The following is a 72,089-nucleotide window of genomic DNA, read 5'->3' as shown; positions in this document are numbered from 1 at the left end:
CCTAGTTCTGAGTGAATAGAGGGCTATTGACAGATGTGGCCGAGTGATGTCACATGAACCACAACACCTTTCATTTTCCTATGGGTGAGATGAATGTGATGCTATAGGATGTATATCAATGATTGTGGATACCGATAGTGGGAGATTTGGTGTATTGTGATTAGACTATAGATGGCACTGCATTGAGAGATTTATTTGGAGATGATAGCATTAGGGATGATAGTGTATCATGGTTCTAGATGTTGTAGTATGAGCCATTGGCAATAGTTTTGATGGGATTGATAGGAGGTTTTTTGTTGCCAGACTAATGAGGGCAAGGATGTCCAATTGGATGGGCCGGTTGTTACAGGATCAACCATAGAGATTTGCATGGGGCAACTTTATTTTGGCCCACTTATATCATGACTTACATCTGGTTGTATATTACAGAGTTTCATTGCTATTAGCAGGTGTGATATTGTTACAGGTATGGACATGGGAGAATCTACCCATTACTTGGCCTATATGTGTGCAACAACATTCATAGAATATGCCTTATATATACTTATTTTGGTGTGATCATGTAACCCCATTTAGGAAAGACAAAGTATTGGCAGTGAATTTTGGATGACACTGATGAGGTCGTATGGAGACCATATAGGTTTACTAAGCCATGGGCCGAGGATGATGAGGAGATGATATATTTCTTTGGTCCGAGATATTTACTTGGTTGAGTGCTCGCAGTGATAAAGAGATTTTTTTTTAGTAGTGTTGTAAGATAGTTTGGTCGATGACAAGGCATGCTAGAGGGGTCGGCAAATTATGTGTGGGTTTAGTCAGAGAGAGCAGTGTGGGGACCGACCTTAGAGTATGAGGCTTTCCTAGAGGCTTTTCTATAGATGATAGATATGCCATAGCCATGGGAATTGCAAGACAAAGAGGTAGATGTAAGGATGGAGGGGGATTATGCATGATGGTTTTGTAAGCATCCATTCTTGAGGTACATGGATCCAACAGAGCATATCTTAGGCATTGATGAGCCATTGAATGAGGGAGAGGATGGAGATGATGAGGGTAGTCTGTGGAGAGGTAGAGGGAGATGACAGGCTAGAGGGAGAGTGAGAGATGTGTTTAGAGCACGGAGAAGATATGGAGGGAGAGGTTGAGTAGCAATGGTACTACTGTAGAGGGTTGTGGCATGAGGTATAGTGTAAAGACTAGGAGATGGAGGTGTAGGGATAGTTGGAGGGATCCAAGACCACAGAGGTGTGAGGGTGAGGGGTGGTGTTGCAGGAGCTGGTCGGTGAAATAGAGATGTTGGACAGGGTAGGGTAGAGTAGGTGAGGGCTAGGTTTCCTTATGATATACAGTTTATCTAGTGATAGAGGCTATGACTATAGGCTCTGATTAGAGATCCATAGGATGTACAATGACAGGGGCAGTAGTAGGCACCGCCAAATGTGCAACCACTACTAGAGAGGCTAGGAGGATCTACTAATTTAGAGGCTAGAATTAGTGCCATCGAGACCTAGATCAGCGAGCTGATGAGTACACTACATGCATTTATAGCATCGATGACACTGAGGCCACCACCACCACCATTGAGGATAGATGGGGCATTGACTAGTCAAATGGCCATAACTAGAGGTGTTACAATGATGACATATGCAACTAAGCAGGCATCACAAAGAGAAGAGGAGTGCCCCTAGTGAGCAAGGACCTTTGGGTCAACCAACTATGCATAGATGAGTGTATATTATGTGTTATGGCATTACTCATCATTATGCATTATTATTCATGTGGATAGACATTGTGATCTTTTGATGTGCATGTTATTTGATCATTTAGATGTTCTTGTTGATGTAGTCCATCTTAAATTCATGTTGATTTGATCCTTTTGATATATTGTGTGATCTTTTACTTTATGAGATATCTGAGCTTATTGATGTGCAAATGTGAATGCCTTTTATATCATGGACTCATGTATGCATGTGATGGTTTAATTTGATAGATATAGTAGTAGTAGATAGTGATATATATGTGAATAAGTAATGTAGCATGAGCTATGGATAATGAAGAAAGGAATGAAATGGCAATGAGTTGTAATGAATGAAAATGTGATCAAAATAGGTGCGAATGAAATGTAATGAGATGAAATAAAATGTGATAAAATGAAATTTGATATATAATGCAATGTGAGGTATTAGGATGAAATGTAATGAATTGAAATTTGATTTAATAATATGAAATATAATGAAATGAAAGGTGTAAATGAATGGAAATGTTAAGTAACAGGATGCATGAATGAAATAAAATGCAAGGAATGAAAATGTGGTAAATATGTGAATGTAATGAAATACTTGTAGATGAAATGTAATGTGGTGAAATGAAATTTGATGTAATAATATGAAATATAATGAAATAAAATTTAATGTAATGAATTGTGATGAAATGAATTGTAATGTGATTAAAGGAAACAAAAGGTGGTATGTAAGAAAATGAGATTGGGTGTAATGAAATGTGATGTAATGAATTGTGATAAATGAAATGTAATGAAATAAAAAGTGTAAATGGACAAAAATGTGATAATGTAATGGAATGAACAATGGAAAGAAATGACATGAGAATGAAATAAAATGGAAATATGATAAAACAAAATGGAATGAAAATGAAATGAAATGAGAATGTGATAGAATGAAATATGATGAAATGGTAATGATATGAAAATATGATAAAGTGGAATGACATGAAATGATAATGTAAGGGAAATGAAATGAAATGTGATAAGATGAAAGGGAATGAAATGAATCTATAAATGAAATGAAAATGAAAATGAAATAAAATAGGAACGTGATAGAATGAAATATGATGAAATGCGGGAAATGAAATATAATCAAATGAAATGCACTATGGGATGTAATGAATTGTGATAAATGAAAGATGAGGGGAGGAAATGAAATGTGATGAAATGAAATTGTTTGAGATTCGAAAGCCACGTAAGCAATAGATGATGTAGTGTAACGAGGAATGAAATTTGATAAAAGGAAATAGTGACTAGAATTGTTTGAGATTCAAAAGCCACATAATGCAATAGGTGGAATAGATTGTAGGCGAGAATGGAGTGTGATCCGAGGTGGTAGTATTGTGATGAGACCGAGTCTACAATAGTAGAGTCTTAACCATGCACTAGTATGTTGGGTGGTGAGTTGTTGAATAACCTTACTCATTGTGTCTAGCCTTTTTGTTGATCACTGTTGATGAGACCTGTGTTTTTTATATCTTGATTTATGTGCCAACTATGTTTTGGAAAGATACCCAAGATGAAAATGGAAACTAAATGAATGCAACTAACTGCCACTTTTATTGTAAAGAGATGCAAATTAATTGTCATCATAGAGTGTTTAATAAAAAGTGACCAAGTACAACTACCACTAGCTTAGCTATGGTGATATGAATACTATGTCATGTTGAGAAGTGCCACCAATCCAGAAAATGTACATGAAAAGTATGAAAATTTATTGGAAAACAAATGTATAGCCATAGTAAATAAAAATAGGCATGCAAAAGCTCAAATGTTAGATAAAGTCCTAACCTATGATATCATAGAAAATTGGTTGAGGTACACATGACATTCCAAATGAGATGAGGCACTTACAAGTGGATACCAATAATGCATAAGAGCAGGGGATCATTGGAGTGTAACAATGAAGAATCAAAAGAAAATAAAGTATCATGACTTCATCCTAGTACCTCTAGTCAAATACATCATTGAGGTACTAGAAGTGCATAACAATAGAAAACTTAGTAATTGTGGACTAGTAATACTGACAATTGTGTGTAGTAGTGTAAAATTTGTTCAAACCATGGATAAAGTGGTTGTAATGGTTGGGCAACAAATCATGAAATGTGTCAGTGTAAATTAGTAGCATAATGCATGGAGTGTGTGTGAGCAGAGAAGGGCAGCAAAATTTTTTTGGTGGTAATTATGGCGCAAGAATGACAAAAGTGTACTTGGTACGAGTGAAGTGGGAAGAAAACATGTGGTAAGGTAAGTAAAGAATGAGTCTAGATGAGGGACGGCCATAAATAGGTAGATATCATGGGAATGTAATGAAGCAAGGTGAAGAATTAAATGTGGTTGTTGGATTGATTGAGAAGTTTGAGATAGTGTGTAAGTGAAAGCATGTCGGGTTCACCAAATTAGTGATAGTAGGAGGGTGATTCTAGCTAGGGAAGGTGGATTAGGCAAGGGCGAAGAGAAAAGCACATTTGGTGAACCTCTGAGGAGCTAGTGTATCAGCCCAAACTGCAAGGTGAATCAAGTCAAGTGGGATGAGGATTGGCACAACCTGAAGATGTAGGGATCAGGGAAAAAGAAATGCCCTTGTTAGTGTTAGTGATGTTGTCAGTGGGCACCATTTTGTACATGATATATTTGCGTATTCATGAAACATTAACATAGAGTGCAGATAAAATGACAATGAACTAAACTAAACCCAAGAAATCATTGTCAAAATGTAAACTCTACAAATGTCCCATGTTTCCCTAACTGTAACTGCTAACCCCCCTTTAGATAATTAAGGCCCTTTACTCTAGAGTATAGAGCCCTCTATTGCCCTATCTCTATATTGGCGAGTCAGGGCCTTCCACCCTTTGTTCCATAGTAGGGCCCTAGCTCTCAGACCAACATCTGAGTGACATTTCTAGAATGAGAGTATGCTTAAAAGGGTGAATGCACAAAGTTGGGTCACAATTCCATGGAAGTCAAATCTCGAAATGAGACCTCTTACAAATGGGTACCCAATTTTAAAAAATAGGCACCCACTTTTTTAAAAATGGGTACCCGTTTCTAAAAAATTCAATTTTTTAAGTTTTGGGGAGATTTTACCTGCCACTTTTAGTTTTTAAAAATGGGTACCCATTTTTTGAATTCCAAATAATGGGTGCCCATTTCTTACAACATGAGGTGGGATTTCTTTTTTTCCCTCCTCAAATTTTGGTTTGGGATAGGCTTCGCAAGACCAAGCCTATGTCTTGACCCCTCAAAATTTGACTAAGGTATTGAACTAACAAATTCGTCCCTTGCCATAATTTTTAGAGAGTCTTCTCGATCAATTTTTTTTATGAAACAAAAATCTATTAGAGCTCTCAGTGTCCTAATTTCATAAATATAAATTTTATAGTGTTATGATTTTATTTGCTATTTTATTATTATTTTTTGATCAAAGGTGGTACCTAAATGTAAAATAGTGATATTCACTAAAACTTTAATAAGTTTTTTTATTTTATGATTGTTCTTAAACTAATTTATATGTCATCAATCTACATTCAATTCTTTTGAAGTTTAAAAAAAAAATTTGAAAAAAGTGAAATTTTGATCAAATTATAGTGTTCGTACATCAAAGGTTTTAAAATTTACCTTTATAGCCAATTAAAAATTGATAATAAAAAAATTATTCATCAAAAAATTTAAGAAACATATTCTCATCAATCTTTGGTGTGTTAGGTAATTTTGTTTAAAAGGATTCACAAAAAATTATTTATTTGTGTCAAATTATGGTGTTCGTACATGAGCGTGGTATGGTCCTAAAACATGCATTTTGAAAAAGTGGTTTTTAAAGATCCATACCCAAAAAAAAATTCTATCATATGGGTATACAAATAAATTACATATTCAAAAAAAAGATCCTAGGCACTACAATTTTTATTGCTGAAGTTTTTTTTATGTTTAATCTTTAAATAGCTCAAATTTTGGCATCAATTGACAAAATATTTCAAAAATAAGAAAAACATTTCCATCTTTTGGCCAAAAGTGAGACCCAACTTCTTGCATTGACCTAAAATGCAAATCTACCAGTATGTAATGCAAGATCTAAGATGAAAATACAGATTATATGTGAGTAGCAACTTCTAGAATGCTATCAAAATGGACATGCAATGAGCTAAACATGTGTTAAGATGATACTAAATAACATGAAAGCAAAGCTAAAATGCTACTAAAATGACATAAACTTGTTAGAATAACAATGCTAATATGCTCAATATGACAACTTTGAATATGCCTATAATGCAAATGCCTAAAACTTGGGTCCTTTTGCTCTTGAATTCTCCTTCTATTTATAGGATTTTAGAAGGTGTTGGGGTAAGAATTTGGGTTTTACCTTTAACTAGTGGATAGAGGTGAAATTGAAAATGTCTCATAAGAGACAAGGGGAGGAGTCCAAAGGTCTTGATTTTGAGGATAAATGTGAATTTTTTCAATTCTTTATAATATAAAAGGAGAATTTTCATTTTGTGAGGATAAATGGATTTATTGATTTAATAAAAGTTCCATTTATTTTCAAAAGTTTGTGTTTTTCCCTCTCCCTTTTGAATATCATTTTATGATTTTGAATTGTTTTTCTCCTCTTTTGAAGTTGGCTTAGGTCTTATTAATTCGATAGATGATTTAATCGATTAATGACCTAATGTAATCCTTATTTTGAAAGTTTTTTGTTTTCCTCTGATTTCCTCCTTAATTTGCATTGATTGGTCAAAGTTGTGGTGTTTTAAGTCTTTGCCAATTTTTGGTTGTCTACACATATGATATTAAAGATGTAGATGAGAAAATTCCCATTATAGACTAATTAGTGTATATTGTTAATAAGATCAATAATGAAGATATAGATGCAAATGAGAAGTTATTGCACTGTTCCAAGAAGAATGTTTTGGAGAAAGTGTCAACTAAATTGCTATAAGGCAAGTTGAACTTTCTAACCTTGTAAATAATAGTGAAGAATATTCAAATTTTGTACAAGACATTGTGTGATGCACCAAGGTTCACACATGATATCCAAGATCAAATTAAGAAATTCTAGCTAGATCTAAAGTCTATGGGATATTCTTTGAACATGGACACAGTTTTAGGTTCTATTCATTTTAATAGATTAATTTTTTCTGAAGGAAGACTAGTTGAATTATAAGCCATGGATGGAAGAATGAGAGCTAAATTGATTTCTCTCTACTCCAAAGGAGATAGCTAGCAAAGATTCACATCTCTCTACTACACAAAGTTTAGTTGACCTAGTTGCTCAACTAGAAATTAAAATTTCAGTATTGGAATTTTAGATCGAGTTGGGATAACAATTTAGCAATGGTTATATAGATTGAAAAACAATTTTTAGACAAGTATTGTTTGATCCCTTCACCCCAGCAGCCATAAGTGACAAAAATAATAGGTAATGTGTATATATATGGGGCAATGTCTATCAAGGGGGAAATAATAGTGTTCAAATGTATGATTCTTTGAAAATTTTGTAATGGATACTCATTTTGAAGTTAGAGTATGTATGTTAGAAGTCATGTAAATAAAGTTGTATATAGTAAAGTCTTTTGAAGACCAATTCATAATCTAAGGGGGAGTACTATATTTAGTTTTGAATGGAATGTTGAATCATCACAAAGTGTTTTTGGTACTAATATCAAAGGGGGATTTTATTGATCCCTACAATTTGTTGTCTATTAGTGTCAAACACTTACTTATCCCTATGTCATTGTTGGTTGGTCATCACTGGGACCAAGCCATCCAATGAAGGTCAAACAATGTATTTAGACAAGTTCATATTTTAGTTTGAGATGAGCAATTTTAATAGTTGAGCAAGGCTATGGTTGTCGAGTACTCCTATATATGTCAAGTAAAATGTAAGCCTATGCATGTTGAGTGAGACAAAAAGTAGTTAGTGCCAAGCTATATAGAGTTAGTTCATGCTGAGTTAAACAATGAGTGCCAAGTATTCAGAAGTTGAGGAACAACTTGAAGATTATTCATGACTGAGCATCAAAGTGTTCATGTGCCAAGAAAGCCAGTATTGACACATTTATTTCGAATTACAAAAACATTGAGATAAATCATTTTTGGCTGATGTAATGCATGTTTTAATGATCAAAGAGTAATTTAAGGATTTCATAATGCATTTTGGCATAGATCATTAATCCCTATGTGCATTTTGGCATAGATCATTAATCATCACTACTATGGCAAAAGGGAGAAATTTGGATCATTGACCTAGAACCTTCTCCAATTGGATAAAAGAAGGATCCAAACCCTATTTTTAGGATGGTGAGTCTAAATGCATGAGAGGTGAAGTTTAGATGCTTGAAGCAAAGTTCTAAAAGAGAATTAGATAGACCAATCGAGAAAAGTAGTGAAGTGAATTTTTTTTTTATCTGATCAGTGAGAGGACTAGAGATTGGAAAGAGGAGATCTATAATCTCTTAACATAATGCTTACTTTATTGTAAGTTTTAGACCCTTTAATCAAGGTAAGACTGAATAAGTCTTGTAGCTCTTGACAAGTTAGACCCCTCATAGGGTAGATCATTAGAAATGATTAAACTTGTAGTCCTAATGAGAAAACTTTATTGCTATAGTAGTGATGATTTGTGGGTGTCATCCCCACCCCAATTTCACCTTCACCATGTAGGGTTTCTGGGTTATTTTACTTTCATATTTATAGTTGTGATCAATAGATTAGATCTGATACATCATTGCAGTACATGATTATGTGATTTACGATATTGTTGAGATAAGGGTTAGTTGTGATAGATATTAGTTTGAACTGAGCAATTTTTATAGTTGAGAAAGGCTATGGTTGTCGAGTGCTCCTATATATGTCGAGTGAAATGTAAGCCTACGCATGCCGAGTGAGACAAAAAGTAGTTAGTGCCAAGCTATACAGAGTTAGTTCATGAAAAGTTAAACAATGAGTGGAAAGTATTCAAAAGTTGATGGACAACTTGAAGATTATTCATGACTGAGCATCAAAGTGTTCATGTGCCAAGAAAGCTAGTATTGACACATTTTTTTCAAATTATACAAACACTGAGGTAAATCATTTTTGGCTGATGTAATGAATGTTTTAATGATCAATGAGTAATTTTAGGATTTGATGACACATTTTGGAATAGATCATTAATCCCTATGCAAGGTGTTTGACCAATTAGAAAATTGGAAGGTTTAAGTTGCAAAAGGTAGAAATCTATATCATTGGCCTAGAACCTTCTCCAGTAGGTTAAAAGAAGGATCCAAAACCTATTTTTAGGATGGTGAGTCTAAATGCATGAGAGGTGAAGTTTGGATGCTTGAAGCAAAGTTCTGAAAGAGAATTAGATAGGCCAATTGAGAAAAGTAGTGAAGTGAAAAACAAATTTTATCAAATTAGTGAGAGGACCAGAGATTGGAAAGAGGAGATCTATAATCTCTTAACATAATGCTTACTTTATTGTAAGTTTTAAGCCCTTTAATCAAGGTAGACCAAATAAGTCTTATAGCTCTTGACAAGTCAGACCCCTCATAAGGTAGATCATCAGAAGTGATCAAACTTGTAGTCCTAATAGGAAAACTTTATTGCTATAGTAGTGATGATTTGCGGGTGCCATCCCCACCCCAATTTTACCTTCACCATGTAGGGTTTCTGGGTTATTTTACTTTCATATTTATGGTTGTGATCAATAGATTAGATCTAATACATCATTGCAGTACATTATTATGTGATTTATGATATTTTTGAGATAAGGATTAGTTGTGATAGATATTAGTTTGATAATTGTTTCAAAGGACAACCCCCCACCCCCGATCCCTTAGAATCTTGCTTTCCCAATATACTTCCAACATAATTAAGTAATAGAAAACTTAAGATGCATTTATAAATTTTTTAAAATTAATTTATTAAAAATATATTTGAACTTATAAATTATCCTACAATTGAAATATTTGAGGACAACAAATTTTTTTGGGACATTTTATTAGAAACCCACATATTGTCCACATTCAAAACTAATCTATAAAGTTTAATAATAAATGTTTAACATTAACATACCACTAATTCATTAGCCCATTTAGTCATTTTAAAGAGATTAAAACTTACTACTACTTCATTTGTACATTTATTGAGTTTAAGTTATTTAAATAGTAATATTAAAATTTAAATAATGCTTTTAAAACCTAAATTAACCTAAAAATAATCTTATCAAAGATATGTCTAAGAAGATGAAGATGGGGAGAGAAAGATGCAATAGAGAGGGAGAGAGGGGGTGAGGAAGATATAGGAGTATATTAAATAAAGAGAGGTAAAGATAAAGAGATATGTAGATTAAAAAGATACGATGGATAGGAGGAGGTAAATAGTAAAAATGATACAGTAAGATGGATAGTAAGAATCACATATGATCTTGAATGATTTCTTTCTAATTGAATTCAATTTATAATTTTCAAGTTTGGTAGCTCTAAAAAAAAGTGAGGGAGATACAAGTCCCTGAATCTAAATTTCCTTAAAAGAAAATTTATACAAGCATACATATATGATATTGTTGTCATCAATGGAAATCAACATAAAAAAAAAATTCTCAATGCAAGTAATCATTCGTGATTAATGATGAAAGGGGAAAATATTATTTCAATGTTGGCCAAAAAAATTTGGGTTCTCTTATTGACCATCTAATTCTTCAATTGCCTTTTTTGAGAGAAAAAATAATGGCTCACAATAGTATTTGCTAATGTTTTCTACAGTAATTACATATTGGAGGAAAATATCTTATAATGTGAACTAAGTGACAACAAATCCTTTCACTCTTCAATATTTTATTCTTGTGCTTCATTCATATAACACCATGCTTGCTAAGGGGTAGCGTCATCACAATATGTTTTATTTTAGATTTAGACTTTGCAAATAACACACATATTAGCACCCTCTAATTTTCTTTCCTTGTTTTTAGAGGAAAATCTACTGTTAGATCACTTGAATGATTTTATTCTCCTAAAGTTTTAAAATGAGAATTTACTTTAAATGACTATAATTAATTTTTGGTGTAAACAATTTTTTGTTAATAATAAAGTTACTTTTTCCATATTATGAGCCTCTAAATAATCTTTCTAAATATTATAAAAAATTAAAATCTCAATAAGAAATGCAAAAACTCTACCCAATTTACTAAATTGTGTCATTAAGTTTAGAACAAAATAGATATTTGATTTGAAAAATATGCTATCACACCAATGGTATTGGAAACAAATATTCATTTTAGTTTGGTATTGACAAAATAAATATAAATTTTGTCCATCCCCTACAAAAATTCAAAGAATAATTTGGCATGTTTAGCAAAGTAAAAATGTGCCTTTTTGCATTGCCACTTTTGGTCCCTCATGATCTTTGACATACCTTTTATACATGACAAGAAAATGAATGGGTACAATGAAGCTATGCTTACAAGATCTAGACATGATATATCCACGTTATCCTTAGAGAAAAATCTAACACTCCAAATTATTGATAATCATCAAAGAGATTACTCTAATAAACCCCTACACATGACCGTGCAAGGGACTGCAGGTAGAGGGGAATCGTATACAATTCCTTGTATCAGAGAGGTATTGAACAACAAAACATCACAACACATATGCCAATTACTAATACTAGCCCCAATAGGGATTGCTACATTCAACATATGCACTTCAACAATACATTCAAATTTTAAATCCCTATTAAAGAGATGTACCCATTACACAACTAGGCATTAATCACATTACAGGTAGAATCAAAACATATTAAATAAATCCTTATAGATGAGATTAGCTTGATAGGACAAAAGATACTCCTCTAAGTTCACAATAGGCTACACAAAGCCCTTCTCATTGACAACATACATATTTTGGTGGAGTTTCAATGGAACTATTTGGTCACATAGCCCAATTAGACCAAATAGCCCGATTATCACCTAAAATGGATAAATCAATCTATAAATCACATTCTAATGCTAAGTTATTGTGGGATCAATTCACAATTCACAATTCTCTACATATCCAACCTTCTCTTACCTTTAAAAGGAATGTTAAAATGTAAAATGACTCATATACAATTAAACATAAAATATAGGAATCTCGCATCAATCAACTGACATTGGTAACAAAATGTAGATATTTTGCATCCATGAATCAATGTTGGATAAATATATCACTATCGATGTAACCCTTGCACCCTTCAAAGGTGCAAGTGCTAATTATTATTAATTAACACTTATTTTAACTATATATATATATACTTAGTCAAATCAAGAATTCATATTATATTTTACCACCCTAAAAAATATCCTCGAGACAAACAAGTTGACCAATTTTCAAAAAATTGAAAACATCATGGATTTTTCTGAAAATTTCAGCATTCAATCTTCATGATCTATATAATTTGTAGTTGAAAACTACAAAAAATTTGGAAAATAAAGATTATGATTTTGTGAATCTAGAAAAAAAAAAGTTTAATTTTGTTTAGTCTTTTTTACAATTTGCCTTGAGATTAGAGAAAAAATAAAATCTTATTTGACTCGGCTCATACAGAGATGTAATAGTTGACATGATCTGCACGCTCTTAGAAAAAAAGCTATGCCAACACCACCATATTAAACTGTATTTATATTTTTTTATCGACATGAAAATCAAGCATGATTAAGCATATCTGGAGATTAGCGAACATGATTAAAAATATGCTGAATAACGTGCATAATAATATATGTTAAAACTATTGCATGAACAAGGTGATTCACATTTCATTGAAATTGTCGTACATAACTTGGAAAGAAGCAAATGAACGATACCAAGCTCAACATGGCTTCATTTTATGAGTTTCCTTCAATATCTTTTTATGAAAAATTTAACTGTTGCAATCACTGATTATTAATCTCTTATCATAAATGATTATTAAACTGTTGAAAATAAATTCCTAGCTAATATCGAAAAATAACACAACTGCAACTTCACTTATAAAATACGGAAAGAAATGCGCAACACAATGAACACAATATTTTTGGACAAATTGTCTGTGGAAAAACCCCTAAGGGAAAACTAGTTCTACAGATGAGAAATTATATTAGACTTCAGCAAATCAAGAGATACAAAATTCCTTGCCTCTTACTGGTAGAATTTCGACAATCTCCTAATTTATCCCGCTGATATTCCCCACTGCTATTCCCATGCTAACACTGTGCCCTTGCTAACGCTGCAAGACTGTTTGCTAACACTACAAAAATTTCTCCAAACTTCATGTTCTCTAGATGCCCCCCTAACCTCCTTTTATACTACTCTTGTTGGTAAACCAACAGCCGAGATTGAATTACAATCGACGGTTGAGATTAGAAAAACTTAACAACCCTAACCAATTTGGTTTCTAGTTGTTTCCAAAAGTGGTCAATTAATTAACAAATATTTGTTTCTAATCTAACCAATTAGTTAGCAAAACAATTACTTGCTAAATAATAGCAAATGGACAAACAGTTGTCCAAAGCTAACAAAACTAACACTCCCTCTTAGCGAGGAAGCTATTCTGCAGGACACCTAACTTATCTCTGGAGAAGATAAAGTTTGTCTTCCCCAATGCCTTAGTTAGAATGTCTGCTACCTGCTCCTCTGTAGGTATGTACTGTAGCCGAACAACTCCCCTTTGTACACAATCTCTGATGAAGTGATATCTGATATCTATATGTTTAGACCTATCATGAAACACTGGATTCTCATACAACTTGATGCAACTCTGATTGTCACAATGTATCACAGTAGTCTCAACCTTCTAACCAAACAAGGCTACTAACAACTTCCAAAGTCATATAGCTTCAAATATCGCCATGCTAGCTGCTATGTATTCTGCTTCTACTGAACTTAGAGCCACAAACTTCTGCTTCCTACTGAACCAAATTACAACTCTTGATCCCAAGCTGAAACAACACCCTGAAGTGCTCCTTTTGTCTGTTGTACTTCTTGCCCAATCTTCATCAGTATAGCCTATCAACCTGATACCTTCACCTCAAACATATCTAATCCCATAATTGACTGTACTATGCAAGTAAGGTAGCACATGCTTAACTTCTATCCAATGCATTCTCTTTGGTTCAACCATGAATTGACTAAGAGAGTTTACTGCAAATGCTATATCTGGTCTAGTGTTGACCAAATACATAAGCGAACCAATCAACTGTCTATATAAAGTGGGATCTACATCTTTCTCCTTAGTTGTATCTACCTTCCTCCAATTTGTGATCATGGGTGTAGACATGGCTTTGCAATCCTCCATCCCAAATTTCTTCAAGATTTCAATGCAATATTTCCCTTGACCAAGGAAAATCTCCCCATCTGTCTGCCACACTTCCATGCCTAGAAAGTAGTGCATAAGTTCTAAATCCTTCATCTCGAACTCTTCTGCAAGGTTCCTCTTGCAATCCACTATGAGCCCTAGTGAACCTGTAAGAAATAGGTCATCCACATAAAGAACAAGAATGAGAATCTTACCCCCAACCATCAAGTAGTAGAGGTTAGCATCTGCTTCACTCTTTACATAGCCTATTTTTTGCGAGTATGTATCAATGCGCTCATACCACGCTCTAGGAGCTTGCTTGAGTCCGTACAATGCTTTCTTCAATCTACACATGTGGGTCTCTTTGTTGTGTGCTACAAAGCCTTTTGGTTGTTCTATGTATACCTCCTCCTTCAACTCACCATTAAGGAATTCTGTCTTGACATCCATTTGATGGATTTTCCATCCCATCTGTGCTACAAGTGAGATTACAGCTCGTATAGAAGTATACTTGGCAACAGGAGCAAATGTATCCTCATAGTCTATTCCCTCATTCTGAGAGAACCCCTTTGCCACGAACCTCGCCCTGTATTTCTCGATGCTACCATCTGCATCGTGCTTTATCTTATAGATCCAACGTGATCCAACTACAGCCCTATTTGTTGGTGTAGGTACTACCTCCCACACATCATTTTGCATTATTGAAGAATATTCCTCAACCATAGCATCTCGCTATACTTGATGTTCTGTAGCTTCCTAATAGCTAGAAGGCTCACTATCTACCAACTGACTAACTAATGCCACATAGTCATTGAACTTGGCTGGTTGTCTTTGCTGTATAGTACTCTTCCTAGGAGCTCCCACAAACTCTTGAGTATCCTTTTGTGTATTTGGAACCACATGGTTCCCACTGCCAACTGTAGAGGATGAAATGTCAACTTCTAAGTCTTCTAGATGCATTTCTTGTTGCACCTGTTGCTCCATACTTTGTGAATCTTCACTAACTAAGTCTACACTCGTACTGGTAACTGTACTTGAGCTTTGTTGCTCTTAACTTGGTCTTGGAGCTTCTGTTTGCTGCTCACTTTGATCATCTACTAGCATATTCTAGATCTCCTGAATGCCTTGTCCTCCATGAACTTGACATCCCATTTGACAATAATTCTTTTAGTCCCTAGAATGAAAATTCTATATGCCTTTGAGGTCTCACTGTACCCAAAAAAGTACCCCCTCTCTGCAGTCTGATCTAACTTTGTATGTGTATCTCTAGGAATATGGCAATATGCCAAACTCTTGAATATCCTAAAGTGACTAACATCTGGCTTCTTCCCTGTAAAAGCCTCCTCTAGTGTCATCTTCCCTAGCACCTTGTGTGGAACTCTATTATGAATTTAGACTGCTGTATTACATGCCTCTACCCATAAGTAATGGGGCATGTCCTGGTCATGTAGCATAGCTCTTGTTGCCTTCGATATAGAATGGTTCTTCCTCTCAGCAACTCCATTCTACTGTGGATTGTAAGGAACAATCCATTCTCTCTTGATTCCTTCTCTACTATAGAACTCTTGGAAGACATTTCCTTTGTACTTGCCTCCATTGTCTGATCGAAGAACCTTTATCTTCTTTCCTGTCGAGTTCTCCACAAGAGCCTTGAACTCTTCGAATCGACTAAAAACCTCATCCATAGTCTTCAAGAAGTATATCCAGGTCTTTCTAGAGAAATCATCAATAAAAGTAACATAGTACTCATATCCTCTAAGAGATTTCATCGACATCGGTCCACAAACATCTGATTGTACTAGATCAAGAACACCCTTAGATCTAGTGTCACTCCTTGGAAAAGATGCTTTTGCAAATTTCCCCAACACACATCCCTTACATACATTGTCATGCTTTGTGCTCACCTCTGCAACACCTGTCACTATCTTACAAAGTAATCTAAGTGCTCCATGATGAATATGGCCATCCTCCTATGCCATAGCTCTCCAAGATCTCTAGGATTACTGTTGCTCATGAGTGCCTTAGGAGTATCAAACTGCAATCTATAAAGGCGACCACTCCTAACTCCAATAGTTATGGGTGATTTTCAATCCTTATGCTTAATCAACACATTTGTACCTCTAAAGAGTACATTATACCCCCTATCCTGAAGAATAGATACAAAAATCAAATTTATACCTAAGCCTGGCACATATAACACATCATGAAGTGGAATTATCTTTCCATTCTCCCTCTGAAACTGAACAGTCCCTTTCCCAACAGGGTTGAGTTTGGACAAGTTTTCCATAGAAATATGGATCTTGGTGTCCTCCTCCTTGTAGCTGGAGAAGTACTCTCTAATTCCTGTCATATGAAATGATGCCCCACTATCTATATACCAAACACACTGTGAGGTTGAGCTAAACATACAAGCTATGAGTGCAAACTCATCTTTCATTCTACTTGAGAGTTCTTCCGCACTTGCCGAAGCTGCCACCTACTTCTTACCCTTCTTCCTCTCTGGGCAATCACTGACATAGTGGCCAAACTTGTGACATCCAAAGCACTTGACCTTAGAAAGGTCCTTCTTCTTCTTTTCACTTTGTGAATTCGATCCTTTGCTAGATCCCTTCTTTGCTTTCCCTTTACCCGCTAGGGCAACGTTCTCTTGTTCCACCTCATTTTTCTGACTCTTGTTGGCCCCATTGACAAGACTTAGTCTAAACTCCTTCTGAGTGAAATCAGTCCATAGTCGATCCCAACTCGGTAAAGTATCTCGTCCACTGACAACTTGAACAAAGACACTCCATTGTTTGGTAAACCCATTTAGGGCTATTCTCACTAGCTCGTCATCACTAGGGCTATCTCCAATAGCTGCTAACTCATCCTTGACAAGTCTAAGCCTGGTAAGGTAACTTGTGACCTCTTCTCCCTGATTCATTTGGGTATTCTTTAGCTTCTCTCTGAGAATCAACTTCCTGTTGGTTGTAGCATTTTGGTACAGATTCAGAATGGCGTCTCACATCTTCTTTGCTGTATCTAGCTCCAAGATATGTGGAACAATATGGTCCTTGACACCATCAAGGATTATCCTCCTCACCTTGGCATTGTCCTTCCTATATGCTACAAGCTGTGTTGCATCCGTTGGTACAGGTACAACACTCGTAGCATAATCCTTGATACCATTCTCTTCCAACAATAAAGAAATTATGGCCTTCCAGACACCAAAATTTGAGGCACCATCCAATCTATCCTAATCTCTCAAACTAGCTGAAGCCATCTCAAGGGTTTAAAGCAATAATAAATCTAAAGAGATCAAAATTTTTTTGCTAGGGCAAAACTCTTCTACCCTTAACAATGCTCTGATACCATGTGAAAAATTTAACTGTTGCAATCACTGATTATTAATCTCCTATCATAAACAATTATTAAATTGCTGAAAATAAATTTCCAGCTAATATCGAAAATAAAACACAACTACAACTTCACTTATAAAATACGGAAAGAAATGCGCAACACAATCAACACAATATTTTTGGACAAATTGTCTCTAGAAAAACCCCTAAGGGAAAACCAGTTCTACAAATGAGAAATTATATTAAACTTAAGCAAATCAAGAGATAGAAAATTCCTTGTCTCTTACTGGCAAAATTTCAACAACCTCCTAATTTATCTCGCTGATATTCTCCACTGTTATTCTCACGCTAACACTGCGCTCTTGCTAATACTGCAAGATTGTTTGCTAACACTGCAAACATTTCTCCAAACTTCATGTTCTCCAAATGCTCCACTGACCTCCTTTTATACTACTCTTGTTGGTAAACCAACGACCGAGATTGATTTACAATCAACGGTTGAGATTAAAACAACTTAACAACCCTAACCAAGTTGATTTCTAGTTATTTCCAAAAGTGATCAATTAATTAACAAATATTTGTTTCTAATCCAACCAATTAGTTAGCAAAACAATTACTTGCTAAATAATAGCAAATGGACAAATAGCTGTCCAAAGCTAACAAAACTAACACTTTCCATGAAAGAAACATATTAAAATTAGATGCTACGTATAATGGTCCAGCATTAGCTGCACTAATTGTTTTCTTGTGGGTTTTGTATAGATTCGTCGTGCAAGGCGGGAAAAGACGTAGATTAGGATTAGGGTTGAAATTGCCCCCTGGACCTTTTGCATGGCCCATTGTAGGAAATCTGTGCCAGCTGACAAAGTTTCCTCATCGTGAGCTTCACGAGCTTGGAAAGAAATTTTGGGCCTATCATGATGTTGAAATTCGGTTCTTTTCCAACTGTTGTGGTCTCGTCTTCTGCCATGGCCAGGGAGTTTTTGAAAACCCATTATAATATTTTTACAAGCAGGCCTCCAATATCTGGGGAACGTCTATACAGCCACGAAAATGCACTTCCATACGAAGGAGAGGATTTAGTTAATTTTTTAAAAAGTTAGAAAAAGAAATGTAAAGGAAGTGCATTTTCGTGGCTGTATAGCCACGGGTCAACATCTGCGGGGAAATACTTGGGCTATAATAACAAGGATCTGGTATTTGCACCATATGGGTCTTATTGGAGACACATGAGAAAGTTGTGCGTTGTGGAGTTGCTAAATAGCAAAAGGATCGAGTCGTTCAGTGGTATTAGAGAGGAAGAAATGCTTCGAATTGTTCGTTCAGTTTGAAAAAAGTCTGAGCAAGGGAAGAAGCCGGTTAATCTTAGCCGCTTGTTTTCATCATTTACTCAGGCGGTCATGTGGAGGATCTTGGCAGGGGCCAAGCTATCTCATGTTGAGGGGGACTCCAATGAGGGTGGTCATGTGGGAGAGATAAAGAAGATGGCTACAGAGGTGACTATTACAACAGGAGTTATTGATATTGGGGACTTCATTCCATGCTTGGACTGGTTAGACTTGCAAGGAGTAAAGCGGCGCACGAAAAAAGTGCACAAGTTATAAGATCAAGTGGTGAGTAAGATAATAGAGGAGCACCAGCAGCACAGGGGGCAGCTACAGTCTGACTATAACAAGGATATCATTGGTCTTCTCTTCGAAATGGAAAGCCTCGATGGAGTGCCAATCACAGAAGAAAACATCAAAGCCATTGTTCTGGTAGATAACTTATGTTAAATAATGAAATACTTTAAAATTTGAAAAATAGCCTTTGTATAATGTTTAAGGGTGGCTCGTCAATATTACATATTAGGGACTTACTTTTAGACTAAAAGTGTTGACTGGTCAAAGTTGACTTTTTTTTGCAAACTTTAGTTTTTATCTAGGGTGTCGTGTTTAAAGATGGCACTGATATAAACATCACACACTAATGACTTACTTTTAGACTAAAAGTGTTAAATAGTAAAAGTTGACATATTTTTTTCAAGCTTATCATTTTCCTCACGGATTGATGTTTAAGAGTGCTCATCTTTTTCCATTTACCTCATGCTTTTCATACTGTAGGTGTACTTTCAGTACACCATTTTTGAACTTCCAAATCAACCCTGTCAAAAAGTCAAGTTCAAATATCCAAAGCTAAAGAATATTTAGATATCATGGCACTTTAGAATATTTAGAATATTTAGAATCAAATTCCGATTTACAGTTTCAAAGACCAACCTCCAAGTCCAACTTCATCAACACGTGTTGCCAATTTAGATAATGAGATCATCAATTTCAGGTCTTAGATTCAGAGTTCCAAAGTGCAATATCATAAGTGCAAATTTGGGTTCATATCCCAAGTTTACATGCTCTATTTTTGAATTCAAAGGAATCAATTCGGGTTTATAACCTTAATGAACAAATTAACAGCAAGACTTAAATGTATATGGTAGCCTATGTTGTTACTAACCAAGCATGTATGGTGATCATGATGTATAGTTGGAAAGTGAAAAATAAATCAGAATGTTAAAGTCAGACTTTTTCATAGACCCCAAGTGTCTTGCATATAGAAACCTGATGGCATAACATTCAGTGGAAAAATAATCTGTTGGATTGGCTCTAAGAACTGAATCATCAGAAGTCACAAAGCTAAAATCTTCAAACCAGGAATTATCTCAAAAGTTGGAGTCACAGACCTAGAGAATAGAACTTCTAATTTCTCAGAACATGGCTTGTGGCAGTAGTGGATTGGGATCTAAGAATATTGTCAATATGCAGGCTGGACAATGGAAATTTGCGGTGGTCACACTGAAAGCAAAACTTAATAGATAGCTGATTTTCCTTGACTTTTGTAGCATCATTAAGTGCATCGACATCTTTAACAAAATGGCGAGGCAAAAAATCTGATGTCGCAGTCCATCTCCAATTTTCCACCACGGGAGAGGCTAAAAATGAATTTTCCACTATAGGGCAGTCATCAAGTGCATCGCAAGTATGTTGAAGCACACATATAATACATCATGTAAATTGGGATCACCCGAACATGAAGAGTTCAGTTTGCCAGAGAAGCTATATTGATATTTTCTGCCAGAGAAGCTATATTGATATTTTTCGCTGGAGAAGCCAAATTGCCATTTTTCGCCAAACATCAAATTCATAACAAAGAGCATGGCTATCAAAATAAATCTATTTATGTGCTTCATCTCACCAAAAGTGGCCCTATGAATCCTCCATAACAGAGCGAAAACTCTCTAATAAAGCCAAGGCGGAAAATGTATACTGTGGTACTCCGTCGAAGCAATCCTATGAAAACCCGCCAATAGCTATGGTGCATGTGGGGAATTAGTGCCAAACATAGGAGTTCAGGCCTTGGAAGAGGATGAATGTCAATTACAAAAGTCTTAGCCATGAGAGACCTCGAGCTTGATAAATTTGATGCTCTAAATACATTTTATGTCTTGTGCCCATTGGGTGCCATAACATGAGCTTGTGGGTGTGATAGCCCAATGTCTAAACTCAATATAAAGGAGGGGAACATTCCTATATGAAGTTTCTATTTTTGTTATGCTAATGTCTGAAAAAATATACTCGCAGCTAGTGAAGACTTGGTGGTCACGAAGGAAGTAAAAGTCTCAAAAGCCTTTCACATGCGAACAAGAGACAACATCTACTGAGCTCTGTTTGGAGAGTGAAGAAAAAGCACGTGGCTTGTGACAAAGACATGGTAAATATGTTTTGACCAAATGCTGACAACAAGATGGAGAAGCTCGGCAGCCATACAAGAGATGAATCAGCTCGAGTGTCTTCGGGATTTCCATTGAAGACCACAGAAGACCCATGGTCATGTGAAGATGGTTATGATTAGTTCATACGCAATATGTTTTATGCAAAACTATGAAATCCTACCAGTAAAGGAATTATGTGATAATGCCTATAGTTTACCAAGCAACAACACAAGCGCCATGGTATAAAGAACCCAAGCTCAGAGTCGTGTTGCAAGCTATGCAGGGAGTACAGAAGAGAAGTATTTTATCCACAACCATTTGAACTTTGAAGTGAAATAGCACAAGGATGTAGAGACTGATACTGCACATATTGTTTTTTTTGAAGTCACACCTTTCAGGGTAAAGAATATGAGTAGCCTTGGGAACCCGAGAATCCACATTTGATAACCTGCAATGCAAACACTAAGTGTTATGTTTTAAGTTCTGATGCTCCCTAGGAGGTAGAGGAAGGTAAAGAGGTCATCTGCAGTTATGATGTCGCTTTCAAGAATAGCTCTCTGAAATGGGCATCTCGATGGGATACATATCTGCTAATGTCAGATGATCAGATCCATTGGTTCTCCATAATTAATTCATTGATGATTGTGTTGTTCCTTTGTGGCATGGTGGTAATGATCATGATGAGAACTTTTTATAGGGATATTTCAAAATACAACCAATTGGAGACACAGGATGAAGCCCAAGAAGAAATAGGATAGAAATTGATCCATGGAGATGTGTTCGGGCCTCCTAGTCACTTTAGCCTGCTTTATGTTTTTATTTGCTGGCTACTCTTCAGCTCGTTTGTATAAGATGTTCAAAGACACAGAATAAAAAAATATACCCTGAAGTCTATTTTTATGTTTCCAATTACTTTAGGTTCAAGAAACCCACCATTGAGGATCTAGTGAAGACAAACAAGACCCCCAGACAAATTCCAGAACAGGTTTGGTACATGCTGCCAATTTTCTCCATATTAATTGGTGGCATCTTACCTTTTGGAGCTATTTTCATTGAGCTATTTTTCATTTTCACTTCCATATGGCTGAATCATTTCTACTATATCTTTGGGTTCTTGTTCATCGTCTTTATCACCCTTTTGGTCACTTGTGCCAAGATCACTATTGTTATCTGCTACTTCCCATTGTGCAGTGAAGATTATCATTGGTGGTGGATAGCATATCTAACATTAGGCTCATCAGCACTCTATTTGTTTCTCTATGCAATATTCTGCTTCTTCCCAAAACTGGAGATCACCAAGCTTGTTTTTTATATACTCATCAGTGAAGATCGATTGAGCTACTCAACACAACTATTCCTAAAAAAAGGTAGAGTATTCCAGGCCAATTAGATTTTGGATATGAAGAGTTAAAGAATCCCAATAGTGATAATATTCAGAAGACTGTTGCAATACTATGAAGAATCTTTAGCATTGAATTCATAAAGAACGATACCATTAAAATGGTCAAGGTAGTAAAAGTTAAAAGAATAGGATTCGAAAAGAGTGAAGATAGATTATCATTTAGAAATGATTAAAGACTTGGATGAGAAAGAATAAGTTGTATTGGTGATTGAAGGGTCATGAAGATGAAAAGGCATTAAATAAGGAATTGGATGAGGATAGAAGGGTTCTTCTTCTCCTACATACAGTCAGAGAGCTGGAGTAGAGGAGAGGGCATGTTTTTTTATTTGTTTCATTTCATTGTATATAGTGGTTATTATTCTGATTTCTGTAATATATTTGATAAGAAACTGTGAGCAAATAAATCTGGGTATTGTATTTGTGTGTTCAAAATAGAAAAAAGTTTCATTTTGAATCAGAGTGTTTAGTTGTTACTTTTCTGATTATATTCAATTAGAGTGTTGGTATATTTAGTCTTGGACACTATCTTGCATTTTGTGTCAAATATCGAATGTGATGTAGATCATAGTGTTTGCATGCCTTCCTATGATGGAAATTGGAATATTTAACTCACACTCCTTTTTTCATTCTGCATTACATCTGCATTAACAGATTCTTCATATTGCATTACCAATATTGAGGAGTCATAAGATTGTGAATTCTTGAGATTGGCTAGGTTTAGAGTTTCAAATCTGCCTAAGCTAGTCTTGCCTAGGATTAGCTTGGTTTCTCTTCTTCCGTTCTCAAGTTAAGAACACACCCAGTTAGTTTAAGAAATAAACAAATTCATTGCATATAATTCTATAAGGGAGCTGTACCTTACAATTCAAAGGAAATCTATCAACCCCATGATAGATTATCCAACTATTGGCATCTAATTGTTCTTTTAGATTTGGGCATTTTGGGAGTTTATTCAAAAGAACAATCTATTTACCAACACATATGATATTTTATTTTAAAAAATTGTATACATTTGGCAGAATACGTTTATGGCTAGAATTGAAACTATTGCTACTTCATCAGAATGGGCCATGAGTGAGATCCTCAAAAACTCCTTTATGGCCAAGAAAATGCAAGAGGAAATTGAATCTATGGTAGGCTGAGATAAGATTGTATGTGAGAAAGATTTAGCAAGGATGGGTTACATGCAATGTGTGGTGAAGGAGACATTGAGGTTGTACACACTTGGACCCTTGATGGTACCACATGAGTCGACCCAAGATTGTACAGTTGATGGGTACTTCATTCCTAAGAAGTGTAGGCTTATTGTCAATGCATGGGCAATTGGAGGAGACCCATCATTATGGGAAGATCCACCACAATTCAAGCCAGAGAGATTTATGTGTAAAAATGTCGATGTTGTGAAAGGAAAAGACTACTTTGATATGATTCCATTTGGAGTAGGAAGGAGAGGATGCCCAGGGGCAGCCATGACTGATATAACCATGAACCTTATTTTGGCTCAGCTCATTCATTACTTTGAGTGGAGCATGGAAGGAGATAATGATCTTGATATGAATAAAGCCTTTGGAGCCACTCTTCGAACGAGTTCTTTCATCCTTGCTCTTCCTACACTAAGGTTTCCCACTTACCCTTGAATTTATAACTATATCTTCCATTTCACTTAGCAAATTTTTATGTTTAGGGTATATAAGCTCTTGTGTGTTCTCCACTCCACCACTCTAGTCAAAGTTGACTTACATTCTCCAAGCTTAATTTTAATATTTAAGGGCAACCCTCCCCCACTTAATATTTTTCTAATAAAGAAATGACTGTTTTATATGTTCTATGCCTTGAAGTTTCACTTTAATGTTGATATCAATAAAAATATAAGATTTTTTAATTTAATAATATGTTGTCAATGCAACTTAATTTTATTCTTTTAAGTTTTGACTTACATTTAGTTATGATTTATTTTAAAGAATTACATTTAATTTAATTTAATTAGCATGTGAAATGTTTAATTCTATTATTTATACAAATAATCTTCCTTAATGTGACTAGTAAACTTATTTGAATGTTTGAGGATTAAATTTATATGAATGTAAGATTTTTTAAAATAATTTTTGTATATTTTAAGAAAAAGTAAATTTTTTTCCTTCCATTTTATTTTTCAAACTATTGTTAAAAATCAACTAGTAGTTATTTTGTAGACAATTCAATTTATTTAAAAATAATTAAATAAAATAAAAATTAAAATATAATTTTACACAATTAAAATAAATTATTGCACTATTTCATTGCAAGCGTTCTCTTTAAAACACTTCGTATTAATTTAGCTCAATTTAGGGGTAATAAAATGGTATGTGAATCCTACTAGCAATCACACCTTGGTGTGTAATGGATACATTGAATATACGTTTGAGGTTAATTATTAGGTGATTTAGAAGACTATGTCATTTGTGTAATAAAGGCCTCAATAGACCAATGATCCCTTAAATCCAAGTGTGTACTCACTTCCAAGGATCAAAACATTATTGAGGCAAAAAAGCTTGACTGATAACAAAAAATAAAGTTATGAAATTTTTCACAATTTAGGGAGAGAAGTTGACAAAGGTTAAAATATGAGAGAAAGAGAGGTAACACAACAAAGACAATGGAGAGAAAGAGGGGGAATATGTAAAGAGGGAGAGGTAGAGGTAGATGGACAAATAAAGAGAGACAAATATAGATGCAAAGGGGTAGAGATGAAGAAAAAGGTAGATGGAAAAAGGGAGAGAGAGAGAGAGAGAGAGAGAGAGAGAGAGAGAGAGAGAGAGAGATTAAAATTATAGAGAGGGGAGTGCGAAAATAATCATAGTAATAGAAAGAAACCTATTGAGAAGGAGATAATGATTGAATTAAAGAGTCATATAAAATGAGATATAGATAGAAAAGGACAAATAGAATTCAATATAGAGGAAGGAAGTTTACACTATGATTTAGTAGTGCAAAGGAATATTAAATATAAGATAAAATCCATAAAATAAACCAATGCAATAAATGTTACTAGACCAAAGAAAGCAATGGAAATTAAATGAAAACCTAAGGAAGCACTTCAAGAGCCTTCTTGGAACTTGGACATATCCAATGGTGATGGATGTGTGATCAAGTTTTCTCAAGCTTCAAGTGACAATGTAAGATGGAGGATGAAGTGTGGGTGAAATTTGGCATGCTAAGGGTGCAATGGATGATTTTGGTTCTCAATGAAGCATTATAACTTTACTCTTGAAGGTGGATGAAAATAAAGGAGTGAAGGGACCAATTTATAGGACATGAGGTGGTGGAATGGAGGACTAAGATGAAAAGTGGGGGAAAGATGAGAGAGGAATAGGATACAAGGAGAGGGAAGCACATGGATTGTACTTCCTTGTAACCAATGAGGTGATGACACTTGTCACAAGGGGAGAGAGTTTGAGGAGAAAGGAAGTTTTGAGGGAATGTGACCTTTCTGGGGGATGTAGGGGGACAAATGATTTCTTAGAGAGATAAGAATGTAAGGAATATGTAAGAGAATTTAAGGTTTGACATTAATGCCTATGGTTGAGGATGTGAGTGATGTGACAAGGGAGTGGAATTAGGTTTGGTTTAGGAACACTTAATCCCATGCTTAAAGTTGTGCAAATGTTTGAGAGATGATTAAGCTTGGGTAAGGGGACATATTAGAAGGAAGAAGGGCTTTTTAGAGAACTACAAGTGGATGGGTTAAATAGGTGAGTTTAATTAGCTAATGAGATGGACTAGTATGAGTCAATAGCTTAGGTTTGGTTCAAGGTTCTAGGTTAGGATTGAGTTAGGGATTTAGACTATGGTTTGAAAATTTGATCAATTGATTTATTTAATCAAAGGAGGAAAATAAAAGTAATTTAAATAGGAATATGCAATTATTTAATTTAATAATGTAAAATGGTTTAATTAGTAAATTAGACTATAGGTTTTTTCAGTTGATTATTAATTAGACTACAATCAATTAATTCAATTAAATAACTAGGGGATGACATAGGTTAATTAAATATTTAATAAATAATGCCTTAGAAGATGACTAATTAGAATTACTAAATTATGTAATCAAAATCAATTGTCTATATTTTGTCCCTATTTGACATAGTGTTGAGATAATACTATTTCAAAGTTTGACGATAGTCAACATTGTTGGTGTTATAAAATATTACACTTCAAATTATCCTGATGAGAATAAAATACATCTAGGGATAGCTACTTCCTATTTACAACATATCCTTTTAGACACCAGGCCAACTATAAGGCTAGACCCTTCTTCTACTTCAAGCTCTGCAAAACCTAGGTGGGTATACCTATAAAATTTTCATATGGCACTAGTTGTTCAAAAGCATACATTGAATCTAAACAATGAAGATGGAACCCTTATTTCTCCTATACTCATGCAATAATAGAGATGTGCAATGGCAAATTATAAATCCTGGGAAAAGTATAGAGTTGTGTCACCTTTCAGGCTGACTTATCGAAATAATTGAATTTGAGTATTTCTATCTAAAAATCTATTTATTTTTTAACATATGATCATAGATAAATTCATTCTAGCTAAGTTATATATGGTCTCATACTTTTCTAACTAGAAATGTCTATAAATGCATGTTTTATACTAGTTTGTATCCAATTACTAAAGAAATAAAATTATTTTAGAAAAGTGACATTTTAATAACTCTAACTATTTTTTATGATATATTTTTTTTAATAATATGTAAACACCATTTTATAATGCTTAGAGTCAAGAATATTCTCATATAGATTTTATAGTGTTTTAATGAGATATAGTATATTGTAATTAAAAAATTCTACAACCATGTATTTTAACACTTGAAAAGATGTCACTTTTGAGAAAGAACAAAAATTAGATCATATAAAAAAATACTAAAAAATTATATGACATTCTATAAGAGAGAGTCCTCTTCTAGAATGTATAAATTTTCTCTTGGTTAGAATAGATTGGTTTTGAAAAATGTGGTGGGAGATGAAAACTATTGATTTCAGGTGAGTTGAGAATTCAGTCCTTATAAAAGAGAAAATATAAGTCTAAAGACAATTTTTATTTTTGATTGTTCCAGATATATAGTTATCTATAACATAGTCTAAGATCAAAGGGAAATAAGTTCATTTCCATATAGTTTTGCGGTGGGAATTAGACCCCTAAATTTTAGTGTTTTTCAGAACCTAAAAAATTGTCTATAAAAATTATGAAAATATATCAATTCTTATTCCAAATAATTATTAAAAATTATAATAGAAAACTTCATCCATTTCTACACATTTTATTAGTTTACTTCATTTCTAAATTCAAAATAATAATACCAATTTTATGTCATTGAAGGTGAATAGTTATACTTTTGTTAGCCTTTTTGTTTACAAAAGGGTGACATAGGTTTGTGCTTTTACCCTCCTATGAAATCCACAACTTGAGTGAGGGTATCCTTTTAGCTCTTAAATAGAAAGGGTAATGGATGGTTATAATTTTGATTTTAGCTAATCTCCAAATATGCAATAGTAAGAACAAATTGATCTTGTAGCTAATTAGTGCCTTATCTATTGTGTAGTTCCACAAATCATAGACATACATCTATGATACCAGTGACATATTCCATACATCAAGATATCAGATCCATCCTATCACTTTGTAAATCAAATATTAGTGCTCATAAAGACCTCATTTTGTTGAAATATCCTTCTCAAATGACTAGCAACCATGTTAAATACATCAAGCATCTACTTGGCTCTTTGTTCCAATAGCAAAACATATGAGACATACAACCTTAACATGATGCAAATAGGTCTCAGTTCTTTTTCCCTAAACCACAAAAAAATATAAATTACAGAGATAGGAGACGAGAATCATAATGAAACTAAGAAGTTTGCTGCTCATTATATTCATTTCTTTGAATCTATATATTCAAGATGCATGTAAATAATTCCTGAAACCACTAAATAGATCCTAACTATTTATATTAGCTTTAATTACTATTGTTCATACAAGAAAGAAAGCTGAAGAAAATGGGGCAATACAGCTTTGGATCCAACCTTGTGGCATCATAGACTAACTTCAACCAACATGGTATCACATCAATAAAACATATCAAAAAATGGAACCCTTCCAATGAGAGAGAAAGAGAAAGATATAGGAAAGGAAGAAGAAACTAGATTTGATCTGGAAGTGACATGTTTCCACTTGAATCTTCATTCCCTATTGCTACAAAACATCTCTCTTCTCTCTGCAACCAAACTAAAAAAGTAATCTCATCATTATGTCTCAAAAAACTCAAAATATCTCCTCTAACTGATGAAAAATCCTAATCTGATAAAACCATTAGGTATGCAACTGAAATATAATGAAATCCTCACTAAACTAACTTGGAGGTGAGAAAATCCTTTACTAATGGCATCCCTGATGCCTTTGACATACATCCAGTTCACCATCTTTCTAAAAATCAAATCTAAACTACTATACCTGAATGTGGTTGAAAAGTGAGCATCTGGTACAAAACCCTAAATAACTTGAACAAATGGCTTCCTGTATAGAAACAAACCCCAAAAATGGAAAGTTTGTTCTCTCCTAGTTCCAATGGTATATGGTAGTCCCATATTTTCTTATTGGAGATGCCCAAAAGATCAAATTGAAAAATAAGCTCCTCACATGACCCTTAGGACTACATTTTTAGCAAATATTTAATCTTATCCTAAAGTCAAAACATTAGATTATAAAATTTTTGGATTTAAAATGCCCCTATACATGATTTTTGAAGGAAATAATAAAATATTTAAATTTTTGCACATTTGAAATTTTCCACCTATTTCTCAATCTAGGTCAACTTGCTTTGACCAACACTAATATGTGCAAGCATGCTATTGGTCAGGTTCTACACCATCATCTGACCTGTCCATACCTTTGCCACCCAGGTGCTCATTCTACCACATGTACCTAGGCTCTCTTCCATGTGGTGGTCTTTGATTGGGTCACCACATCCCCATGTTAACCTCCCTACATCTTCCTTTTCATGAGATATTGACAACCATTGATTTTATGCCACATGGCATAATTTGGCATGATCTGTCCTATAACTGCCACCTTAGCATCAACAATAATGTGTGACTCTACTACTAGTTTGTACCACCTTGTCATCATCTTCTGGGCATGTCTTTGACTCGGGTGCCATGTGTCACTTCCTAATTGTGTCACTATGTCACATGACACCTCAACAACTTGCTACATTATCATGACATAGTGACATTGTGACACATGGCACTTCCATCCATGTCATTGCTTTGTCACCCACTACCACATCACTAAATTCATGTCACTGGCCCCACCACATAGTAGCTTGTCACTATGTTGCTATCCTTGTCAACAAATGCCATGTCACTAGAGACATAGAGACATAGAAAGATGTGTCCTATTTTGCCACATCACTACCTCAAACTTCATGCCAAGTCTAGAGTCATTTACCACATGTCATTCTATAGGTTTCCCACATCTTTCCACTTAGTACATTTTGGTTCATCTAGATCCACATCATCTGCCACATCGATCTTTTTGCTATGTCGTTGTCCTTGTCAGTGAATGCCATGTCACTAGCGACATGGAGACATAGCAAGATGTGTCTTATTTTGCCACATCACTACCTCAAAATTCATGCCAAGTCTGGAGTCATTCACCACATGTTATTCTGTAGGTCACCCACATCTTGCTACTTAACACATTTTGGTTATCTAGATCCACATCATCTGCCACGTCAGTGCTTTCATTCAAAACTTTATTATGTTTTCCATCCAGCTGCCTCCTATGAGTGTGCATTGTCTTCAAAAGTTGTTGTCTTTTAAGAAAAATAATGAATGTGTGTTTTTATATTTCAACAATAAAAAACCTCCTTACAACATACATGTGGAACTAAAGCCATTGAATTTCTTTTCACAACCAGACCTCCATTGCTCTACGATCATGACTACACTTAACTTTATGAAGGAGAAGAAAATGTTTCACTTCATTACTTGATCCACTACTTGGCCACTTGATAGTACATATAGAAAGAGTGGTACTCAAAGCTCTGAGCTATACCTCATTGTGTGCAAAAATTATCTAGGCTTGAGGCTATAGAAAACCTCCATGCAAAACAACATGCTACCTAAAAATTGGCAGGTTCCCATACCTTTCTTTTGATTGAAGGTTTCCCACTTTGTCGGGGTTTTGGTTTTCACAGATACCCCTTACTAGGAATTTGAGTTGTTGGCTTAGGGAAAATTCACATGTAGGGGTTTCTTTAATGGAACTATAGATGAAAGTATTATGTCATCTGTTACTTCATCATTGTTTAACACTAGGTCAAAGGAGGTGACAAAATGATGAGGGGAGAAAAGATTGAAACAACACTATTACCACATCATGCACCTCTAATCTTCATGTTCCACATACCAAATCACTACATTGACCCCATTATTTCTTCAAAATTACTACTTACCTTGGAACTACTCAACACAATTTGGGTAGAAGTGTGAATGATTGATAGCTTCCCACTTCGTTTTATTCTACTTGCTCCTCCCCTAGCTCCATGTAGACATCGCTTCCTCCTTTTCCCATGCTATAGTACATTGTGTCCAAGAGAATCAAGTAGAAAACCTAAGAGCATATTGAAAAACTCAAAACTATATTTTTCAAAAGACTCCTAAATCACGCGATATGGGACAAGGCAAATCATTTGAACTTTCTGACATCCCTTGTGTTACCGCCAAAAAAAAAACATTCTACCTACCATCGGGCCTTTGAAATGTGATCTTTAAACATTTCCAAGGTGGAGAATAACCATTTCTTTCAACACTTGAGGAGCTTCCATTTATAGATTCTCCACTTGCAAGGAATACATTTGCACATCAAACTTTTTCGATGGATAATGAATGGAGTTGGTAATATAGTCGACTTGCCTCTTCTTTGTTGTATGTGAACTGAAAAATACTTTGAAAAAGCTAAATATTCCCTTTGATTTAACTTCCATTTGACTTTGTTTGTGAGAATGTAAGGAATCCTATCTGTTCCCAAGTAGGGTTCTTTGGGTTGACTTAGAGGTCTATTTTCGTTTGATCTTTTCTATTTGTTTCTTTCACGCATTACTTTGAGTGTAATCACTTTTCATAAATGACATAACACAATCTAGTAACTTATATTACTACTTAAAAACATCAAAGGATAACCATAAATGAATTGGCCTTCAATAATCATGAGTATGGTATGTTGCTAGAAATGTCATATTATTTCCTTATTAGTCTTCAAAATGTGCCTAGTCCCATATAATCTTATTAGTTTGACGGAAATAGTTTGACCCAAATGTGGGTCTGGCTATTTTTTTTTGAATTGAAACACATGATCTCGCAAAAAACCTATTGAACACCTAATATTGATCAAGATCAAATTTGACCACTGAAATAGAAATTTAAAAGTCAATTTATCATGTTCATGCAAACTATGATTTTTTAACCAAGAGGTCATCTGGTTGGCCTTAAAAACTAACCAAAACACGTGGCTAAGCTCTGAAAACTGACATGTTGATCCTCTGTTCCACATTCTTGCACCCTATCAAATTTCATGCCATGATAGCTTTGAATTCTAAAGATATTGACTATCAAAGTTGCCTTCTTAAAACTACTTGCAAGCAAACATGTCAAAAAAGCATATATCACATTCGGTTTTGGCTTTGAAAACTGGTCAAACTAGCACTTGGGGGCACAAAAACTAGGGCATTGGTTCACTATCACAAGGAGAGTATAAATCTATGATTTGGGCTCATGAAAAATAACTAGACAGATTTGGAAAATGTTCAAAGTGAGGTACTGGGATTTACAAAACTACGATCACTCGCAGAAAAGCAATTTTCTCAAATGGAATGGACCTAGGAAAGTGTGCAAATAGATTCATCAAGACTGAAAAAATGGCACACTTAAATAATTTATAGATTATAATGAAATGGTACAATCCATTTGATCTCCTCTATCACAAATTTAGAGTTATGACACATCGATCAGGGCTACTGATTAATCTACACTTTATGACACCAGTAAAATTTTATAAATTGCATATGGAATCGCATTCAAAAACTAATCAAACAGATTCGTCATAAGCTCAAATATGAAACATAATAATTATCTAACATCTAGAATATAATATAAAAGTAATTTTATCATTTTGATCAACTAGGTCAAAGTTATAACTAGTTAAATAGGGCCTCCCAAAACTCTGAACAATTTGCATCAGCATGAGAACAATAAACAATTGACTTTGATATATTCAAAACCTAGTCAAAACATGTCAAAATGTCTTGAAATATGAAAAAAAGTTTATTTGATATGAAAACTAAATAATCCAAAAGTTTCAAGTCATGAAACATTACTGGGTGCAAGATATTCAAATGTAAACTAGGCTACCTATTGTTATTTGACACTAAGGCAAAAATGCAGAATTGAACATTGCTCAAAAAGAAATTTCATAGAATGACTCCGAATGGAAATTTATCTTCACAAGATGCATTAATATTCTTAATGCAAGGTTTTAGACACATTAAACACCTTTTAGGCCTCAAAAGGACAACCCGGTACACATGCATTAAAAGCACTTATAGGACTCAAAAGCTTACAATGGTACTCAAATCGAGAAGCTTTGTTAGAGTGATTCTGAGTTCCAACAGACACAAAGAAGATTTTTAAATAAATGGAGTTTCCATAGTCTCAAGTAGAAAGAAGATATGTTGGAGTATGTGATGCCCCCTTGAGAAGGTGGTGAAGAGAGAAAATGAGGCCCTATCAGCTTCTCAAAAAGTAAGAAAACTAGGGCAAGCAAGAGGGCTTAGACCTGCTAAAAGAGGGTCAAAATTGCAATCAAGATACACAAATAATTGTGGGAGGGCAAAGAGGGGTCACTTGGGAGTGAGCATGGAAAAAATGGTGCAGGGAGGTATCCTATAGAAGAGTTAGGGAGGTTGTGGAGGGGTTAATTGCTCTCATATTTTCTAATGAGTCTCCATCATTTAGAGCTTTCAGTTGTAATTGTGAGATGGATGGATAGAGGCAACAAGAGCATCATGTCGATGTGGTGAGGCATGTGTAGGTATGATAGATATTGAATATATTGGTAAGGATAAAAATTTACCCTTTCATTTTGTAATTTATGTTTTAAAGCATTTATTGTAGTTCACAAATCTCTTCCCACAGGTTAGGTTTTAGTGGGAACACCAACGTGATCATGATCTCACAGAAAAGTTAAGTTTGGTGGGGCATAAAATTGGGGTTGGATGAAATTTCTCTCAAGATGCGATTTAACATGAATAACTTGTGGGGTCATGATTTTCATTGTGAAAATGTGTTCCTACCAACGAGAATGTAATCTTGTTAGGGTCAAAATGTAGAGAAGGTTGGTCAAAGCGAGAGCATGGCTAGAGTTGAGCACAAGGATATGTTTTTGTAGGGATAATTCTCACTTAGATTAAGGGTCATGAGAATGCTAAAAAGCCAAGGTCTACAAGATTATAGTCCTTAGAAGGTCATAACATGGGAAAAGGGTAAAAGGTGAGGTTAGCTAGTAAGTAAAGAGATGAGCTGATGAAGCATGCAAAACTAAGTTCCTTGGGTAGTCACTAGGGGTAATTAGTGGCGTAATATCAAGGAATAACTCTTATTAGTGTTTTTGTGTTCAACTATCAATTGATACATTAATATCTCAAAAGGGACACATCATAGTGTTACATGTTGGAGAGTAGTTAAAAGTGGTAGAGTGGGCTCAAATCAAGGCAATTGGTCAGGGATACTTGGCCATGATGCCCCATCGCTAGAATTATATGGTGATGGTAACAATACTTCTATTTAGTGGTAGATAGTTAGAAATAGGGAATATTGAGAGAGGAGGGCAGGGTGAATCAATATCCTACAAACTGTAGGCCAAAACTGGATATTATTAATTGCCTTGTAACTTGAATAAGAAAGTAAACTAACAATGCTAAACAATAAACATAACCATACCAAAAGAGAACTCATAACACTATATTTTTTTAACTAGGGAAACCTTGGCCAAGGGAAAACCTTGATGGGGATGGTACCCATAAAATGACGCACTAAACAAAAGTATTTGGCTAAGGATATTGACCCTATTAAGAGTCAATCACATACATAAAGTATCTTGGTCCTTGTTAGAGGACTAGGGCCTGTTAAAAGCCTCAACCCTATTAGGATTTATTATGTATAATTATATAATTTATGTAAGATGAGCCCACTTCCCAAACATGTAATATACAATATAGTTCCTTGATACAAAGAGATAGATACAAAAACCTCTTACTTGCTACTAATATCTTCAAATATTTGATATGTCATTGTTTCTCATTAAAAAACTAGCAATCCTATGATCATACATCATAATTCACATCACATAAAGTTCACATATTTTTCATTAGAAGTACACTATACTTTGTATATTTTAATCTGCCTTTATAATTTATAAAACATTGTCTAGTCGGCCTTCAAGCTTTCATACACTTGGAAAAAGACAAAAATAACCCTTGCCCTCTTATGGTTAACATCTAGGATTTCATCCCTTGTTATTCAAGTAATTATTTTGTAAAAAAAATGATTCCTTAACTCATAATTACCCATTTATTATTATGCTTTGTATGCATGTATATTGTTGTAAGTAGTAAAGTTGTCATGTCTTCTTCTATACCAGTCATACTAACTCACCCACTTACATACGTCATCCTAACACTATAGACTATCTATATCCAACTAAAAATATGGAAATAATTCCTTTATGAAATGTGCTAATCAAATATCTATCTACTTGGCTAGATAACAAACTTGTACTTAGACTATTTTTCAATGTCTACATGTGAAATTTTCATCTGTATACAATACCTTCTTTATATAAAGTATATGTTGTCATAAATGGAAACTATTAATTTATTCTAGATTTTCCTACTTAGCCAAATTTTGAGCAATCTCTCCCTTTAGCATTGATGCAAACATATGGGAAAATTGGCTAAGTCCCAAAATATTGATCAAAACTTTACAAAAGTTAGCCTTTACAAAATTCTAATTTTTTAAAAATTGTGGATCATTACATTTATAACCATCTTTCTTATATCTCCTATTACATCATGCAATTATTTTGTTACTCCCCCTTACATTATAATTCTATACATTTACCTTATATTACTCTCCCTTATACATATCATACAAGTTTCCTATATTACTCCCCCTTTGACATCAATGAAAAAGGTGTCAAATTTTATATACAAGTCAAAATTTAAAATCTTTTACCTATGTATCAAGCTAGTAGGCATGTGATACAATCATCAAAGATTATCTTCAAACTCTTAAAGTTATTTCCTTGACTCCCTTTGAGATACTAAGTAAAGAGAAAAACCCATAGGATTTTGTTTCTATTGCATTCAAATATGAAAAAAAAAACTTATCAAAAGATGTCTTTTCTTTTAGACATTTTCCCACTTGCTTCTCAAGTGTATTGATTAATAGGGACAAATTTTCTAGCTCACAAGTGAGAATCTCTTTGTTTTCCTTTCTCTTTTCATATCTATAAGACTTATCTCATCATAAGTCTTTCTTATCTGTGCCTCAATGTATTCAATCTTTATACTCGACTCTTGAAGCTTATCTGTTAGTGCTTGTACCTCATTACACTTCCTCTTCAACTCATCTTCACTATCCTTGGTGTATTTGAATAAAATTACACATTTGACATATAATGCCTTACCTTCTTGTTGACACCTTGTCAACTCCTTGATCCATGAATCAAGGGATCCTAAATAATTTATGATGTTCTGACATAAGGTATCAAACATTTGAGCATCATGCCTTGTTTGAGCTTGAAGTGCCTCTACATCAGATAGACTATTGAATTCAACATCAAAAGCTTGAATCATAACCTTTTCTCTATCCTCTAGATTAGGATCGATTAACTATAGAACAAGGGTTCTTTGTAACTTATTTGTCATGTCCATTAGAGATTTATGTAGGCCTCTGTTTACCTCTCTTCTTTTATCAATTATTTTTCTCAAAGATGAGATCAACTCACTCTAATCATCATCATGTAGTCCTAACATGATTGCAAGAGTCATGGATGTCCTAGATGAGTTAGGTACACTTACCTTCTTATCTTCTTCTTCCTTTTCTTCCTCTCCTCTTCTTCTCTTTTTCTCTCTTCTTCTTCCTTTCTTTTCTTCTCTTCTTCTTCTTTCTTTTCCTTTTCTTCTTCCTCTCTTCTTCATCCTTCTTTTTATTTTCCTCTTCTTATTTTCCCTTTTCTTCTACTCCTCAACTTATTTCTTCTTTCTCTCCTCATCCTCTTTTCTCTTCCTTTCTTCCTCTTTCTTTCTCTCTTCCTTCTGTACCTCATCTTCCTCTATGCTAGTGTAACTAGTCAAATTATACACATTGGAGCCATATTCATTAAAGTAATCATTATTTGTATCAAAATCACTTTAGTACTATCAATCTACAATTAGTCCTTTCCAATAGTGACTTGAGCTGCTGTTGATGATTTACTTAGATCAGCCATCATTTGAACTATTGCTTTCTTTGTCTCTTCATTTACTCCTTGGTAATTTCCTCCTACTATCATAATTTCTCTTGTCTTTTTCCTAAGATAACGCTCAATACTCTTCATTAGGCTCTCCATATTTTCATCACTTAATACTTGACATATCTTATCTAGTTTTGTTTAATGCTTGTGTCTTCATCAACTACCATCTTCTTTCTGTTGATTAATCATTCATAGAGATATTTTGGGATCTCATATTTTAGATCCCAGAACTTTTTTCTAGACAATATTATATGTCTAATTATTGCATTTTTGAACTGTAGTCTATCTATTCTAGTATATAGATCATAATATTTTTTTACTTAAACAAAATTACCTTCATTGATATTTGCAGTGTTTAACATTTCAATCTTGGGCTTTCATGCCTTCTTTCCGAAGCTTGCAACTTAAGGTCACCTTTTTGTTTGCTTTATAGACTCAATCTATCTGGTTATCATATTTTTCAATATTTTCACCATCTCCTTATGCCTTTTGCTAGGTTTGACTACCATGGCCTTCATCATTTTCTTCTTAGGAGATTTTGGTGATTATTTTTTCACTTTAGTTAGTCTGGTTGATTTCCTCTTAGTTTAACTATCTTTACTTCTTCTTCTCTTTCTGATAATTGTATAACTAGGATAGCAGGTGTAATGGGTTCTTTTTGTTAAGATACTATTGCATAAGGTGCAATTGGTGTTTTTGTAGTTGGTGTGGCCACTATCACTCCTTTAGATGACCCTGAAACTACTAATGGTACTACATACATCAATCCCTGTTGCCCAATCTATTTCATACCTATGATGGTTCTCCTTATTGCACTTGTCTCTTTAACTAACATTCTTGCTTGTAGCATAGACTTCTTTATTATTGACTCCACCTTTTTCTTTGCTGCCTTCTCCAACTATGCATAGCTATCTAATTGTATCAGTTCTTCGTAGGTTCTAGTTCTATCAAATTCCTCATCCTTGTCTAATTCAAGGACAACCTTGACATATTCTTCTACTTTCTTTGCTACGATATTATAACCCAAAGGTTCAACATATATCATTCTTGGTTCTACTACTTCAATGTAAGTGTAGTCTATGTCTACCATGAAGCATATGCCATCTTTATACTTTTCTATCACACAAAGTGGAATTATGACTATTGTTCTTATTTAATTATAAATTGTTTTCACAATAAGGTCTAAACTACCAGTGACCTTTTTGATAAAGTGTTTGTTGTCTACTTTTGATATCTTTTCCATGGTGCATCTATCACTGCTGATCAATTCATAAACTAATATGAATGGAAGTCTTTTAATTAAGTGGAAAAACATACATGTTATCAGTGATTGGAATCTGAATTGGTCATTCTTAAATTTCTTTATCCTCTCCAAATTTTCTATTAATTGTGCTCTAAGGATATCACTCAGATTCACTTTCTTTTTCTCTACACAAACATTGTAGGATTCTTGAATGAAATGAGCTACCATATCATCTTCTCTTGTTGATTTCTATTCCTCTACTATTGTATACTGACTTTATGTTTTTGAGAACTAATTTCTTGAATTTTTTCTCATTGGTGGGTATGCTTCATTTATTGCACAATAACCTCATAAATTAGGTTGGCTAAAATCTCCACTACATCTCCCAACAAAAACTTCCCATTGTGGATTTAACTTAGTATGATTTCAGTCCATTCTTCATTGTTAAACTCATGATAGAACAAAAAAATACTAGATTATTATATCTTAGATACTCAAAATCTTGTTTGCAACTCATGTCTCAGTTGTATATAAGGCTAAATTCCTTAGAAATGTACTTATCTTCTATTATTTCAAAATTACTTAAGATATAACTACCTACATCCTCTAGGTGAATAATGTTTTCCAAAATTTTTGAAAATGTGACACTAGGATCATCTACCATGGGTTTCATAGGACATATCTTCATCTTAGGTCTTGCTTCATCCTCAACATTATGAATCAATTATGTGTCCATTTCAATAATTAAATTTACATCTCAATTCTTGCAAAAAATACAAAATACATTTCTTCTATGTATAAGTAGGGTTTACAAAACTTTGCACTTGAAAATACTTTACTTCTTTTTCAATTCATTGTCAATTCAGTCTTAACTACTTCTTAACTCTTTACATGATTCAATGATACATAAAATCTTTCTCACATGGTTTATATCTCACCAAATCAATCTTTAGATTAATTATGTAAGTACAGAATTAAAAAAAATTGTTTATGCTTATGAGTAGACTTATTTTCTTTTGTATAATTTCATGCGATTTACAAATTGTCTCCACACTTAACCATGGATTCTACACAATTTCTTCTACCTGATATTAACTTTGCAATTCTTTACTCGATCTCTAATTGTAGTTTCATCTCTCTAGTACTCAATCTTCAATAGGAAGGTATTCAATTCAAATAGGATGAATCATACACAATAGATAACTTTAATCTTTCATCGGGTGTATCGAAATAGTGTTCTTCCAATATTACTTGTGAACTTGATGGATATTTTTCTTTTACAAATAATTGTTTGAATTCTTCCACATGTTCTCTCAATTCATCTTTCTAATTGCTATTGCTGATATCATTCCTTCTAACATTTTTGTTATTGTTCCTTCTAATATTTGGATTCCTATTGACATTCCTCATATCCATTCTGCGAAATCTTTCTATATGACAAAAGTTATTGCATAGATAACATATTGGTGCACTACTTTTTTAATTAGATCCAAACTGATTAATTGATTCTCTACAATTTCTTGCAATATGTCCAAAGTTGTTACATTTATAATATATAATGTTTCTCCTTGCCCCATTGGATCTTTCACTTTCATTGGATCTACTAGATGTCCTTTTACTGGATCTTCTTTCATTACCTATAGGGTTATTATCTCTCAACATTCTAATATTTCTATTATTACTATCAAATTTAAGTTTCTTACAATCAACTTCTTTATGACCAAAACCATGACAATTATAACAGTAAAAATTAGTAATAAGTTTGAATGAATTAGCTATACAGTTTCTCTTCATATGACCAACTTCATTACATATAAAAATCTACCTTTAAATTCATACCTCACTTTCTTAGGTGATTCAACTTGCTTGATTTCCTTTGGTTCATTAAATTTCTTAAGTTGACTTGCTTTCTCTACTTCTTTTGGTGCATCTTTACATTAACTAGATTCAATCTTATCTTGGTCATCCTTCTTATACTTAGGATTTTCAATAGCTAGATCTAGTTCCTTTCTTGACTCAAATTCCTTTGTTGACTTTTCTCCAATAAAATATCCAAGGCCATTCTTATCATATGGAGAGCTCTGAAAATATAGTTTTTCATCAATTTTCTCACTACTGGAATATAAATTTTCCAATTGTTTCTTGGTCTTGATTAGCTCTCCTTTCACAATAGTGTTGTATTACTCAAGTTATACATGCTCAATCTTAATGGATTTATGTTCAAATGTATCAATAGTAAGATGGGATATTAGATTTGTTTCAACTTTGTTGTCACCCAGCTTCGAACTGAGCTTTAGTTCAATGATCTTCAGCTCATGTTTTAGAATCCCATTCTCTTTCTTCAACTTTGATAGTTCATCACTATCATTTTGTCTAATATTTAGGGTCCTTTCTAGATTTTAGATGAACAATCTTATCTTTTAATTTTCCAATGCAATATTTTGCATCTTTATATCTTTATTTTAGGTTATCTCTTTGTTTAGTAAGAATATCAGTCTTCTCAAGATCTTTTTCAAGGTTCTTCTATAACTATTCCATATCCATATAGATCTTACTATATCTCTTAAGCCTCATCTAAGTAACCATTCTCTAATACCAATTTTTAGAAATATGGAATATTGAGAGGGGGGAGGGGGGTGCTAGTGAATCAATATTCTAAAAACATTAGCCCAAAACTAGATATTATTAATTTCCTTGTAACTTGAATAAAATATTAAACTAAAAATTTTGAACAATAAATATAAAGATACACAAAGAGAACTCATAACACCATATTTTATTAACTAGGGAGACCTTGTCCAAGGGAAAACCATGGTGGGGATGGTACCCACAAAATGATCCACTAAATACAAGTATCAAGTTAAGGATATTGACCATGTTAAGAGTCTATTATATATAGTGTCTCAATCCTTATCAGAGGACTAGGTCTTATTACAAGTATCAACCCTTTTAGGATTTGTTATGTAAAATATAGTTGCCTGAGATAGATACAAAAAACCTCTTGCTTGCTACTGATATCTTCAATATTTGATATGTCACTATTGCTCATCAAAAAAATTACAATCCTCTAATCATACATTAGAATTGACATCACATAAATTTCACATCCTTCATTAGAAGCACTCAATACTTCTCATATTGTAATTTTTCTTTATACATTTGTAATTTATAAAATATTGTCCAGTCAGCCTTCAAGCTTTCATATCCTTGGAAAAATACAAAACTAACTCTTTCCCTCTTAGGGTTAACATCTAAGATGCCATCCCTAATTATTCAAGTAATTATTTCATATAAAAAATTCTCTAACTCATTATTACCCAATTGTTGTTGTTCTCTATTCTACCTATATATTGTCGCAACTAGTAAATTTTTCAAATATTCTCCTATACTGATCATATTGACTCATGCACTTGCATACATCATCTTGAAACTCTATATTGTATGTACTCAATTGTGCATGTGCCAATAATGCCTTTGTAAACTAGGTTGATCAAATATCTATCTTCTCTACTAGAAAACTAACTTGTACTTAGATAATTTTCAATGTCTAACTGTGAAATCTTCATTTGTATACAATGTCTTCTTTATAAAAGGTACATGTTTCCATAAATGACAACTCTGACTTTATTCCAACTTGTCCCACTTACTCAAATTGCCAACAATTTCCACATTTCATCTTCTGACATGGGAGATAACAATTACCTTAGAGGAAATGTACCACATCTTTAGACTACTAGTACAAGGGATCTTAGTACTTTCTATGAGGGACACTATTTTTGAGAAGGCAGAGCAGACACTTGTTGGACCATGGGTTCCATTTCAGATCAGATGGAGCTAGTTTTCCATGAATTCATATATGGATGTCATGTCATAGTAGAGGAAGATTTATTTCTATGTACATAGATTAGAGTCGGAATACCTCAACCCTAAGACATGCTATAGTTGTGTTACCCTCTCATTGATTCTAATGATTATAGATATTGTAGATGTGGGCATCCTAATAGCATTGGGATCCCTCATATTCATAGAGTTATACATGGATCTACAAAAGATTGTCTACCATGACCATGAGAGATAGGGCAAGATTATTTATTTTGTGACCTCACTATAGGTCTAGGTCTAGAAGGACATTGTTGTGTTAAGGTTGGTAGGAAAACATGATAGGAACTAGATAGTCTTGTTCTATTCATTTAGGGTGAGCCAATGACTTATCATAATATTGATGATGTCAATTAATTAAGGGTGTATCTTTGGATGCAATTAGAGTCATGACTTAGAGGCCTTGAGTAGAGGATCAGGTGATGTTGTGCTACACCATCTCACCATGTTTCATCTTCAAGTGGTGGGATTACATCATCTGGTAGTATCACCTAGGAAGGGTAATGCATCATTTTGGGTGGATTTAGGGGGTGCCAACAAAGCCAATCTAGTGCTAAAGAGTTACTAGAGAGTCAACATCATTATTCATAAAGCCATTGCAAAGGGAGGGTTTGTTAGCAATATGGAAGGATTTACTACCAATCAACTAGGATAAGCATACTGGAGAAGAAGATACATGGTCCAGATAGAATTTTTGGGATCTATGGGATAGGCTAAGGAAAATAAAAAGAGAAAATGTAACTTGGGTGACACTTAGACCTGAGAAGGAAGCATATGCTATGACACATCAAACATAAACAACAAGGGGGCAAAGGTAGAGGCAGAGGGGATAATGGAATTTGTATGTAAGTTTTATCACCTGATACTCGATAGAAGAATTGAATAGAAGAGAGAATAAAAATAACAATAAGTGAAGTAGCTAGAGTGATGCTTATTGAGGAAAAAGTAGCACATGCTCATTGGAGAGAAGTAATAACTACTGCACACCACTATCAATAGATTTTAGATAATAAAAAGGAACACGTAAAACCCCTTATGAATTATGTTTTGTATTAAAAATACTATAGAGTATTTCAACATATTTGGAAGAAAATGTTATATCAAAAGAGAATATGATATAAAAAAGTTTGATCCTAGAAGTGATGAAGGTATCTTTCTTGGGTATTCTACTAAAAGTAAGGATTTTAGATGTTACAATGTAATATTGTAGAAGATTGTTGAGAGTACAAATTTTAGGATTGATGAAAGATTTTAGGTTTAGAAGAGAACACTTGATTATGAATCTAATGAAATTCATATTAGAGCAGTAGAATAGTGATAAATTAGAACATTAAAAAAGAAAAGTTTTGAATTGGATAATGATATACTCGTACATATTGAAGAAGAACCTAGAGAAGAGAAGGGAACACTTAAATATATTGTAAGAAATCTTCCTAATAATCAATCATTGGTAATGTTAGCAAAGGAATGTTGAAAAGGGGTAAATGAAGAGAATAATTTTTTTTGATTTCACAATTTGAACCTATCACTATTTATGAGACATGTAAAGATGAATTTTTAGTAAATGCAATGAAGGAAGTATTTGAGAAAATAGGAAATAATAAAAAATGGGAATGGGACCCTAGACGTAAAGGTAAGAATTTCATTTGCACAAAAAGAGTATTCAAAAACAAAATGAATGAACAAGGTGAAATTTTCAAGAAAAAAGAAAGGTTAGTATGTAAGAGATATTGACAATAGATGTTACTCCTAAGATACATTCATGTTATCATTAGTGTCATACAATTAATGATGAAGGAAGTAGATAGTAGTTAGTGAACACTATCACCAAGTTGAAGAGCTATTATATTTTTTCCAAGCACAAGGAAAAGAGAGAAGTATATTGTCACTTGTAAATAAGACTAGTTTGAACCAACTAAATCAATACTAACTGAGCACATATGTCACTGAGCATTGCAAGAGTAACTAATTCTTAAGGACGTCGAGTGATAGGGCATTTATGAATTATAAATAGAGTGTACATTGAGTTGTATAGACGATACTAAATTTTTTGAAATGTCACAAAAGTTTATGTAACAATCACATCGAGCAAGAGGCATTGTTCACACAAATCATGCTAAATAATTGAAAAAAAATTATTGGCAAATGTGAATTGATTGATTATGATTCCAAGGCAAAGAAGGCTAATGAAATGACAAAAAAGTAATGTATGGAACATGGATTGTTCTAGATCATTGATTTTGATCTATAATGTATTGTAGAGGATTCCATAACCCGAATTAGGTCAGAGATTCTAAGAGGGAAAATAACACTATTTAAGGGCCTACATAGAAATTTTTAATGTTCTTTCTAAGATGAGCATAGTTGTTGCAATTAGTTTTATGTTTAGAAGGAGTTAATTCAGAGGGATGAGTTGAGATCCAAGAAATGTAAGGAAGGGTTCTCTTTATTAGTCAGTTGAGGTGATATATCAATGAGCATAAGAGCGATCTAATAAGAAAACTAAGTTGAATTGTAAATATCAATTTACTCATATTCTCTAATTATTGTAGTAGCTTAAATCATTTCACAAGGTGGACTTAATGTGCTTTTCTAAAATCTCTTAACCAAGTACACACTTGTATAATACTATAAAATCCTTGACAAATGTAGATCCTAGAAGATCTATTTGTATTACTTCTAGAAGAGTAAGTCATTGGAAGTGACACCATATTTTTAATGCCCTACCTGGAGATCCTTGGAATACAAGGCTAAAACATGCATTAAATAGTTTTATTTTTATTAAGATAAATTATCAAACAACAACATAAAGTAACCAAGTGCATTAATGAAGCATCAATACAAGGTGATAAAAATAGGGAACATGGCTAAACTCACATCTTCACCTACACCAATGGAAGTCTTACAACCACTCCCAAAGATCTCCAAGCACTAAACCACAACTCACAGTCCAAAAATCAAACAAATCATGAGAATGTACCAAGGGCATGTTCTATTTCAACCCAAAGTAAAATATCCTAGCATGGTTATACAAACAAGTCCATTTCCACTAATGATATCATAAGCAAGAATTACAACAAAAGACCAACGATGGTCACCCACAAGATGAGGGCTCCAAGTTACAACCACTCATCTATTAGACACCATGCTGAAAGAAAAATGTTGACTCCCTAAATTTGGCTAAGGCTAAAATCCCAAACCCCTAAGATTTGGCTAAGTTTGAATTTTTGAAGCCCTAAAATTTCCTAGAATCTTTATCTATCTCGGAGAGGTCTAGAACCTATCTCAAATGAATCATCACATATATTAAAATATATCTTAAGTACTCAAACAATATATTTTATATGCCTTAACTGATTTGTTTTGATATGGAAAGATACAACACCCAAAATGGGTAGACAAAACCAAATTCTGAGTTTTCCTCGGCCAATAGTAAATACTCACTATTTTTTTAATGTAGGATAACTCTTCCTTATAGTCTTTCTCCATGCAAGTCCCTACATATCTGCATGTGAGACTTCACAATACTACATGTGAGACTTTATTTTATTGTGCAAGGAAGTAAACATATGTGTGCAAGAGAGTAGATACTGATGCATGAGAACATAATCTTGTGCAAGGTAAAATGTATAGACATATGAAACAATAAATTATCGTGTGAGAAACTACCCTTCGCATGTGAGGAATGCCAACTATGCAACACTGAGGCAAGAATAAATTCATAAAGACATGAAACCTCCACACTGCAGAGTACCAGATCCACGTAAATCAAGGGATGATCACTCAATAGAATAAAGGAGATCAAATAGCACAACATCTAATCCATAACATCTAATTTAATCACACAGATAGCAATATTGCAATGAACATACATGTGCATATATCAATTATCACAAGAAGGAAAACACAAGCAGTGAAGCCACCAAACTAAAACCAACTATGCGTATTTCCTCCCAACCATAATAGTGTCATGAGACCTAAAAGGCACTAGCCATCCCCTGAGCATGAATCTCAAATTTCTAACAATATAGTTGGAGTTGTGTCATGAGATCATTCTTACCAATACTATCAATAAAAACATATGGGAAAAATACATCCAATAATGCTAATCTATCAATAGTAACACTATTCAAAGAAATGGTAAGGAATCTCATCTAAATAATAAGATACAAAGTCATAATAAGGAATACATCAAGTAAAACCTACTATCATCTAAACATGATATCAAATTCATCCAAAGTAAAACATAAATCATAAGGAAACATACTCTAGAAACACTAAAGTACCAAGTGAATATCCAACATCGACCTTAAATTGGAAATAGACCATCTTTGAACATCAGTCGCTAGTAGTGGTATAGGTAGCTATGCATCCCAACCATGTGGTATCCATAGGCCCACTCTTGTCATGCTAATGGAGATAATGTTCTAATCACAAACAAACAACATAATGATCCATCTATGCTAACACTCATGCCAAACAATATAGAGGACTAAAACCAAGAGCATGAGAGAATGCAATACAACAAGACTTGATCAAGCACTCTATGGGTCTACTATGTAGGGACTCTAGTGGGGGAGTAGATTTATTGGCATCACAGAGCCCAAGCTAAAACACCCAATGGAACCACTCCATCAGGAGGCCATAGTGCTCTGTCTTTGGATGAGTTGTCTAGACAATTACCCTCAAATAATTGAATGGGCACAACACACCTTCAAAATAGCCATGAAAGTATGTAATATTTTCTTATCTTAGTTAATTACCCATGAATTTATTAAGCTATCACTTATTATAAACTTCTTCATGTATACCACACTAAGAACACAACTCAAGTTTTTGAGAGAAGCCCCTCCATTGGTCTACCCTACATACACATGCTCATCACACGATGAGTGCCTATAGGAAATGTAGTTTCATAATCCAACCCCAATGAACATAATTTTGGTAAACATATTGTCTTTTTCAATTTAACTCTTAAATGATTGAATCCATGAGAAATAATTTCATACCAATAATTGGGTAATCTATCATTGGGTTGATAGATTTCCACTAAATTAAAAGATATGACTCCCTCATCAATGATATTCAATGAATTCTTTTTTGTTCCTAAAATACCTAGGTACATTCTCAACCTAAGAATGAAAGAGGAAAAACCAAGCTAGCCCTAGACAAAATTAAATTAGGTAGTGAATTTAGTTCTAAACCTAGCCAACCTTAGGAATTCACGTTTCCTATGACTCCCTGACATTGGCAATGCAATGTGAATGCTACCTATACAAATGCAATGCAAAATGAAATGAAAAAGAAATATAAATAATCCCAATTCCTACAATAGGAATGTTTGCAAATACTCCAATCTACAACCCATTCATTATTCAACACAAGATGCAAGATGATGCCCAAAACCAAATACAACAATACTTCAATTGATCATAATTAGAGGTGAAATAACTAAATGCTTTGACTCAGAATAAAACTCCTATTGCCTCAAACATCACAAATAAGAATACTCAGATTTTATTTGCTCACAACTTATGCTAAATTTATCAGAAAAATTCAAACTCTTAACATGCATAATGAAAATGTAGCAAAAACAAAAATAAGTTCCTTTCCCCTACTCTAGCTCTTTGTCTCTCACAAAAAAGAAGAACCTTTTTTACATCATTGGTTTCCTATTTATCATCTTCTTTTCCCATGATCTTTCAGTTGCTGACATAATTGATTCTTTGGAGTCAATTCTTTTGATAATATTACCAAGTATTTACTTCTTTTCTATTCCTGGTGATTCATATTCTCCACTCCAATGGATGTGGATGATGTTCTTTATATGAGAAGAAAACTCTAATTTTGATACACAATAAAATACTGATGGGCCACTTGTAATAAGTAATTGGTGATATGTCTTAATATCTCTAACTTTTAAGTTGATAGGTAATGACAACCAAGCCATATGATTAGGAGCCAATTTGACACCTTATGTTTCTCTCATCTAATGATCTATTTAGACTCTTAATGTTATCAAATGTTAATTGCCATTGTTTTAAAGGATAATACATGGTATAATGTTTGGAGTGACTTGTCGACGATGATACTTGGTGGCTTCACACATATCCCTCTTGTTTTATTTGAATGAGGATCCTTGGCTCAACATGTTTCCTCTATCATCTAGTCAATTACAGGTTGTCTACCTCCATCAAACAAGGGAAATTATGATCTTCTACAAAATTATTTGCCATGGTCAATGTGAAGAGGATGTTCAAAGTGTAAGCACTCATTTCTAATTCAGAGAAAAGCATTTCAAGACATTCTATTGAGAATGTCACATATACTGCTAGTATTTTGTGATTTAAACAAACATATGTTCATCTATGATCCTTCTTTGGTATTGCACATCATCAGGGCTGCTCGATCAACATTTGGTAAAAAACATGTTTCGATATGATGCCAGTTTATTTATGTGTATTCCTTGCACTTACTCTATCCACTTATCAGGTTCAATGTCTTTCTTATCACATTTGGAGACTAAACATGCCTCTATCACTCCTCGTGGCTTCATAGATTTGTGGAATGTGTGTCATGCATGAATAGGGTAGGGCCATCTTCACACCAATATGAGGAATTACTACTAGAAATTTTTAGCTCTGACAAGCCAAACCGATATGCCCATGTCAATTTTTCTCCTTCATGATTCATCTTGACACCTCAAACAGAGCTTGGTGGATGTCATTTCTTGTTCACATTATGTAGGATAAGTTTGGTCCTCCATATCACACTGCACACACTGATATATTGTTGAAAAGAGAGTGATCATTTATGGATTACAAATATGTTGGCATTTCATCGAATTCCAATATCATCATTGATGTTTTGGATTGAGTTTTATCTCTCCACAATAATGGGATACTCAATGAGTTAGCATTTTAGTGATGTTAATAATTGAGCCTTTTCAAATGATTTGAGATACATGATATATTTGAATGCCTATGTTTAGACCCAATTGTTGATATGATACTTATGTTCCCTATAACATATTCCTTTTCTTTTGAAACCCACAACCCAAAGACTCTATGTGTATCCAAGTGGATTTATCAATCACGATGAACACAAAATTGATATTGATAGTGCTTCTTTTAATCCATTGGATGCCTTCAAGCAACTTTTTTATTGAATCCAATAATTGCTTATTTGAGTGTTAAAGAAAAAACAATTTAATGTCCATTCTCAAAGACTTTTATACTTTCATAGTCCTACATCATATTTTGGAAATTTATAATAGCCACTCATAGCAACACACTAGGACATTCTGATTAATTTTGAATCTAAAACCTAGATTCAGTTTTGAACCACAAATCTAAACTATTCTTTATAATTATGAATCCTCATTTCAAAATCTCAAATTCAAAGTTTTAATGCTTGGAATGACTTTCAAAGCTACAAATTTGAATCCTACATTTTGTACCCTAAACATTGAAGTTGTAAAGGTATGCCTCCATATTCTTCAACTTAACCTTTGAATCTTTGAAATATAGAACCTCCTTGAAAGATGATCTACATATTTAAATCTAAACATGTGTTCATGAAGTTGGATTTGAGGGGTGATCCTTGAAACTAAAAGTTAGAAATTGAACTTTAGATTTGATTCTGAACCAAGTGCCATGTATATCTAAACTGCATCTCAAGCTTTAAGCATTTGAACTTGACCTTCTGAACTTTGTGGATCAAGGTTCGGGCTTAGTGCATTATCAAAACAATATCTTCTTACAAGTTAAGTCCTACAATATTATAATTAGCAAAACAAATAAACAAAAGATTTACTTGATGGGGCTGATTTGGAAGTTTAAAATGTAGGTGCTAAAAGCATGATAACACATAACTCAACTGACAAGCAACTAGGAGCTCAAGACTCAAAAGACATTGACAAGTGCACACTCACATTCTTATATGTCATCACACCAACAACACCATGATCATAAATAACAAGGGATTGATAAGAAAAAATAAAAAACCAAGTATAACAAGATCACTCAATAATCTATATTTGGGAGTACAAAATCTGCATGAATCCTAATGTATAATAAATCACCAATCATCATGAACTTACTCAACTAACCTAAATCTAGGAGTATGGATTCTACATGAATCTCAATGTCCATGAAGGGTAAATATATCATTCAAGACACATGGAATACAATCCATTTCCATCATCCAAGGAAATAATGCCAAAATCCCCAAAAATATGGGCAACACACAAATTGAGGCAAGAATAAAAAGCCTAAAACTCAAAGTTCTCAAATAAAAATGAAACAGAAACCTTAATTCAAGAATAGGGTCACAAGACCAAGGGTCCAATAAAGTTCACCAAATAGGCTTAGATTCCTAATCTAGAAAATCTAGTAAAAGACACAAGGGCACAAAATCCACTATGAAAACATGAGTTTGAATCAAGAAATAAAATACTCCAGAATGTCCTATAACCATTATAATTCCACAATCCTAATCATTAAGACAATGACGACAAGATCAAATTCTAAATAAGCCAAACAAAGAAATGGACAAAAGACATGATGGCATGTAAAACAAGATAATGGTAAAACACCCAAAACTAAAACATCTTGGAATTTGGAAGAATCCAAAATGCACTGATCAAATCTACCCAATACCACAACTTTGAAATAAAATCATGGACCCAGACACTTCACAAAAATCCAACAACATAACAACACTTAAACTTGCATTTCTAATTTCCTACTAAATAGAAATGCTCACCCCTATCCAACCGAGTGATATGAATGTATAAAAGTAGAGGGGAACACTAGTTCACCTCTCACTAACATTTACAAACAAGAAACAAAATTGAAACAGTGTAAAACAAACTAAACTCAAAAGTTCTACCTTGTAGCCAAGAAGGAAAAATAAGGAATACCACCACAAAATAACAGGGGTGCTAAATCGGATGAAACCATCACCATAGCAAAGCAATCATGATACGAATCTAATGACACTAACCTCATAATGATCTGCCAGACCAAACTCCCACAATGAGAAAATCTCTAATTTTGCACAAAAGGGTTTGGAGGATTTTTCTCCAAAACCCATAAATAGCAAAGTTAGAAGTGAGAATAAACTCACTTTTAGCTAATATATGGATTTTTCAAAGTGACATATTAATTATATTATTTTAATTAAATAGTCTAATTGTCTCCCTTAACCCAATTCAGATTAGGTGATTCTAATTGAATTGGACTCCAACTAGGACAAATTAGCTGATAATAAAATAAAGATTAAATTACATATTTAAAATCCTTCTAACCCATTAAGCATCATTTAATTTAATCTTTTCTTTGACCATTGTGGAATCCTAAATGCACACACATGCTCATGGGTCTAATCACATAATGTGTTATAAATCTAGATTTACCAATTACTAGAGGATTAAATAACCATAAAGATACATCAACCATACAAGGATGATATTGGTTCAACATGAAAGGTCTAATCACTAACTCCATGTGTCACTATTGGGGATATAAATCATGCACAATAAATGAACACAATCAAGTGTAGATGCACAATAATAATAGTTGAAGAGACAATTATATGAAATCGTGTAATTAAAGAATCTAATTAATTTAATTTAAATAATCATTTAAATAGTCCATTTTGCATAAATTACTGAAATGAACAAGGTACTTATCCGTAGGGTAAAAGCAAAAACTCGTGTCACCATTTTGTAAAGGAAAAGGCTAAGAAAAGTATACTTGTTCACCTTCAATGACATAAAATTGGTATTATTATTTTGAATTTGAAAATGAAGTAAACTAATGAAATGTGTATAAATGGATGAAGTTTAGGATTATAATTTTTTATAATTGTTTGAAATAAGAATCCGTATATTTTTCCTAATTTTTATAGGCAATTTTTTAGCTACTAAAAAATGCTAAAAATTAGAGGTCTAATTCCCACCACAAAACTATATGGAGACAAACTTATTTCCCTTTGATCTCATACTATGTTATAGATAACATATATAGCTAGAACAATCAAAAATATAAATCAGCTTTAGACCTATGTTTTCTCTTTTAAAATGATTCAAACATCAACTTACCTAAAATCGATAGTTTTCATCTCCCACCACATTTTTCAAAACAAATCTATTCTAACTAGGAGAAAAACTATATATTCTAGAAGATGACTCTCTCCTCTAGAATGTCATATATTTTTAAAGTTTTTTGGTATGATTTAATATTATTTTCTTTCTCAAAATTGACATCTTTTCAAGAGTTAAAATATGTGCTTGTAGAATTTTTTAATTACAATATATTATATCTATTTAAAACACTATAAAATCTATATGAGAGTATTCTTGACTTTGAGCTCTATAAAATGATGTTTATATGTTATTAAAAAAATATCATAAATAATAGTAAGAGTTATTGAAACATCACTTTTCTGAAATAATTTTATTTTTTTAGTAATTGGATACTGTTAGTGTAAATAATTAATTATTATTAAACTTTACTTAAGTTTACTAAGGTTAATGTATGATTTTATTATTTATTAGTTAGACACCTTGGAGTATGCGTACTCATATGAGTTGTATTGTTGACAACACAGGAGTTAGCAACTCTAATTTAGCACATGGTGTCTACAACATAGGAGTTTGCATAATCATCTGAGTTGTCATATAGATAACATAGTTGTTTGCACTCTAATTAAGCACATGGTGTCTACAATATCATTTTACATGACACACCTATGTATGCTTATGCTCTCACCATCACACTAACTTCTTTGCTCAATGGAGGATAATCCAATCCTAGTGGACATGTGCTTAGTTGTGAGTCTTATCATTTTTCTAACTCCTAGTCATTTTAGAGGCCTTTATATTTAGGCACTCCTAGTGTGTATGTACATCAATTAAATTTCATATTATTATTTTGATTATACTTTCTTGGTCCATATTGTGCTAGTGCTCAAGAGCTTCTTTATCTTGGGTGATTTTTCCCTAAGGAAAATTCTTACGTGGTATAAGAGCTAAGGGAGCTTCTCTTCACATAGCCATTCGAGACAATTTTTTTGTTTCACTCTTATTGGACCACAATTCAAATATGAAGTATCTGTAGTTATTTGGAGTGTCCAGAGCCAAAGCAGACCTCACCATTGTGTTTGAACAATTTATTTAGTGAATTTTGACCATAAATTTTTCTACCATAGCCTATAGTAAAATTTGAGGCAAAACTCCTTTTGCAAACCGGAACATGAAGGCCTAATTTGGGAAATTGGTATGATCTCTTTAATTTGTGCAATTAATTTTTTAGATCTGAATATTTTTGCATCTCTACAATTTTTCCTTCTCGGATTTTCATTTTATTTCCAAAATTCTACAAAAAAAGGCCTTTTAGGCCAGTACGAGAGATATTTTGAAGGACAAGATTGGAGTTTGTTGGTGCAAATCAAATATTGGCATCATATTTAGAAGGTAAAAAAAACTCCAAATTGACTTTTATTTCATCAAAATTGGACATTTGAGGTGAAATCTAGAGTCAATTGATTTTTGGAGGTATGACGATGGTGATTCATGAAAAATAATTGTAGAGGTGATTTTCAAATAGTAATATCTCCCTCGTATGGACTCCTTTTTTTGTGTATTTTTTTTTGTTTCAGGGTAGAATTTTGTGTTCTACATATTGGTGCAAGATATTTGAGATCTCTATTCTTGAATTTTTTTGCAAATCACAAATCCCAATTTTTGCAACTTTAAAGGTGTAGTTTAGACTCATCCAGACACATTTTTAGGTTCCATTTTTTTTTTTAAATGCTTAATTTTTTGTCTACTTTCTAGATTTGCAATCAGATTATAGGCTTATGTGGACAAAAATGCCACTTTCAAAAATAGGTCCTTTTTTGTATTATATTGCTTTGATTAAACTTCAAAATTAGTGTATATCTAAGCTACAGTGTACAGTACTAGATTTCAACTCCAAGAGGAGGTTGTAAACAAAAAAATAGAAGTCCACTTTTGTCCATTTTGACAAGTGGCATCTTGTAAATGCACTACATATAAAATGCCAAGAGCATCACCTTTGGGTGGGTTCTTTGATTGAGTGAAAAGGGGGGGGATGTCTTGTGTTCTTGTGCCTCTTTTTCTATCTTGTTCTCTTTTAATTTTTTGCATCATGGGTTCACCTAAAACTCCAATTCTAACTTCACACAATTATACTACATGGAAAGATATTGTATGGAGTAGACTAATGGAAAAAGGTTTAAATCTATATGTTGCTGGTACAATTGTAAAACCCACTTATGCTGATGCACAAGTTGATTGGCAAGTTAAAGACAACCAAGCTTTAGGAATTATTAGGATTTGTGTTCATACAGATCTTTTCTTCCACATTTTCAGCTTTAAGGATGCCACGAGTTCTTGGGAAAAACTTGGAGGGTTGTATGGTAAGGTGGATGAGGAAAAGATATTCCAAATTGAGGATGATATACTTCTATTGGATCCTAATATATTTGACACAATTCAAGAGTATGTAAAAAAATCCAATGAATTGAGAGCATTACTTAAATATTGTGGTAATCCCATCAAGGATGATAGATTGATTCATCACATCTTCAAGAGAATACCTTCAAAGTATACATCTTTTGTTTTGAGTTAAAACACTCACAGGTTGCCCATGGGAAGTGCCTTCACTAAGCCTACATTTGATGCATTTGTAGAAATGTTGATGTTGGAAAAATCCATATTGATAGATATAGTAATTCTCAAGTCATCCAAGTCTACAACATTAGTGGCTAGTAATGAGAACCAAACAAATCAAGGCGAAAAAAGTTTCACCAACAACAAGAAAAAGCAGTGCAAGCCAAAATCATAATTAGAGACACAAAAATCTTCCTCCTTAAAACAAGGAAATTCTTCTTAAAACAAGAAGGGAAACAACAACAAGAAGGATAAACTATTTTGTGCATATTGTAACAAACCAAATCATGATGAGCATCATTGCAAGACTAAGAGAATAGATGAGTTGGAAAACTTACTTAGGAAGAACAAAATCAATGTGCCAAATGCTTCTAAGGATTCAAATCCATCCACTTCATAGGGAAAAGGGAAATAATTTATAGCTAGTTCAAGTTCTTTAGGGGAATGGATTCTTGACTTAGGTGCCTCATATCATATGGGCTCTTCAAAAGGACACTTTTCTTCATTGAAGTAGTCTAAGGTACCTCACATCTTTGTAGGGAATGATCCACAAGTGGAAGTTTAAGGGGAAGGAAAAGTTGAGATGGAAAATGGAGAGTTCTAAGATGTTCTCTATGTTCCTAACCTTAGCACTAATCTCCTTTTGATTTACCAAATCACTCACTATGGAGGTGGCAATAAAGTTGAGTTCCTTCCCAATTTAGTAATGGTGAAAAATCTTAAAGATGGTTAATTGGTTGTAGTGGGTAAAGTCAATCATGACACACAACTTTATTCTTTCTCCCACTTTGTTCCTAAGTCTCCTTCACATGCCTTGTTGACACATTCACACTCATAAAGTAAATTATGGCATGATTGGTCTGGACATCTTCCCTTTTGTTATCTTCATCAACTTAGCTCAAAAATATGGTCAAAGTTCTACCTATAATCAAATTTTCTATAGGTAAATTTTCAACTTGTTCAATGGATATGCATCTAGAAGAGAAGATTGACAAAGAGAAGTCTTGGAGAGCATCATTTGTTCTTGAGTTGGTTCACACAGTTCTAGCAGGCCCTTTTTCAATGACATTAGTTAGAAAGGGTTGCTATGTTCTTACTTTCATTAATGACTTCTCATGCTAAACATGGGTCTACTTTCTTAATCATAAGAATTGAAGCATTTGATAAATTTCTAGCCTTCAAGAGTCATGTTAAGAAGCAATCAAGTAAACCCATCAAGGTTCTTCATATGGATAATGAAAGTAGATATGTGAACTCAAGACTTAGATATTTTTGTGAACTTGAGGATATTGATCTTCAGAATCCTATAGCATTTAGTGTACAAAAGACAAGTATTGTAGTAATGAGGATTGTAACTCTTAATTCAATGACAAGTTGCATGATTCAAGCTAAGTCTCTTGATCCATCACTTGATGTCGAAGCTATAAGTAGTGCCAATCCCATCCTTAATGGGTCTCGTCATAATCTCTTATATGGAATCACTCCTTTTGAGGCATGGTGTGGAAGAAAACTAGTTGTGAGACACTTCAAAAAATTTGATTGTCCAATATGGTCACACATATCTAAAAGGGAATGCAAGGCACCACCACCAAGGCCTTGTACTTTCATTAGATATGAAGATAGTGTTAAGGCATATCGACTTATGGATCTCGAGAATCATGAGATATTCATAGAGATGAATGTCCACTTTGAGGAAAGTTCACCTAGCTTATCCTTTAATCCTCTCCATACTTCATACATTTTGGAAACTAATAGTGACAATAGTGATCACTTGTGGGGGATCCTATTGATAGAAGTAGGTCAAGGTCACAACATCAAAAAATTCTACATGCATACATTACTACAATGATAGGTCCATGTAATTTAGTACAGTTGGGTACACCTTGTCTTTCGGTTCCAACATCAGGGGATGACTACATGACATATATTTCAATTTTGTTTGTAGAGTCCTTCATAGCAGATCTAGGAGACATTATTGATGATTTACATCTTCTCTTTGATGAAGAAGATCCTTCTTCAGTTGTTACAAGGGAATAATTTGATCCTCTTCTCCATTCTCTATATGATCAGTCTTACAAGTTTGATATGATTGTGGATGCTTATGTAAAGCAGTTGTAGGAGGTCTCTTTATCATTTGAGGAGATAGTTAGTTCTTTGGGATATGTTCTACATCAATCCTTGCCAAATCTGAACTTGTTATTTTCAGTAGTGTTGGAAGTGGCGACTATTACTATTGACATAGGGACAGTTGAGTAGTTTTTAGAGACACCATTCACCTTCAAGGTTCTTTCTACAAATTGGGAAAGCATCTCATATGTACCTATGACATTGTTTCATCCTAAAGGGAGGAACAATATTCAGTAGTCATGGATTAGCTTCTACATTCATCTTGGAGAACCTATCATTGGTGGGCATTCTACATTGGGGGGGACTAACTTGTCTCCTTTCTTCTTCTACTTCTTCTCTCTTATGGGGGGGTGGGTGGGTGGGGGGGGGGGGCGCAATTTTTCCTCTTCTAGGATTGTGTTCTTCTCATACTTCTCTATTGTATATACATGATGTATGTTGCAATGAGGGGGTATTAATTACTCCATCTATCATGCATCTTATTTTTTCATCTCTCTTTTTAGGGGAGGGTTTTTCCCATGAGGTTTTCCCTCTTTCTCTATTTTTAGAGGGATTGCATTGTATTTGTACATGGGCACCTAACATGGTCTAGTAGTTAGTACGCATCATGCATTTTTCATTATAGCTTTCGTAAGCTTAAGTGCATTCCCCTAAGTTGCACTTAAGGGGTGGATGTTAATGTAAATAATTAATTATTATTACTCTTTACTTAAGTTTACGTAGGTTAATGCATTATTTTATTATTTATTAGTTGGACATCTTAGAATATGCATATTCATATGAGTTGTCTTATTAACAACACAGGAGTTTGCATAATCATCTAAGTTGTCATGTAGACAACATAGTTGTTCATACACTAATTAAGCACATGGTGTCTACAAATTCTTTTTACATGACACACCTATGTATTCTTATCCCCTCATCATTGCACTAACTTCTATGCTCAATAGAGGATAATCCACTCCTGGTGGACATGTGCTTAGTTGTGAGTCTTATCATTTTGATGACTCCTAGTCATTGTAGAGGCCTTTATATTGAGACACTCCTAGTGTGTATTTACATCAATTTAATTTCATATTATTATTTTGATCATACTTTATTGGTCCATATTGTGCTAGTGCTTGAGCTTCTTGATCTTGGGTGATTTTGCCCTAAGGAAAATTCTTATAGATACAAACTAGTATAAAACATGCATTTAATAGACATTTCCAATTGGAAAAGTGTAAGACCATATATAACTTAGCTATAATGATTTTATTTTGATTATATTTGAAAAAAATATTTTTAGATATAAATACTCAAATTTAGTCTTGAAAGGGCACACAACTTTGTACTTTTACCCCGTAGCACTATAACCAATAAATTCAACATGGAAAATTCATTTCTAATTATTTTAGAATTTAATAATATAATTAATAAGAGTTGTTAAACAACATAAAAAGAAACTTAAAATACATAAGTGAACATGGTCAAATACATGACTAATCACTACCAAAAGAACCTAGTCAAATACAATAGGGTAATATGCATAGTGCAATCTTTGTACACATCTTAGGGTAATCATATAACACTCATCATGATAACACATCAATCCTAGTAAGAACTAGCATAAACCTTAGTGAAACCATCTAACCCATCATAATCTCATAAATCATCCATAAGTATTATCAAAGAAACTGATAGAATAGCATAAATCTAATCACCCCCAAGGGTGTAGACCACTCATGGTCCCAATCATGATCACTCATAAAGAAAGATCATAATGGTTGCATCCACCAGGATAAATTATAGAAATCAAATGGGAGTGGAACTACAATATTTTAGTCTTAATAAGGAACCCTCTTACTACAGTAGTGATGGATTTTTTGATACCATACCCACCATAGTTTTGCATCTAACCAAGGGTTTCTACATGACCAAATACTTGTGTTATGTATAATGATTTCATGGTTTATGTTTCATGATTCATGTGAATTAGATTAGACAAAGTTAATATCATTTCAATGTATTAAGGTTAAAGTTTAATGTTTATCTATTAATCTCATTATTATTTTTACAAAGTAGTGAAAAAATACTTAGTCATTATCTAGCATAGTTGGTTGGTCATCATCATGACCAACCCACTACTTAGGCTAGGCATAGAGCATGTTGAGCATAAGTGTCTAGAAAGTTCATGCTGAGTGACATGATAGTTAGTGTTGAGTAGTCAATGTGTGTTGAGTCACTCTGGTGCCAAGAAAATAGAATGTGTCAAGCAACAATATGTATCGAGCCATTCAAAAGCTAAGTTACAATAGAAAAAGAATAGTTAAGGCCGAGCATCAAAAGCCTATTGATGTTGAATAACTAGTTAATGACATAGATGTTTGTAATGGCATGAAACTCTATGTAAATAATTTTTGGCTAACATGAACATTGATTGATATTAAGAGATAAGGATCAAGTCATATTACACATCCCTATGCAAGACATGCAACAAATTAAAAAGAGGGAAGCATTAGGTGGCAATATTAAAAAAAGTATCACATGTAAAGGCAAGAAGACATTCATGATGGAGAAGATGTTTTATTATTGAAGAATCAGTTGATCAGAACAAATTTAGTTGTAAATGAAAGCAGTGAGAGGTCAGAAAAGATATATTAGATCAAGAGGATCAGAATACAACCAGTAAAGAGATCTATTATCTAGTAGAAAGTGCTAACCAAAGGATCAAAACTTACTTTCCCATTTATCTTTCCAACAATTGGTATCAAAGCCTTGTTCTCTATAAATAGAAGTTTGATAGCTTGATAGTGAAAATCTTGAAGATGGAAGTCTAGAAATTGAGAAAGAACATTGAGAACTAGAAGATTGAAATACAACTTGCCCTACATCAACTCAAGAAGGAAAGAGATGAACTACAAGAGTCATTGAAAAGAAGAAAAGAATTGGTCATTCAACAAAATGACACTCAATATCAAGAAGAAGATACTACTAGATTGTTTGAGGATAAGAACTCAAATTAATTTGATGCAACAATTAAAAATCTAATGGAAAAGAATAGTGCCCTAAATGAAGAAGTTAGGAATATGAAAAGGGAACAAGAAACTCAGTCTGTATTGTTATGTGAGACAACTAAATTGGAAAAGAAAACCGAAGAAGATAAAGTCATGATCAAAGAAGGAAAAAGATTACAAGCTAATAGCCTTGAGGAGAAATCATCAGATGTGCAAAAACTAACAAACACTCAACTGGATCTGATGAATCAACTAATGATTGTAAATCAAGAACTGAATAGGAAAGACATTGAGATTGCAACTTTGGAATCACAGAATACCCTACTACAGAATGAATTGAACATAGAAAAGAAAATGCTCAACAATCCTAGTGAAGCCATATAGTACTTTAAAAAACTAATGGAAGAACCAAGATCAAACATTGGTACTGTTAGTTTGGGATATTCTACTACTTGTCATCACTATGGAAAATTGAGTCACATAGAAAATGTTTGCAAGAGAAACACTGCAAATCAAAACCCTAAGCAAAAATTCAAGGGACACTGCTTCACCTAAAAGAAGCAAGGACATCAGGAACATGAATGCAAGAAAAATACCATAAAATTTCTTAAAAATGAAAGAAAAGATAAATTTAAAAAAAGTTTGTGAAGATATGAAAACAAGTGTTGATGCAATAAATGTTGATCCTCATACATCCTATGTACATTACTCATAAGTAAGATTTTTAATAGGAATTTAACATGATCTTTTATAGGAAAAGAGTAAATTGAAAGAAGAAATTAATAAAATTTAGGCACCAGTGCTACCTCATCTAGAGGTTGTGCAAAATCATAACTAGATTGCAAAGGATATCATTATGGTCTTGAGCTTATCAAATCTAGATCATATAACTATTCTTAATCGAATTGCTAAACACAAAATGGGATAAGATCGTGACCATCCTATTTTATAATTATCATTATTTTATTGATCACTTTGGATTAAATCCAAAGGATGCATTTCAATTTTTGAGGTTAATTGACACAAGTGTCAAAAAAAGAGGGATATATGTCTATTGAGATAGGGGGAGTATACGTGTGTACGTAAGGAGTCATAAGAAAATATACATATTGAAAAAATTGGAATGGTTGAAATAACAAATAAAATAAAAGATTTTTTAAAATGATTTTGCAAAACATGAGTTGTATTGAGGCAATATATATGTAGGGGGAGTTCTAAAAACATTTCAAGTTATTTATGAGCATAATGTTTTTACCACTAATTTCAAAGGGGAAAAATGATGCTCCTAAGATACATTCATGTTTTCATTAGTGTCAAACACTTAATGATGAAGGAAGAAGATACTAGGTAGTGAACATTCCTACTGAGTTACACAATCACACTATTTTTCCCAAGAACAAGGAAAGAGGGAAGTATATTATTAGTTGTAACCAAGCTTAATTTATACTAAGTAAATCAATACTAACTAAGTACAACTAGTTGGATAGCTTATAGTGAGGGAAGGGGGGTGGGGGGAATTAGTTGTGTTAAGTTTTCCTATAGTCCATTCCAACACTTTAGTACCAAATAAACTTTTTAAACATCATAAGAATTCACTCGATTTTCTCATTCAACTTCACACAATCAATTTACTCCAAACTTATCATTCACTATTTCTATTATTACTAAATAACAATAATAAAGATTATTTTTACAGAGATGTAGTAAAAACTAAATAACATGAAAAATAACTTGTAGCATTACAACAATTACACATTTGACACCAATATTTTTAACATGGAAACCCTATAAAGGGAAAAACCACCTAGGACTAGAAACGCAAAATTTTCACTCTTCTAAAGTGAGATCTGCTATGATTCAACCTTGTTAAAGGTTTACATACACATTATTAATGTGACCTTATTAGAGGATTTATACCAAATGATCATCTAGACCTTACCACTCCTTGATCTTTTCTAAAGAGTGGCCTTTTCTAAAGAAGTTATAAATACCACCAATAGATGTTACCAAAGATTTCATAGAATTTTAGGTTTACTTGGTTAATGATATTTTTACTCTACAATGGATCTAGTAGTTTTAACAATATCTTTCTTATTCACATTCCCTTTCTGGTTGGTATTTTTTGGATCTCTATCCTTTGATATCTTACTGTCAGATTCATACCTTCACTCTTTCATTCTCTACTTGATCTTTTTACTTCTCTTCTTAGTTAACCTTCCTTCTTTTAGCTTAAAAAACTTCACATTTTGATCTCCTTCCCTAGAATTTGATCAACATTTAACTAGCAACCCAAATCTTTCTTGACTACTCCTTATATAGTAGTCTCTCTTCCTATAGATTCTTACAATTATTGTCATTTAATCCTAATCATTAGACCTAGATTCATTGCATTTAATCACTTAGAAAATAGAATTTTGTGCTCACCCTTATTCATCTTCAATCTCCATCATTAGATATTCATTGTATTTTTCCAACCATATATCTGGTAAAAAACTTTGACTTGTTCCTTTGAAATTCTTGAAAACTCTTTATTTCCAGAAAAGTTGGCCTCAGATTTCAATTTTATAAACTTTTTCTTCTTTTTTTTACTTGATGAACATAAAATTTCACTTGGGTAATATATTACTCATTCAATACTAAACTTGCTTGGGTAACACTAAACTTGTCTTTTCATAGTTGACTTCTTGGTGAACACTTTAATCACTTTATGAACACAATCTTCCTTCTTTCATGTTGTCACTTGGGGTATTTTGTATAGCTATTTACATTACAATATTACATGATTGTAAAATAATCAAACCAATATTACATTATCACTGACCAACTCATTCAATTTCCCATTGAATATCAAACTCATCAACTCTATCATCAACATACTTTCTTCAAATCCTCTTCATCAATTAACTTGATATAGAACTCTACTAAGTTAGCATAATGTCTAATCAACTAAGAATTTACATTAATGAAAAAATGAAAACTAATATGACTCTTTTACATACATTCATAGCATTCTTAGTTATATTATTATTTGGTGCTAATAATCTCACCCTTAAGGATTGATGAAAAAATGTAACATGTGATTTTACATTACAAAATAATTATATAAGATAATACAATGTATGCATCAAACATAATTCAACTAATTCAGCTCCTTTTCTTAATCATTATATTCTATGTGTATTAGTTTGTATCTCTAGCAACAAAAATTGTTAGCATTTCTCCCCCTTAGGTTATGATATTTTTCATTTTAGCTTCAACTTCATGTCTTTGATTCTTTTAGATTTACTCACCCTTTGCATAGAATTTGTTTGATTCTCACCTTTCTTCCATTTTACAATAATAACCCTTCCTTACTAATATTCTTTTTTGTTAGTATACTTTATTCTTACATATTCTCTTAGCTATAAGTTCCAATGTGAATCTTCTAAAACCTTTGTCCTTGTACCTTGCATGTATTGTTTATATCAATTTCATCACAATCATCTTCACAACTTCAAGAAATTCTTAAAGAGTGAACTCTTTGCATCAACTCCAAAAAGATATTTTTGTTCATCCATGAATTGATGCAACATGCATCTTCACCTAGTGAATTTTGGATAGGGGTAAGACCCCAATTTACCTCTTAGATACTCAAAAGGATACTTAGGTAATCGCTTAGTAAATATGTCTCCAATTTTTTCATAGTCTTCACATATTCTAGCCTTAATTCTTTATCTTATATTTTCTCCCTCAAGTAATGATACATGATTGATATATGCTTTGTTTTTGCATGCACCACATGATTCTTTGGTATATTAATTCGACTAGTGTTATCACAATAAATAGTAATAGGATCACTTATCTCTTCTTGCATACCTTCCAATAGTTCCTTAATACATACAATATTTGAAAAATTGATTGCTATAGGAACATACTCAACTTCAGTAGTAGATTGTGAAATACAACATTGTTTCTTACTTATCTATGTAATCAATCTCTCTCTTAAAAGGAAAACTCTGCCACTTGCATTTTTTCTATCAACAACATTACTAGCACAATCAACATATGTGTAGACTTTAAGATTAAATTCATCACCTTTCTTATACCATATGCCAAAATCTTGAGTTCCTTTAGGATATCTAAATATCCTCTTCACAACAGTTAGGTGTGTCTCCCTTGGATTAGATGAAACCCTAGCAATAATACCAAGAAAATGTACAATATCTAGTCTACTATGTACAACATACTATGGTTTTCCAATAATTGATCTATATTTTATTTCATTTACTTCTGTAGATGTATCTTCCTTTGATAGTTTAACTTTAGTCATGATAGGTGTATCAACTAGCTTAGACTTATCTATGCCAAATGTCTTCAATATTTCCTTTACATACTTAGATTGAGTAACATATATACCTTTCTTTTTTTAATTAACTTGTAATCCAATAAGAATTTTGATCTCACCAAATATTGACATCTCAAACTTTGTACTCATTTTCTTATTAAGTGTTATATGTAACATGTCATTTCCTCCAAATATAATGTCATCCACAATATTTTCATCAATTAACACCATATCATCAGGTTCACATTTCAAATACAAATTATTATTCTCACTTGTTCTATCAAATTGAATCTTAACTAAATAAGAATGTAACCTTTCATACCATGTTCTCAATTCTTATCTCTGTCCATTTGATGCTTTCTTTAATTTTTAAACCATGTTCCTCTAACTAGGTTCATTGAATCCTACATTTTGATTTCATTATACCAACCTCTATGACTTTCAACTTTATCTCTTCATACATTTTGTAATCTTTAGGTCAAGTTCCTTTAGAAATTTTTCTCCAAGCACTATGTTATGATACCAATTGTTACGTAACTAGTGGGGGGGGGGGGGGGGGGGGGGGGGGGGGGGGGGGGGCAATCAGTTTTCATGTAGTCCCTTCAAGTACTTTAGTACCAAAAGAACTTTTTAAACATCATAATAATTTACTTGGTGTTCTCATTCAACTTTACACAATCAATTTATTCCAAATTGTTCATTCACTATTTTTTATTACTAAATGTTAGTAATAAAGCTTAGTTATTATCAAGTTGTAGTAAAAATTAAATAACATATAAATTAACTTGCAACATAACAAAAATGACACATTTGACACCAAAGATTTCTAACCTGGAAACCCTATAAAGGGAAAAACCACCTGGGACTAACAGCCCAAAATCTTCACTCTTCTGAAGTGAATTCTATTTGGAGAAAATCTTGTTAAAGGTTTACATATACATTATTATTGTGAACTTTTTTAGATGATTTATACCAAGATGCCATCTATACCTTATCACTCCTTGTTCCTTTCAAAAGAGTGGCCTACTCTAAATCACTTATCAACACTACTAATTGATGTTACCTTATAAGACTTCACATACTAGTTAGGTCCACACAATTAATGATATTTTTTCTACTATATAATGGTAACAAAGAAACAATATAAATTGATCTATTAGGTTTAGCACTACCTTTCTTATTAAGATCTCCTTTCTTGTTGGTCTCCTTTGGATCCCTATCCTCTAATCTCTTTCTGGATGATTCACACCTTCCCTCTTTCATTCTCTACTTGATCTTCTCACTACTCTTCTCGGTTCACCTTGCTTCCTTCAACTTCAATGAATTCACACTTTGATCTCCTTCCTTAGCATTTGACCAACATCCAACTAGAAACCTAAAACTTTCTCAACAGCTCCTTATATAGTAGTCTACTTGCTTTTAGATTTTTTTGATTATTATCTCTTAATCATAATTTTCAATTCATTACATTTAGTCACTTACCAAATAGAAATTTTATAGAATTTTGTGTTCATCCTTATCATTATTCAATATCTATAATTAGATCTTTATTGCATTTTTCAATCCTAGATCTTGTAACAAACTTTGACTTGTTCATTTGCAATTTTTAAACATTCTTTATTTCCACCAAAAGTAAACCTTATATTCCAACTTTATATACTTTTTCTTCTTTCTATTACTCAGTGTACATAACATTTCACTTAGGAAATATATCACTCAAACAATACTGAACTTGATCAAGTAACACTGAAGTTGTCTTTTCTTAGCCAACTACTTAGTAAACAAAGTCTTCCTTCTTTCACCTTGTCACTTAGTGTATCTTGTATAGCTCATTACATTATAATATTACATGATTGTAAAATAATTTAAACAACATTACATTATCACTAACCAAATCATTAAAGTTCCCATTGAATACTGGATATTTATCAGCTATGTCATCAACATACTTTCTTCAAATCCTCTGTGAGGCCTCACCCAATCTGTCATAGTACTAATGAGATAATTTTATTACGGTGATTTTAATCCTATTTATTGATACACTTTTGAGATTGTAGGGTTATGCTATTTTGATATCTACATTTTGATGATCCACAATTACTTCTGCATATTATGACCTAATTGATGCATTTAATGATTCTATTCATGAAATTCAATGGTAGAAATTCTTGTAATATAAGATGTAATGATTAAAGTTGAAATTAGAGTTAAAAGATAAATTTTGTTATGCATTGAGACCTAACCCGCATACCTAGGGATTCAATAGTTGTGGAATTCAGCATCTTGTCGCAATGATAAAAATAGACTATGAAGTTATTCAGAATATTAAATTGACCATGTTATGTTGATAAGTAAAGGTTTATGTTATAGTATTTTGAACATTTTACATGGAAATTATTAGAAAAAGTAATTTATTAAAAAGAATGAGGTATGGAACTCAATTGTCAAATGTGATATTTAAGTTTTGATATTTTAATATTTTGAACGTTATATTTGAAATGATTAAGAAAGGGAAAGTTAGTTTGAGATGATGAAATATATGCAAGCCTAATGTTGAATGAGATAATGATTTATTTTACATATGCTTATATGATTTTCTTGGACTATTGACACTCGAGTTTAGTTTGCAGGAATTTGACCATGGGTTTAAAGGGGAATTAAGGCTCAAACTACTACAAACATGACATAGCCAAGGTTGAATCAGTGGGAAAGATTCAAACCTCATTGTAATGTGTTTTATTTCGTATATGTGAATTGTATGTGTGTGTAGTAGCCTAGTTCATGTATTATTGTAAACCAAGTCATTTATAATGTAATGTGATATTTTGTGTGTGTCACTTGACACTTGTGTTGTCCATGTGGAGATGCCATGTCATTCAAGGTTTGGCAAGAAGTAACCTAACCTAAACCTAACCCCAATGAAGAACCTAAGTTAACTTCAAATAGAAAAATGCCATGAGGAGTCTCAATCAAGGGAAATTCGAATTTGGACTTGGCTAGGGTTTTTAGGGGTCATTAGGTGGTCCCAAAGTGTCTTTTATGTGATAATAAGCTATTCATATGATAGTACAACAAGTTATAGGCCTAATTTTGACCATGTGAGTGCCTAGACAACCTAGAGGGCCCCTTTACCCATGCATTCTTCCATCAATTCGAATTTGGAGTTGTCATATCCAGTTTCCCACTTAGTCAAAAATAAAAAAGTTAGAGGAGACAAGTTTTTAAGAAGTAGTGGCTTAGTGTTTTTGCTAAAATAAGTTAGTGAGAAGGCTTTATTAGAGGGTCTTGGCCAAACTAGTGGGGTGTCTACCCACTCTCTAATTTTAGAGACTGTTAGGTTTTTGAGGGAGATTAAGGGAGCTCTACTACAACTATCCTTACCATAGCTTAGACCAAGGTTGGTGTCTCAAAACTTGTTTCCTTTTCATTTCTTTCTTTTAGCATGGTTAAACAAATCTGCAAGTGTGAGAGTTCATTAATAGAGTATGCATTTGCATTGTAAATCTTGTGATATGGATTTTTGGGTATTGTGTGAAAGTGTGGTGCTCTTGTTTCATTATGAGCATTTATTATGTATTGTGACAATGTGAGAATGTGTGATTTTCTTTTAAATTTCTTGGTTCACCTTCTTGGTTTTGTTTTTGTTGGAATGGAAAATGAATGTGTTTTGTGCTTTTGGAGATCCTTTCTTGGTTTTGTTTTGTGGCTCTTATTTTTTTTGCTGTTGTTCTTGTTGAATGTGAGTGTTGATTGTGATTAGGGGTGTGAAGGCTTCACTCACCCTTGGGAGGGCAAAGAAGCCTTGGGTGAAGGGCACAAGTTGGGCTTGACATTGTAGGTGAGAAAGAAAATTTTGTCCTTACCTCATGATGAGGTTGTTATTATCATGGAGCATGGGCTCCATCATGGCCATGAATCTTGTTGTTTGGGAGGTACAAGGAGGTTTGGTGGAAGAGCAGAAGATGGTTGTTTTGAAGGCCTTGAGAGGCAATGCAGTGGCAATATGTTTTGGTGGCCTTGAGAGGCAAAATGCATTGGCAATATGATACTTATGATGTTAGAATTTCTCCTCCTTGAAGAGCCCACCTTCACCCAACGTTTTATGATTCCAATGGTGAATCATTGTGCAAGCCATGGAAGGGTGTTGATTGTGTTTTGTGTTGTGTCTTCATGCAAGATTTTGTGATGTATTTGTGAAACCCATTTTGAGCCTTGTTCCCCTAGCGCAGGGGTGGTCTCTTTGGAGGCCTATGGTTGGGTGGAAAGCACCCATGGTCATTGTTGTTTCTTTTTTTTGTGTGTTGCATGTGCAGATTTTGTGCTCAAGGGAGCAATGGAACAAGCTTGGTATGATCATCTTATGGACGTTTCATGAAGATAAAACTTGTCATTTTTCTTGTAATTGTAATGGAGACCTCTCCATAATGTTCATATGGTTGCAATAAATGATTGCATAGTAGAGAAAAAGGGATATGTCATTTTTTGAAAGGAGATATTGTTTTATTTTGCATAGCATCAAATATTGTATCTATAAAATTATAGTCCCTGTTATTTTGTTTTGTGTATTAAGCTATAAAAGCAAGTCTCCATTTGTATATACCACTATGATGTACGAGTTCATGGGAGAAAAGAAAGTAATTTGAAGGTCTGCTAACTATTTGCATTATAAGACTCTATCTTTATGTTCTTAGTTTCAATTAGAATACTCGATTATCTTCTCAGTAACATATGAGAGAGTTTCATGTTTACAAATAGTCATAATTATATTTTGAATAATAGTTGTAAGATGCATTCACTTATGGTAGCTCATGTAAAATATAGTATATTTGACTCTCGAGTTATAAAACACAAATGGATATTGGTATAATTCAATAGAGAATTATATTTGATGCCTTAATCATCTATTGGTATTAATACTAATACTCAATGCTATGCTTAGTTTCCATGTCACCAAACTTTAAGGAGTCAAAATAAATAATAATAATAATAATAAATACGATGCAAAGATGGGTGAACAATAATTTAGACCTGGAAGTGTGTATTTCATTCTCTGGAATTTTGATGGGAGAGAAAAAAAAAAAGAATAACCCACATCAAGTTACTAATACAGAGCAATAAAATAATCAAGGAGATACTCCCTAGAACCATAACTTAGAAACAAAAATAATAATAAATAATAATAAATAAATCTATTCCTAAAACTTTGTAAGAAAAGACCATGTAAGTCTCGTGACCCTAGGTCGTCCCATTTCTAGAACAAAAAAAAGAGAGGCACAGGACAATGATTAAATAAAACCTAGGCACCTATGTTCTGTTTTAAACTAGGACGTACCCACCCACTAATACATTAATTTTTATAAATACAAGAAAATAAAATAACATAACCCCTAACCCTCTCAAGTGCTATTCCTTTGCCTTGGAATACTTAGCGCATGTGTAAGAGGTTTGGGAAGGGAACAATTATGACAATATTGTCAGACCCAATCCCGAGTGCCCTTATCTTGGACTCAACATTGGATCGGGTTCCTATGTTCTGACATAATCAGCACACTACTTAGCCGCTTACCTCTTGGAAAATGCAATTAGGAAGGAATAAATGGTACTTGGGATGCAGTTCAAAGCAAATCTAAGTGGCTTAAGTCAGCATGCTTTGGGTGTAGTGGTGGTAAAAAGGTAACCCAATCTTTTGTAAACTTTTCAAACCTTTTTAGGCACCTAATACTGCATGGAATTTGTGTGTATGGTTAATACCTCTGACTTAGGAGACAAGTGTTCTTCCCTAGGTGCCTTTAATATGAAAGTAAAGCAAGGCGCCATTCTAGGGAGGATAGCGTGGGGAAATGGGTGGCTGTTAGGTTAGTGGGAAGGGGAATGTTAGAGTGTCCTTTTTGCAGATTATTGTGCTTTAGTAAAAGTTGTGGATGGAAGTGCTTAGTGGTTAGTGGTTAGGATAGATGTAGGGTGGGATTAACAATTGTATATATTGTGTCTTGGGTAGGATGATATAATGTTAAAATATTTTATTTGTTTTGAGTATAAATTTTAAGAGTGTTAAGTATAGCATACAGCAATTAGGTTAGATTGGTTAATGAATGATATTTATAAAATTAACTTCTTTAAATTTGACACATCATCAAAAATTTGAATCTATATGGGTCATTCAATGTATGGCAATATATAATACATAATATTATTTTTACGAAAGGTTAGAACGTTATTGGTGAAAGAAAATAAAATTGAGATATGTTGTTAAGCAAATAAGTATATCTTTAACTTAGTAGTTTATTTTTTTATTTTTAAAAAAATAATAATTATTATTATAATAAATAAATTTTAAAAAAAAAAAAAAAAAATTGGTTGTGTTTTACCTCATAAATTTTGGGCATGACATCCTCTTCATCAATCAACTTGATATAGTACTCTACTCAGTTAGCATAATGTCTAATAAACTAAGAGTTTACATTAATGAAAACATAATAATTTATATGACTCTATTACATAAATTCATAGCATTCTAAGTTACATTATCATTTAGGACTAATACAAACATCACCAAGAATTGCAAACAAAGCTAAGTCTGAAGGACACTGACTAACAACACATCTACCAAGTAGAAATAGAATTTACATCAAGTTGTACATAAGAAACTTGAAACAAAATAGAAGTTTATGTAATGATCACATCAACTCCAAGAGGGAAACATGATTTACACCAATCGAGGTAGAGATTTCAAAAGATTTATTGGTAAATTTGAATTGACTACTTGTGATTCCAAGGTAGAGAAGGCTAATGAAATGACAAAAAAGTAAAGTATGAAACATGGATTGTTCTAAATCATTGATTTTGATCTATAGTATATTGTAGAGGATTTCATAACATTGATAAGTTCAAAGATTTTAAGAGAAAAAGAACACTATTTATGGACCTACATGTAACTATTTAATGTTGTTGGTAAGATGAGTATAGGTTTTGTAGTTAGTGTTATGATGAGAAGGGGTTAATTCATAATGACAAGCAGTGATCCAAGTAGCATACAAAAGGATTTTCTTTATCAGTTACTTGTGGTGATATATAAGTGAGAATAAGAGCGATCTAATTATTGTATAGATAAATTTACTACTGTTCTCTAACTATTAGAGTAGATTAAATCCTTTCACAAGGTAGCCTTAACAATCTTTTGTAAAATCTCTTAACAAATTAAACACTTGTACAATGTCATAAAATTCTCTGAAAAGGTAAATCATAGAATATCATTTTGTGTATTACTCCTAATAGAGAAAGTCACCAGAAGTGACACCACATTGTAGCCCCAAAAGGAAACTTGTTACTGTAGTATTGATAGATTTGTGGGTACCATCCCCATTATAATTTTCCCCTAACCAAGGGTCTCTGCATGACCAAATAGTTGTGTTATGATTTCATGGTTTTTGTTTTACAATTCATGTAAATTATATTTAACAAAGCTATTTTCACTTACAAGTATTGAGTTTAAATTTATATAATTACCGAGTTGTGAAAAGGACAAGGACATCATAGATTTTATTTAAAAGTTAAAGTTTTTAAAGATACTGATTCACCCCCCACCCACCCCTCAACATCCTACATTTCTTAAATAATCCAACAATGAGAAGGTATAGATTTTGAAGAAAT

General features: G+C 33.3%; 1 protein-coding gene and 2 pseudogenes across 1 annotated transcript; all 3 read left to right on the top strand.

Annotated features, from left to right (window-relative positions):
- The first annotated feature begins 17,061 nt into the window (after window positions 1–17,061).
- On the top strand, window positions 17,062–19,010 carry LOC149561296 (cytochrome P450 750A1-like). The gene is made up of 4 exons (XM_089827789.1): window positions 17,062–17,066; window positions 18,169–18,339; window positions 18,551–18,731; window positions 18,801–19,010. Exons 1-4 carry the CDS (start codon window positions 17,062–17,064, stop codon window positions 19,008–19,010), a joined length of 567 nt encoding a protein of 188 aa, XP_089683915.1.
- A 2,707-nt stretch (window positions 19,011–21,717) lies between these two features.
- On the top strand, window positions 21,718–22,541 carry LOC149561295 (transmembrane 9 superfamily member 7 pseudogene; annotated as a pseudogene).
- A 1,187-nt stretch (window positions 22,542–23,728) lies between these two features.
- Window positions 23,729–24,190, top strand: LOC149561294 (cytochrome P450 750A1 pseudogene; annotated as a pseudogene).
- Window positions 24,191–72,089: the final 47,899 nt, after the last annotated feature.

The sequence above is a fragment of the Cupressus sempervirens genome, chromosome 4, assembly GCF_028749045.1.
Source record: "Cupressus sempervirens isolate cs-2001-9-10 chromosome 4, ASM2874904v1, whole genome shotgun sequence".
NCBI classification, from domain to species: domain Eukaryota; kingdom Viridiplantae; phylum Streptophyta; class Pinopsida; order Cupressales; family Cupressaceae; genus Cupressus; species Cupressus sempervirens.
This window is presented reverse-complemented; position numbering and strand designations above follow the sequence as displayed.

Excerpts from the sequence above, each read along its gene's own strand:
- LOC149561296 (XM_089827789.1), top strand. Across the intron at positions 18,340-18,550 it reads TATCATGATGTTGAAATTCG|CCACGGGTCAACATCTGCGG; the intron begins GTTCTTTTCCAA and ends GTGGCTGTATAG. Across the intron at positions 18,732-18,800 it reads TGCTTCGAATTGTTCGTTCA|GCGGTCATGTGGAGGATCTT; the intron begins GTTTGAAAAAAG and ends TCATTTACTCAG.